Source organism: Cyphomyrmex costatus, unplaced genomic scaffold (genome assembly GCF_001594065.2).
Source record: "Cyphomyrmex costatus isolate MS0001 unplaced genomic scaffold, Ccosl1.0 scaffold85, whole genome shotgun sequence".
In the NCBI taxonomy this organism is placed as follows: Eukaryota; Metazoa; Arthropoda; class Insecta; order Hymenoptera; family Formicidae; genus Cyphomyrmex; species Cyphomyrmex costatus.
The window spans coordinates 154,184-226,272 of record NW_017280430.1 but is presented as its reverse complement, the minus strand read 5'-3'; the positions used below and the strand labels follow the sequence as shown (position 1 = coordinate 226,272).

The 72,089-nt window shown below is 31.9% G+C and overlaps 2 protein-coding genes across 3 annotated transcripts in view; one reads left to right on the top strand and one right to left on the bottom strand.

Moving 5' to 3' along the window:
* The window catches only part of LOC108781619 (uncharacterized), a 75,781-nt gene extending 49,326 nt beyond the window's left edge, over positions 1–26,455 (top strand). The window contains exons 3-6 of the mRNA XM_018549641.1: positions 2,414–2,662; positions 19,278–19,491; positions 25,248–25,382; positions 26,136–26,455. Coding sequence (XP_018405143.1) covers positions 2,414–2,662; positions 19,278–19,491; positions 25,248–25,382; positions 26,136–26,352 — 815 coding nt within the window. The 3' untranslated portion in view covers positions 26,353–26,455. The remainder of the gene's footprint in view (positions 1–2,413; positions 2,663–19,277; positions 19,492–25,247; positions 25,383–26,135) is intronic.
* Positions 26,456–39,812: 13,357 nt separating this feature from the next.
* LOC108781622 (uridine phosphorylase 1) lies at positions 39,813–69,903 on the bottom strand. Of its 2 annotated transcripts, none has more exons than XM_018549645.1 (6): positions 69,785–69,903; positions 47,251–47,374; positions 44,449–44,610; positions 43,088–43,273; positions 42,050–42,382; positions 39,813–41,703 (listed from the first exon to the last, which is right to left on the bottom strand). In XM_018549645.1, exons 1-6 carry the CDS (start codon positions 69,817–69,819, stop codon positions 41,518–41,520), a joined length of 1,026 nt encoding a protein of 341 aa, XP_018405147.1. In that variant the 5' UTR covers positions 69,820–69,903; the 3' UTR covers positions 39,813–41,517. The 2 variants fall into 2 exon arrangements, with proteins under 2 accessions (XP_018405147.1, XP_018405146.1); XM_018549644.1 differs by lacking the exon at positions 69,785–69,903 and adding an exon at positions 54,714–54,998.
* Between the last annotated feature and the right edge of the window lie 2,186 nt (positions 69,904–72,089).

Below are 72,089 nucleotides of genomic sequence, written 5' to 3'. Positions count from 1 at the left end.
TCAATAGATTTAAATTTTATATTACATTAATCTTATTAAATAAAACATTCGAGAAGAATATTATTCAGAGGTGAGTGAGTTTTTACCGATTGATTTTAGATATAACGAAATTTGAAAAGTAAATTTCAATATTAATTATTATTAATATTAATACGTGGAAAACTTTCGAGATTTATCCGAAGATAAGAGACTAGTTTTTTTTTTATTCTTTCTCATTAAATTAATATGCGAAACGCTGTAGTTCGTTCGTCGGGGCGCTGACCCCGGAGATAGATACAGCTTTCTTATCGCGAGGAAGAAGAGGAAGAAAAAGAATAAGAAAAGTAGAAGAGGGCCCTGACTGTTCACTAAGCAACAGCTGGCCGTCACATCGCCCGCCGTCACTTCTCGGCCACGTTTCTTCACATACGAGGTGCCGAGAGTTGTTAGTTGTTACCAACCGATTTATCAGAACCGGTCTGTCCTCCTCTTTAATCTTCCTTTTTTCCTGCCGCGCCAAGACCGGTCCAATAGCCCATTTCCCTTTCGTTGTTTCTATTCTTTTCTCTTCCTCTTGAACAGTCTAGATCGTTCTGTCCGGTTACTCGTAATGTCTTTGTTACGTTTATCACGCCAAGTCAAGCCCTCTTTGATACAGTCAAGTGGAACGAGGATTTCAGTTTTTATTACCGGCTGAACGGAACTAGTATAGATACACTATATTGAATATACGATTCTGAATTTTATAAATGTAGCCGATTCCTATTTACATTTTCATCACATTTTTTTTAATTATAATTTATTTAGGATTAGTAAGTTTTATATTTTTATATTCTTACAATTTTCGATTTTCTATTTTACATATCACTTTTATTTATACGTTTTGAAATGTTACGATCTTGTGTTGTTACTAAAACGTTTCAGAATAAAGATTTGTAAAGTTAGTATTTCAAAATGCGAATTTTGACAAAATCAACATTGCATTCTCTCTCTCGACTGTCCACATTTATCCATAAAAAAATTATAAACAAAAAAATGGTAGCATTTCATGTAAATATTCTTCCGAATTATATACAAAAATCGTTTATCCACCCGTCATTTTTGTCTATCTGCCTAAAAGAAGTTATAAACAAATTAAGGTTAAACAATTCGTCACCTTACACGTAAATGCGTATACTTCCCAATTATGTACAGGAATCGTTTGTCCACAATGCGTACGTGTTTGTTCATTCAAAGAGTAATAACTTTTGTTATACCAATAGCAATATACTAAATATTGAAAAAAAAAAGATAAATGTTATACGTGTCAGAGCATAGTATTCATATTTTTAAAATATTTTTTGAAATTTATCAATATTGCTATATTATTTAAAATATTTAATATTTCCAACATTTTTCATTATAAAAAAGTGGAATTGAATATCTCATTAATATTGAAAATTAAATTTTAATTTAAGTATTATAAATAAAAATTTAAAGCTAGAATAATTTGATATAGGTATAGCAGTACGTTACGAAGAAATAGAGATCTGTTTAACGCTGCATCGTTTTATTTGTCTGTTTATTTTAATCATGTTACTAAATTTTAGTTGTTTATCTTATTTTGCGAAATAAGACAAATGCAAAGAGAAATTTGTCGGACCTGCGCATGCTAATCGCCTATGAAGCGTTTCACTAGCGCGACGTTATCGATTAAAAAATATGCTCGAAGGCAAGTTCTCCGCGGTGAACATATTTATGTTCATGATTTCCGCTACTTTGCAGACGCACATTTTCTCTCCAAACATTCCGCAACATTCTCGCTTCGCAATTGACGAGAATAAGACAGTCGTTATTATAATCTACACACAGAAAGAGAGAGAGAGAAAGAGACAGACAGAGAGAAAGAGAGTGTTCCTCTTTTAAGTATTATAAAACTTCTCGTTAGAAAAGTTTTCTCATTCGCGTCGTAGTTAATGTCGGTAGCTCGGACCAGTTCCAATCAACGCGATCATAGTTCTTCAAAAAAGCGCAAAGCAGTTTTATGATATTGTACCAGAAACACGCGAAGAGAACATAAAGTTTTGGTTTAAATCCAAATTCAACTTTTCCGCTAAAATCGAGCACAATGAGATCATATTTGAACAAGTCGTTTAATTACTCTCACAATTCAGAGTTGTCTCCTCTTAATAGCATATATTCAATATTTCTAGAACAACAAAATTAGATTATACTTTATTGTATTATTTATATATGTATATATATACATCATATTAAATTAATAGATTATTAACGTAGATGTGAGAGTTTATTTTATTTTTTTTAATAAAATATGTCTTTTGTCTGAGATTGAAGAGTGAAAAATATGAGAAACTATTAAGATGACAATCTAATAAACATTACTTATAATTAACTTCCACGAGTAATTTTCAATTCGTCCATTTCTCCGTTACAGCTGCTTCTTATCGTGGCCCCGGCGAAGACGAAGACAAGAACTCGTACGCCGCACGAATTGCCTTTACCGGCAATTCTCGTATCTTGGGGCCGATCTGCATAGTTGTGGGCGCCCTTATGCTCGCGCTTGGCGTACTACTCTGCATGCTCACGAGACGGGCGAGGCGGAGGGAGCGCAGGGTGGGCTTCCATTGTCCACTTCACGGGGATTTCTACCCTCTGAGTCCAGTCCAAGGTATCAAAATGCTTGGTAAGCTGATCCCAATATTATTCATTCGATATAAGAAATCTTATGTATAAGTATTTTTCGTATCGACATAAAAGAAAAATCTGTGATTATATAATATGTTGCAATTTTAGTTTAATTTATCATTATTTTTAGAGCAAAATTGACTCTAAATTAGTTCGAGCGATTATTCTTTGGAATTAATTGATCTTTTGAATCATTTTTTTCATATATAAAATTAAATCCTAAATTAATTTTAACTTAAATTATTTTTTGTTGAATTAATCGACTCGAATTACTTTTCTAAAAATAATTTATATCTAAAATTAATTTTAAAATTACTTTCATTTAAAATTACTTTTAATATAAATTTTAATTTATCTTTATAGTTATACTGTATTATGATTATTCTATTGTGCCTACAATATCCATTAAAATTCTCTTATTGTAATGTAATTTTTACAATAGATTTATATTTGCATTTAGAATTAAATATTTGAATAATTTTACAATAAAAGAAAGCTTTTCCATTGTTTGTCATTATTATCGCAAATACATCGACATGCTTCTGAAAACAAAATAACTATTTCGTGTAAATGCTGTTGCGTGAGCGCCGAAACTCGTGTTTTCTCTTGCAATGTCTCGTGATCATTTGTCGCGTGCAATCATCCCTTTGTCCGCACGGCAATAAACGCGTCGGCAATTTCGATGATATCTTTTCAAAGGGCAGAATTGCCGCTAAAATGCTTCTCGAGAAAAGATCTCGATGCAGCTTTCCAACATTGCCAGTCATTATTGTCGTGTCACGCGATGCCATTATGCTTTTTATAGATGTCAAAATGATCCATTTTTTACGAAAAAATTACGCATCGCCAGGTTAAATTACACATATCTACAACAATCAATGTTAGAACGTGTGTTGTTAGAAAATAATTGACTGCCGTTCGTCTTACTCAACTTTACTTTTTTTAAAATGATTATTTTAACTTTATCTTTAAAATTTACTAAAATCTCCGTAAATTTTCTAATAACATAAAAGTGGCATGTCAATTATATTAACTATTTAATAACTCATTTAGCTGATGTTATCTTAATAACGAATTTATAGGCACTTTATTATTTTACGACTTCGCCTTAGGAAATTTATCGGCATATGTTATTTTATCGTCGCGAACGTGCCAGTTCGTGCCAATTGCTTCAAATTCAGGACGAGGCTGGATCAGGCAGGGCGAGGAGTAGGGGTAGCTAACTGGATTGTCGGAATTCAGGCTAATACGGCTCTATCAGATTATTGCGTGGGTCGATCGCGCGCATCGCGAATGCTACAAGTTTCCGCATTCGACCGCCGAGAGATCGAAAAATCGCATCGAATCGCCCGATGAGAAATCTTTAGCAAGGGAAATAATCCTGTTACTTTCGAGCCTTAGACTTGGGAAGAACCGTGAGAGGCGATAAGAATCGAAAGTAACAGGAGTTATCGATTGGTTGACTTTGAGAGATAGACGAGATAAAATTTGGAAATATCAAGATATTATATCACTGTCGAATAACTTTTAACGGTTGTAAATATTGAGTGCGTATATAGGCTATATTTTACGATCAATGAACGTTGTGAATTTAGAAGCTTAAATTTTTCACGTCTTGGAAGCAGCGTGGCGTCCAAAATTCAGGAAGCTCCGGAAATTTAGAGCTCCCGCTAGTCGCATCTTGACGGAAAACACGAACTTCTGAGAGAATTGTTACTGCAACACTTGTATGTGACAGTTACTGTTGCAGATAGAAACTTGACGATGCAACGATAATAAAAATTGCAAGACTACAGTCTCTTCGACTAGAGACGGCACGAAGCAACCTAATGTTTTGTACAGTAAACGGAAGTTAAATGTTGAAATATTTAAAAATTTAGCTAGATACAGATCTGAAAATAATTTTGTTGGATCATTAAAATCATCATGTAGTACGCTCAAACTGGTTGCTCGAATGTTCAAACTTTTTGTAGCATTGCTCATCATAATCATCATGCTTGAGTTTCTTACGTAATTATTTTAATGGTCCAAAATTATTTCATGTAGGTCTGCAGTATCTAGCTAAATTTTAAATACTTTGGTAAAATTGTTCTTTCTATATGCAAACTATAAATAGAATATCGCTTCGTATTTCTTTTTAAAAGAATTTTATTGGACATATCGCGCATTACTAGTTATACTGCATTTATATATTACTCAATTTCTTGTTTATTTTGTACTTATCTGTTTATATCGGCTTTTTATATATACCTGTTTTATTTGTGTTTTTATTTGTTTCTCAATTTCTGGTTCATCTTATGTTTTCTCTTTTTTATATTTATGTTATATCTATTTTATATATCAAGATTGAGCTCACGAACAGCAATATTGCCTGCTGCCACACCTTTAGAATTTCATTTAACGCTACATTTCTCGTGTACATCTTCCATTTCAGACATTGGTAATCTATATTTTTTTACACTTCAATAAAGTTATTATTACTTTTTTGAAAAGTAATAAGTGCAAGATGTATATACTTATTTAAATTATTAAAATTAATGCATAAGATAATTTTAAAATATTTTTCAGTGCTTTTTGTGAAATATTTTGAAGATGTTTCTTAAAGAACTCTTAAAGATATCTTAAAGTTTGTCTTATGTTTCGCTGTCAGACATTTCGGTTCATTAGGCTTTGGGTAACTAAAAAAAAATATTGTGAAAATTGCAAAATGATACAGGACTTTTCCATTCAGTTTTTTAATCAGAAATTACACTATATGATTAGTGGACATTATTTAAGAAACACTGTATAAATATACATATATATTGGTGACAGATTTCATTTTTATAAAATGAATGTAAATTTTAATAATATAAGGAGATTTCAGTAACGAATGAACATATCATCATATATCAGCGAGGTGAAAAAATGTAGTTTTGATTTGATTAGTTCTTGTTTCCATCAATCTTCTCACATACGTATGTACGTTTATTCGTACCGAGTTCTTACTTTAGTTTCAAGATGGTTTTTCCATTCGTTTTTACACGACGACTTATTCGGGTCGCAAAGCTTGGAACTCGACTGATTGCCCAGTTGCAATTTCTTTCGTGGCGTAGCACGCAATAAAATCTTATTAGAGCCGAAGGTCGTTTTTGCGTACCCCCTTGTGCGAAACATTCCGTTATAATGTTACTCATAGCTTGCTACAATTTTTAAGCTTCGTCGATTTGCGAAACCCAAGAAGTGTCTAAAGCTTATACAATGTAAGTCAACAGCTTGTTTTGCTGAGATTCTTTATTCCATATGTCATTTAACATGCTAAAATATGAACGACGTATAAAGCAAAATGACAATTATCTGGTTTTTTTATTGTCTTCTTTTCGTATTTTGCAAGTCGTTAAATAAGTGAAATATTGTTAACTGCACATACATCCTTTTAAGTAGTAGTTATTTTCAACGAAGAATATTTTCTTGATAATAATCTTTAAATATATTACGTATTATAAATTTTAGAGAAAAAAATAATATACTACGTATTATAAATTTTAGAGAAAAAAATGATTATTATACACTCAAGACAAAAATTTATTTTATTTTGAAGATTAAAAAATTAATTGAGGAAGCGACTTTATATACTTAATAAGCAAATTGAATTTGTTTTAATTTGATAGTCTTGATTGAAATGTTAAACTCATTAGAGAGGAGTCTAAATATATTTTGACTGTGCTTGTGATGAACTTATACTAGATTTATGAACTTTTACAATATTTAAAATAAATAATTATTATTTACGTGCAGTATGTATTTATCTGTGTATGTCACATCTCGATAATACATCACCGACGTAAAATAGAATTAGAACGTTAGAACTCTGCTAATTGAATATGCACACTTGACTGCAGCGGGGAACGCAATTCTGCTGTTGATGATATTCCAGATTTCGCAAAATGCGTTGGCGTTCGCGGGTGAGAAGACTGATTACGTTAAGGAAATAAAGTTGTCGTTATGAGATTACTGACATCGACCTTCACGCATTTTACGCAGCATGCGTTCATACAGTCTTTTCAATGATAATGTTTTTTTATTACGAGATTTGTTAATTTTTTTCCCGAAAGACGTCATTCACTTGATTTCAAAAACAGTTTTGCTACACTTCAGAAATTTTAGATTTTCTACCAAGAACTTTCCGAGTCTTCTTTTCTTTCTCTTCAACAGATCTCTTTTTTTTTAATCTAAAAACGCGCGCGTAATAATTACATGAAAGAGATAATTGCACGGGATAAAAATGCATTCGCAGAAAAATCCTAGTGGTAACTGCGTCACATATAGAAGGGAAAGTTTAAAGAATGATTGATTTAACACTGCTAAAGGTCGGTCTCGACCGTTTCTCGTCACGCAGAAACCTCGAGAGAAGGAAAGCTTTTTGCATCCAGGATCGCAGCGTATACCGTGCGACGCGCGTGCATCACTTTCAGTTCCGCCCATTTAATTTCAACCTGAGTGGATCGCTACTCTTTTTCTCCCTCTTTGTGCGTACTTCGATTCAAACGCGTTCCTTTTCATGCGTCTCACATTCTCAGCACATCCGGAGCGTTGCGCTGTATACCTCATCTTATTGCGTACGCTAAAGGAGCTTAGTCTATTCTATCAAGGACGGGTTCTCGTCTCCCATTTTCTTTTTGGCTCGGATACACCCTTTGTGCAGCCTTCACGAGACTGAAAGTTTTCGTGAAATCTCATACCGTTGATGATATTTACGCTTGAATATTTCAGGCAAGTAGATGTAGACATGTCGAAATAATCTTCGAATATGTAGTTTTGCAAAAATATTACAACTTTTAGCTCTCTTTCTCTCTCTCTATAAATATATATATAAAAGAGAATTGTTTATGACAAATATTGATAAAATGTTTTAAAATTATTTGATATTCTTATTTGAATATTTAAATGGATATATATTGTGAAGTATTTTATATCCTTTATTTATCTTTAACTTACAATTGGTGATTCAATCTAAAGTGTTATTCACTATCAATATGAACTCAGTCAGACGCTGCTAGAAAATCCTTGTTAAGGGAATGTCGAAGAAACATATGGCTCCATGGTCTGAATAATGTCAGAGAACATATGTTCCATTCCATTTACGATTCTTAATGGACAATAGCATTAGTCACAAAGAAACATATGAATAATTAACAAGAATTAAGTGGTCACTATATAACACGTTCGATTTAAGTAAGTATTGCCATTAACGGAAACAAGATAATATTTTTATTGAACGTTTATTAAAATGTTTATGCTTAAAAATTGTATCTGCGAGAAAAGATGACGATTATTCAACAATTATTTAAAGAAATTATTTAGTTTACATATAATAATTTCGAAAAAATAACTATCCAATTTCTGATAATTTTTTCAATAGTTATGATTTATGATGGACTATTCTCTCTATCAATCTTATGCTGACTGACATTTTCAGATGTGAATTACAATGGTAGTACTTGTCAAACACACGTGCTCTTTGTGTGAAAAATAACAGATACCATTTTTAGAAACATCATTGTAATCTCAAGCAAGACGAGTATTCGTCGTGCGAAAACAATTCTTGTTCTTCACGGTGGCGTACAGTAATGACAACTGTCACCAAAGCTTTATGACGAGACGACGGAATTACGTCTGGCTTCGCGAAGCGTGGCTAAACACAACTTGTCTTGCGGAAGAGGCCGTGCAAAAAACGCGAGCAAGAGTCTTACTTGGTGATGAGCAATCAGAGCAATGGCATGGAAAGCGTGACCGGCGCGACGTGCTTTTAAAATTTCCGTCTGTGAGTAATACTAATCTGAATAACGCAACCAGAAATCGGAAAAGAAAATAACAGCATAAGTGTACACTCGACGATTATGTCACACAAATCTGAGCTGCGAAGAGCAAATCTTAAAAGGGACAATACTTTTTTGTCGATACTCGGAACATAGAAGAATCGTAAAAATGTATTGAATTTTTATTTTATTTTATTGGAATTTTAATTGAATTATATTTTAAGAAAATACGAATATCGGAGAATAATATATAAAAATTATTAGTGTCATCTTTTATGAATGTTCGAGTTTCACCTTCATATTTTAATTAAGGAAAATCGGCTCCATGTTGCTTCAAAATATTTTCGAAGTTAAGATCGGAGGAGGTCTGGTATACTTTGTATATTTTCATAGATTGTTTGCAAGTTTGCTATTTTGTGCGCTAACTCGAAGCGTTTACGCTTCGACAAATTCATCTCATTGGAAACTCTCCGTAAATTTGATCTTCGCGCAGCGCAAGCGGAGTATGACTCGGCGATAAGTTCGTACGCAATTTTCTTGCGAACGCGTCACCGGCGATGCGTGAAGCCCTGCCTCAAGAGGCAGAAGGAAAGGAAGAGTCTACATATATTATATTGCGTATATAGCGATCTTTCCTTGCCATCATCGGAAACGAAGCGGAAAACTGGCGTTCGTCCGTCGTCGCCGAATCGACTTCGCTGAGCGAACAGACCGATTGCGTTTCGATCTAAATGTAAATTCGCCGTAGCAGCAGAGGATCGTCTTCGAGAAGCATATAGCCTTGGTGCATCGCCGTGGTACGAATGCAAATCGCATAATCGCGCCGCGTAGACGTCGACGCGGGACGGGATGATAAAGTGATCACAAGGTGAAATTCAATCGACATCCACAGGTCATCTTTGTGACGTAATCGAGTGCATTTTTTATGTGCCACGATTTAATTGTACGATTATCTTCTGCAAAGAATTGAAGCAAGAAATCCTACAGTTTCTTACACACATATATATATATATAATATAATAGGAATCAAATTTTTCTAAAATTTCTGAAAACATTAATAGAAGTGATGTTGGCATGACAGAATTACCGACATTGCAGGTTTGATTTGAATTAAAAACTTTTATATGCTTAAACTTATATATGCGTTAAACACAAATAAACCCCAGAATACTAAAAAAAAATGAAAAGATTATTATTAATTCTGTTTATAAGTTTAAGTTCATTATTCCAGAGTTAGTTCGCGATGTGTATTTTTAAACATATAAAAAGATTTTCTATTCCGTACAACCAATTCGAAGAACTTTCTAATCCATAATGTCGGTAATTTCGTCATATTATCTCCTCAATCCTTAATATAAATGATGTTTTCCCGGTTCTCTACTACATACTATGGATTGTTCTGCTCGTGTCCTAATTTTTATTATCTTTATAAATATACTAAAATTATTAAGTGATTCTTATATTTTAACATCTTTAGAAAATATTATATTTGTAAAAAAAAAGTTATATTCAAAATAAATAAAAGAATAGAGACCATTATTTCTATTCAAAAATAATGGTCTCTCTATCTTTTTTTTATTTTAAATATAACTTTTTTTAAGTATAAAAATACAAAGACTATTATTTTTATCAAAAATTTCAAAGAAAAGAAATGCGCAGGATACGTATGACAATTGTGAATACTAACGCTTGAACTTTCCAAACACAAAGAAAAATATTTAGTTGCGTTAACTGGAATTCTAGTAGAAAATGAACGATTCAGAATTCCGGTTAAGTGTCTACTATAGATTTCTGATTAAATCTACTAGAAAATTTTAATGTTGGTTACTTCAATTAAAATTTTATGTAACCAAAATTCTGGATCATTATTTTCCACCAGAATTTCATTTAATTCACACAATCAAACATTTTTCTCCGTATTTAATTATTAAAACTTATGTCACATTTGTAATCGATCTGCAAAATTTTTCATGAAAATAACTTTCGTTGTAGATGACGCTTTCAGAATATAGGAAGAATATATACTATTCTCTTTTTGATTCAACATTCTGTTTTCCAAATAAAATTAGCGTAACCAAAATATATTTCGATTAAGTTCTTTCCTAGATATTGATTCGTGTCGCGTTCTCCATATTAATGTGCATATTTTGTGAAACGCAAATGGCTAAGTGAAGGTGTTAATAAACGATGCAATGGGATCTTCGGAATAATCAATGAGGCTGCATTAGACGATGCGGTAATAATAAGGCCATCGACACTGATTGCTGACTGCCAACCGGGGTCAGCGACGTTGGGCGTCGCTGAATGTCGTCGATGGTGGTTTAGCAACAGCATTAGCGAGCTAGTTTGTACAGGACAGGGTAAAATGGGTCGCGTAGGGTCCATGACATCTGCTGCCCTCGATCCTACTCCTCTTCCTCCTTCTCGCACGATCGTATCTCGTCCTTCCTCTCTCGTTTCTGAATGTAGGTCTTCTCCATTTTACCCCTTTCTGCTCCGCTCCTCTTAACAAATACACTACGGCAACGTCGGATAATGTCGTTACCGCACTTCGCCCTCCGCCTAATCGCATTTCGTATTTTACCGACGTTCATGAACGTCACTGAAGATAAACGCGACGGTTATTATTATCGAGGAAGGTCTGACGGAAAGCGTGCTCTCTTAGATCTTTGCAAGGGTATTCCGCTCATAAACTGATTTGTGATTTCATTAACTCTTAGTTACTCATATTCTATTTCTGACTTAACTTATTGTTAGTACATATGCATCAGTTGTTCGAACAAATATAAATCTAGAAATTTAATTTGTGATATCTTGATAATACAGATATTCATGATAATTTGATTACTGTTCTCGTAAATAGGAGTCAAATTAAATTTTTGTTTCAACAAGATTTAATAAGTATACGTCATTCAAACAAATAATCTTGGTTTATATATAGGACTATCGTGAGATGAATCGCTGATATTATAAGTCAAGTAGAAATGAAAGGTCTAATTAGAGACCAAAAGCTTTTGGAATATAATCGACTTCTCTTAAGCTGTAATTAACCCTTATATTCCTATATTGCGATCATAAATCTCAACCTAATTGCAATTGTAACCTTTTCAATTTGCTTTAGTTCAGTAGTAATTATAGGAACGTTAGTGTTGTGGATTGCTTATTTGAATTTACGAAACGAACAATGAATGTAATAAACTCACGCTAGGGGCACTAATTTTTGCTAGATAGAATTGGTGGATGGAGAAATATTCGAACTTTAAATGTGCCTAATGTACATACTTGAAAAGAAACGTTGAAAGAAGCTGTTTGTCCTCAAGATGATACAATGTGCACGAACTGTTTCGTAATCGTTTGGCACGTGGAAAAATGTCGTTGTGCTATTTCAATATTTAAAATACAATGCAGGTGGAGCACGGACGACGGACGGACGGTGTTCCACAATTTACAATTAGACGACAGATGTTGCAGCCGTGTTCTCAGGGCCGCGTGTGTATAAACGTTGCTTGCGTCGATACAGTTTGTTTCTTCTATACCTATAATCTGTGCACCCGCCTACATGACTTACTGCGACTTTCTCCAGTTCTTCAAGTATTGAAAGGTTTTCCGTGGGCGAGTAGACGATGGCCGTGCAAGAGAAAGAGAGAAAACAGTAATATGACGACAAAATGTTTAAGTGCGAAGTAAACTGTCCCGGATGAATATAGTCGTCAGACGTTCCATCGACGTAGGTTTCCTGGTCAGTTATATAATTTATATTGGACGTCACTCTTTTCACTTACAGATTTTTCGAATAGGATGTGGAGGCGGTATCTTATTGGCAATATCGGCAATTACGTGATTTGCTTTTGGATTATAGAGAATGGGAAACCTTTCCGGAAAAACTGACCTTTAGGAACTAAAGATAACAAAAAATTATTTCCTTTTAGCTTAGATTTTTATTTGATTTTTTCAATATATGAGATAAAAATAAGATGAATCTATTCGATATAACGGACAGACAATGAGTCTAAAAATTTTATAGAACTTTACAGTTCTGTAAAAGCGAAGCTTTGTTAAATTGAACACACTAGGATAATTAGACACACACGTGAAAATGCAACTTTACGTTCATTATTCATATTTTATTTTATATTTTAAACGACTTTTTACAATTACATTTCATTAATTAAACCGCTCTGACATTCTGTTAATTAGAATATTAATTGTAGCGTTGTATATAATAATTAAATTGCCGCATATAATGTACATATATTCTGCATTATTATATTACTTTAAAAAGGTAATATCTATGTCAGATTATACGATGCTATCTGCATGATAAGGCTATTGTACTGGATGATAAACCATAATACATCATGAATTTTAACCTTAAATGAAGGTCAGATAATCCATGGATGAAGAAACTTGAAAGAAGCTTACAGCTCTTTTTTAATATAATTATGAAAACATCGTAATGAGAAAATAACCGTTTTCAAGTAATTGTATTTAGCAGTGGTGGGAAGTTACTATACCGTTACTTTTTCCGTTACTTTTAAAAACAGCAATTTGATGGTGACGTTGCAATTTTTGTGACGCTAACGATAACGATAACTAACTGAAAGCTAAGGCTGGAAACGTCACTTGTGAAAAGTGACGTGTCACCATTATTTGTTGAAAAAGGTAATTTATTTCTTGTGATGCGTCGGTTCATTATTTTTAAAAGTAACATTCTCAATCTTTTAACTTTCAGTTAATTATCGTTGTCGTTATAAAAAATTGCAACGTTTTTAAAAAGTAACGGCAAAAGTAAAGATAAAAGTAACTTCTCATCTCTGACATTTAAAGTAAGCTTTTAAGAGAATAATATTCTGTTCATCTGTAGAAAAAGAAAAACTAGATATAACTGTCAATATTACATTTCGTAAATAAGTTGAATCTATTGAATAATCTTTTTGAAATTATTATTTAACTTTTTTTCTAGATTCTATGGAAAAAATTTCCCAATTATTTTTAGCTTCTAAAGCTCAGCTCCTCTGGAAAGAATTTTTAATTCTCTGTAATTCAAAAACAATTCTCCACATTTTTGCCGAGAAGAATACCGCCTCCATATTTTGTTCGAAAAATCTGTAAAAGGAGTGACGTTCAATGTAAATTATATAAACTGACCAGAAAATCTACGTCGATGAAACCTATTATTCCATCAGGATCCCGAACTTTTGTCTACATTTTCCACAAATGCATGCGTTAGCGTAGCTGCTCCATAGGGGGTAGAATTGGCGGGCAGCGTTATCGCCCGTCCATTCTGCTCTTCCGAGGGGTTGCATTAATTTCGCTGGTGTTCATATTTTGCAAATGGCTCGTGATTTATCAGATTGTCGTTTAAACGCCGATTGATCTTTCATGAGGACGTGCTTCGCCTCATCGCTCAAAACCGTGCAATCGTCAGATCTGATGGGATATTTTATTTCGTTGAAAGGTCAGGTTTATCGTGCACTGCAGAGCACGCTAACCCTGGCGCGGTCAGAGATAACGAGGGAAGAGGAGGGATTGATTAATATGGCATAGCGCAGCGACGGTTTAACCGGCAGATAGTCTTGGCCTTTGCCAAAAGTGGGTCGTCCTCACGTTTCGACGATGCCCGGTCAGCCAATTAAAACGCTGACCGCCATCAGCTGAATCGTGGAATACTATACCTTTGGCTTCCTTCGACCTATTCCAATGAACTATGTCACTCAGTTAATCAGAATCAAAATGATGTTATTTCGGTACTGTATGCGTTGTGTGTGCAATTCGTTCTCTACAATTTCCTCTAAATTTCCTGTAAAAAACATGTATAAAATTAACAGTTCAAAAAATCTGTCAAAAGAAGATAGATATTAAATTAAATTTCTGTTAGAGGAAAAAGAAATTAGCTCTGAGTTTATTAACAAAAACATTGCCCTATATAAAAATTGTACAAAGTGAAATAAATATAACGCGTAATATAAAGAGTACCTGCACATAAAGAATCTATTTCTTTTTCATTTTTCTGCTCATTTTCTGTAATAGCTCTTGATATTTTTTAAAAGCAATTCAAGACTTCATTTATCGAAATCAATTTTAATTTTTGAATCTAATAATATGGGATGAAAATAATCGTCATTTTTTTTACTTCGATTGCTCAATTAAAAAAAAAGACAGTAAGTTTGAAACATCCACGAATACGTGGATGCTGGTAATCGATTGTCGGTTTGCCGCGAGTTTATTGAGAGTCTGGACGTTGGTTAGGAGCAAATCCCGGCGGACTGTCGCTTGCAGGCCTTGTCGTCTCATCTTCTTCTCTTCTCGTCCTGCCATGACGAAACTTTCTATACTTGAAGACCTCACCCGAGACCAATATCGAACGGTTTTCCGATACTTTCGGTCTCTGGATTGTGATTCCTTCTTTCCCTCTTATTGTCCGCGCGATTTGTACCTACGACACGATGGTGCAATAACCACTAGTCCACCGCTGCGTCATTCTTTTCTGCTATTGTCTAGCTTTACGAAGCCCGAGAAATTCTGACGGAAGTAGAGTGACGGCTATTGACTTCGAGATTAAGTGATCCTTACGCACGACTATACGATGACGACGTGACGACTAAGCATGGCACAAACATTCATGCTCCTACACCCTTACCCGCCGATAAATAATTTAGTTCGAAAGCTTTTGTTCAGATGCTATAAAGAAGATATAAAAGTAATAAACGACCGAGGAAAAATAATTGAAATCGTTAAGTGCATGGAATTTGATCATAACTTAATTATACTAGATATACTACTAGAATTTACAGTTGTTTTATATATATATATATTAAATAAAATATTGGATTTTTATTTAACAATTTCTTTGAAATAATTGTTATTTCGTGTGTTCAAAATTCCCTTTAAATCTTTTTAATTCTACGTCAGTCTTCGTTATCTAAAAGATTTTGTATTTAATTTCCTGGAAGAAAAAATTAATCTCCTTAGCACTAATCTTTATAACCTTTCACCTTAAAATATTAGATATTCGTGTTTAGAGAGTTTGAGAAAACTCGTTTATTTCGAGAATTTCGTTTACTTCACAGTAATTTATCATATTTTGATATTAAAGTTGATGTTTTGCTAGCTCGGGTCATTACGAGAAAAAAAGCTTCTATAGATAGTATATATTATATTCTCAACCGTTAATAAAAATGTGCACGCAAAGGGAAAAAAACAGTTTTCTTCTGATATTTCAATATTTATTAAAAATAACTTACTGTATATTATTTAATCTCTGATAAATTTAACATTTAAAAATATATTAATGTAAATGTTTATCACCGATATTTGCTGTATGAAATAATTCGATCGTAATAAAATGACTCCGCATTTTATATTATAGAGGAAGAGTACAGTCGTTACGCAGCATCATCTATTCATCGACTTTTTCTCGTCTTGTCGGGATGTTACGACATCACCGTGCAGTCATGCGTTTGGCAACAGTTATAATTTTTTCGCGCTCGTACGTGTACGCGTGAAGTGTACATACATAGCTGGGAACGAAACATTGGCCACAGGCTTTGTTGGTGCGGGCTGATCTCCATTGTTGGAAGACCGAATTGCAGAACAGAGTATTCCACGCTCTATGCAGACTCTCGAGTCGACAATCCGACCGCGTTACAAATTTCATGCTTGTACTTGTCCACCGCATTGCACTACTATTTGAGCGGCTTCCTTCCTGTCTGAATTATCCAACGTTGACGTTGGAAGGCAGCTAGAATTTAATTGGCGAGAGCGACCGTGATCTCGGGAATGCCCAACGAGCATTCCTGAATTTCGTACGTAATAAATTTTGCAAAATTACACAAAATCGCGCGTTAAAACAAAGAATTCAAAATTTCAAGAATGTATTCACATTCCTTGCGTTCTAATAATTTCACACTCTTTTTTTCAGTGATGTGCAGTTGATTGTCCTTTAACAGTGCTATCGTCAGAATGTTTATCAAATCTATATTTCAAAAATCTTTGTCAAGTTGCTACCACTGAAAATAGAATAAAATATATACCAAAATGAAGTGCTAATTACGTGTTAATTTAGTATTTTAATTTCTGAGTTTTAGTTTGAGTAAGAATCTTTCTGTATTTGAAGATGAAAATGCTAATTCGTGTCAAGTTAGCATCCTCAATACGAAAAATAAAAAAGAAATAAAATAACATAAGATTAAATGCTCTTTAAGTGCTTCTATAAGTATCTCGATTTAAAAGATATTTTACTGTTGTTTGTTTAACAAGATTCGATGATATAAAAAATGATAAAATGTGAAATTCTGGTCAATTTTCTATGTCAATTTTAATATCCTAAACTTAGAAAATACAAATGAAAAAAAGCGGTAATAATAATATACATTCTTTTAAAATCGACATACAGAGTGATTCCAATGTTAAATTATTTCCTAATTTTAGGCCTTTAAGATATACAACATCTAATTTTGGTACTCGGTTATCGTTGAAAAAGCACCTTTAAATTTGTCGAGCGTTAAAACAAACAAATGTTAAGTATCTTTTAACACCGCATCTAAATTAATCCAATCGCGATTCAAGGTATTATAAATTTGGCTTTTTACGAAGAAGCGTTATTATCGTAAAAGTAAAATTACTTGTAATATTAATTATGATTTTTTAATGAAGAATTAAAAATTCTAAAGTTCCACGTGCAAATCCAAATTAACTGGAAAAGAAAAACTATCAGATAGGTAAAAAATGGTTCAACTGCGATTCTGATATTAAAATCGAGACACTTAAAAGTACTTAAAGAGTTTAGTATTTTGTGGCATTTAATTTTTTTTAATTTTGTTTGGATTGGGTGTTAATTTGACATGAATCTAGCATTTTTACGTTCAAACGCAAATTTCTGTTAAATAGCTTGTGCACTCAAGAATAGAGTACTCAATTAGCACTAAATTAGCACTTACTTTACTACATATTTTATTCCTATTTTTAGTAGTAGGGACGCTAACTTAACAAAAGTTTCAGAAATGTATTATATTTGCGAACGTTTCAAGTCTTTTTTTTATTATATTGTTTGACGTGATATTTAATCGATATTTAAAGATCTTCCTATCCAACAGTCACTGAAAAAAGAGTCGGATGTTTGCTTAGAACGACATTAAATAATCTCAGCAGTACGGAATATGATCGCAATTTTTATTTCACTTATCGAACGATGACACGCGTTATTTAGAGTCCGCCATAATAACTAATATCAAACGAAGAGCGCATTTAGTTGCCGTCTACGTAATGAGGACTCGACCGTTCCATTTACTGATGTATGTTTGGTTTCTATCTCATGTCGGAAATCTAAATAACCAAAAGAGTCGCGTATCACTTCGGCAAATCACTAACTATGCCATGTATATTCAAATCGTACTAGATTCGAAAGTGGTCTCGAAAGCTCCCCTTTGCATACTGAACACCCCATTATCTTGCCGCTGCAATAATGTTATCAATACAGGAGGAGTTCAACATCTCCTGTATTCGTGATAGGCGTACAGCACGCATACCAACATGATTATCTTATAATGATTCTTGAGATAAATATCAAAGAAAAATCACGCAAGAATAGTCTTTTTTACGTTTTTTTTTCCTAAAATTTTCGTTGCTATGGAACTTTTTTTTATTTATCAGTTAAATTCTTTCTATATATATGTATATATATATATATATATATATAGGTATGTGCGTGAAAGAATTTATTAAAACTAGAATTTCTAAATTAGTGATATTCTCTCGTAAATAAAAATTTATAATATTTAAAAAAATATATATATACGTATATTGAATCATATTGATTAAAGAATAATAAAGCATTTATTTTCTATATTTTTAGGTCAATTTAAACTTTGAAGAATTTTTGATAAATAATTGAATATAAATTTATCATTAACGTGATATGTTCGTACATACTTTATCTTATTCTCAAAGTTTTTATGCACATGCAATTTAAAGTTAAGTGAACAAATTTACATTTTTGAAATTGCTAAATAAAACTTATTAAAAAAAAGAGATAAAAGTTTCCGCTTATAATGACGTTGAGATAGTTAAAAATATCAACTTTTTTATCATGATACGCTTTTAGATGAAGAAGATATTTTGTCGCAAAGCATAATCTATTATAATCTGTTTAGTACAGTTATATATACAATGCGTTCCAAAACACCAAATAATAATTTATAAATAGATTGTTTGCAATCAATATTTTTGTGTAACGTTAATTACGTTATTTATAGCTGTCTAATATTGAAATTTATATATCTTCCTAATAGTAAATAAACTCGAATAAACTATTCATTGAAGTAAACTTTACTTCCAACTCTAAATGAAAAATATTTTATATAATTTTTTTTGAAACTGTATTGATGAAAAATTCTCAGTCTCTTGGATTATTAAAAACTCGATAACTATATTTTTACACTGCAAAAGATGATATTGTATCAATAGTATTATTTTAATTGAAAATATTTTGTTAATTCAATAACACCATTATAAAAAAAAAATTTATATTTATGTTCTTGTTTTAATAAAATTTTATTTGTTTCACATTAATTCTGTTATTAAATTGACAAGATCATTTTGAATTAAAATAATGCTATTGAAATATCATCATTTTTTTCAGTGTATTAATAAAAAGTTTACTTTGAATTTTTCAAAAAATCTGAAGTACATAAATTGAGACTAAATAAATTGGGATCAATTAATCAAGTTAAACGATTCGCTACTGATATTTTATCAGTGCACCTGTTTTCGTCGCTCGTGTTCCTAAAATAATCAGTGAGATGTGTGTTGTTTCAGGAGTATCTGGCAAGGATGTAAGCGGATGGCCGAAGATCCCGTGTCTGAAAGGCCGTACGTCTAGCAAAGGCGGAAGCGGTGCGAAAGGACCGCACGTAGGCCCGCCGCAATGTCCGCACTCAGTTTTGAGCAGCACTCGCAGCTCTGTGAGCAGCTCACCTTTGAGCCCGTGCCCGACGCCCATGCCTTTCCTAGTGACTTCGGGCTCCGTCAGGTGAGTATAACTCATCCTTTAATATACGTCATAATATACGTCTTATATGTATGTCACCTTTGGTGACATACGTAATGCTGAGATTCGATTTATTAACGCCAAAGCTTGACAAAACCGAGGGATTTCAAACTGTTATAACGGACAATATAAATTACTTTAAATGTCACTAATATTGACAATGAGTGTAAAAATAGGACATGTTCTTGAAGTTTGGTATTAGATTTTAGAAACATTGTGTATTTGTCGATTTTCTGTCATATTATTTTCTCCTTGTTTTTCTTTGTAAATCAATTTTAAGTTCGCTTCCTTTCATCGAACTCGGAACCAGTTATTTTCTGCGTGACTTTCACGAATGAAACTACATATGAATTAAATTTCTTTATCAGAGAAACGTTAGAGGAAGTTATTAGCGATACCGAAGATTCTCTGCAATTATATACTATAAATTCGCGGCACATTGCAAAGTCCCATTTTCAACATATCAGCGATATCGGTGTCTGTTCGTGTAAAGGCCACGTTCACTCAAAATAGGTTTTAATACATATTTTATTGAGTATTATATCCATCTATGAGACAAACATAGCTCAGTAGTAAGTCACATAAAAGTTCATAGGCAATAGTCAACGTATGTTTTAATTCATTGCTGATCTGTTGTAATTTCCTGCTACGTAATTTCCTCATACGTCACAATCGTCATATTGATTCCTTCACGTTTGTCACTAGAAATACGTAACTGATAAAATTAATGACTTTTTCATGATAATCATGACTGTTGACAAAAAAATCATTTTGGTAAAACGTTTTTTAACATATTACATTTTAATCAGTATATTAATGAATATTTAATAAATTCACGGTTATATTATATAAGTATCTAATGAATGTACATTTGTTTTTGAATGTAAACTTGTTCTTAAATTATTAAAGAATTATTCATTAATTATACGAAAAATTAGGTTTTGGTGAAATATACTATATAAGTCAACATTCACATATACTGTAACATGTAAAATAGCGAACAAAAGATGTCATAGACACAAAGTTAATAATGATTAATTTTTGAGTTATTTGTATCTTTGATCATAATTCAAATACTACATATTATTGAACTTTGTATTAATATCTTCTGTTTAATTATAAGCTATATTTGTGAAACGAATACTAACTCATTGCATGAAGATTAATTTTTCATATTATTAATTAGTGTGGAATCCTTTGTGAATAAGAGTGCTTTTTTATAATATTAAATTTATTCATTTAATTATTTTTTTTAAATTAAAATGCAATATCGATATACCTGCATTTGATATTAGAATAATGTCGCACTGTAATTGATGAATATGACTAAGGTTTTCTTTTTTTATTTATGCAGTCATTTTTTATCACGTGTCACAATGTAATAATAAATAGTGTTATGAAAAATGAAAAAGCTGGAGATACACTTGCGGATATTACGTCTCATATGCCATATTATATATTTATATGTGCGTGTGTATGTATTTGTATGCGTAATACCGTGTTTATTTCTTTCAATAATCAATGTTAGTTCTTACGATAAACTAAAAAATACTTATCGATTCAATAAAAATCTATTTATTTGTTTTTAATAACTTTTAATAACTCTGTTAATAACTCTTAAACATTAATAAGTTGTCAAGTTTTAATTGTAACTCGGCACTCATTATAACAATTACAGTCATTTCTGGCTATAATGTAATTCCAGTTAATATATGTACATATATAATAATGTAATTCCAGTAAGTTTATATAATGTAATTCGATTTAATATATGTATGTATATATCATGAGTGATTTAGCAGAAACTTTTTAATATCACTTTGTTATGAAAAAAAACTTCATAAGACTAATATTTTTATATTAAATTTTATAGGACCATACATGTGAGAAACACAACCAATAAGAAATTGCCTTTAACGGTCGAGCTGGATCTAAGATGCTAATAATTTCGTGTATTTTTATATTTTTATACACTTGCAAATTTTTTATTATATGTATGTATATAACTATACAAAGTAAAGTTTGAAATACTTTTAAGTATTTTAATTATATATAAATATAGAAAGTATATATTTATCATAATAATATGTACCAAGTTTTTCTCTCTTATCTTTTTTTGAAATATATATTTTAGAGCCTAGGCGAATAAAATATCTTGTGCTGCTGAAGATTAAGGCATAAAAATAATGTAATGCAACAATATAAACGCGCTATAATTTTTTGTACAATGTGTTGGTGCCGACTCATACAGTTGAATGAACGTTTTACTGTATATATAAATGAAATAAGAACAAAAGAATCCCAAGAGAGAGCTCTTTCTTTTTACGATATAGGAGACGTCATTAACCGCATAGTCATTAAGTACAAATGAAGCCATTTTACTCAGAATTATCAACTTGCATAAAACTTGCTCTTCAATTTAGACGCTACGTTTTAAATTTCACTTAAAAATTTGTATGCCTTCAGTCTCAAAACATATATATCCACGCATTTAGATAAACGAATTTTAATAAATTAAAATGTCGAGAAGAGAGCTCAGAGCTAGTTAGGTAACAAAGAAACTTTAATAGCAAAACATAAAAATAATGATTACATACATAAACGTTTCGACGCCGATCGGGTCATTCTCAATGTTACAATAAATATTCTAGTTAAATTCGCAACAGGAAATTATAGAAATCTATATAAGCCTCAGCATTCTTCAAAGTAATGTGTCAATAATTAAAAATCAAATAAATTTTATAATTTTTGTAAAAATGTAAATCTGCGCATTTGCTAGTAGCTAAACTTTTTATATTTACAAAACTTTCTTGTTATCGACGGAGGTCTTTCTAACTAGGAGACTTTCGTTTCATCAATACTCTTGCATGAGAAAACCGATCTTACCGAAAAGTTTGCAAATTCAGCAATTGCGAGCGGAATAGCGAGTTTGTCGGATATAACTTCGACATGCCCGGTCGGGTCTAAATGAATAATTCATCTCTTGAAGTATCCAGGGCCCCTGCTGCAATATCGATAATCATCCGCTTTGATCAACTATTTCCTGTCCTGTTGTTCGATAATCGTTTCGCGAATTATCGCGGCACGAAAGCGAAACACGTTATACTTACGTATCAATCATATAATAAGACAAGCAAGCTTGTTTTCGTCAGTCTGCACTATGCTGGTAAATATTTTTATGCGAATATTATATGGTGTATACTTTATTTTTATATATTTATTATTAAAACATTTGATAATTTTTGTGCTAAATAATGAAATGTAATAAGCCGAAGTTTTTCGCAACTAAATTACACGTACAATAAAAAGTAATATTTTATATTTAGTTCTATACAGGGTGTATACAAAATAAAGCGTTATCAATTTTTATCTCTAAAACACGACATTACTGACAAAAATTGTTCAGACAAAAATTATCTGATTTTAAGAGAGAAATATGACATTTATGGTTTTTTGATGGAAAGTTTCAAAGTCATTTCAAGGTTAATTTTGTTTTTTTTTTTAAATAGGAACCTACATCTTTTATACGTATGGCATCATATTTTACGTAAAGAAACAAATAACTTTTGTCTGAACAATTTTTCTCAATAATACTGTATTTCCGAGATAAAAATTTTGTAACGCTTTATTTTGAACACCCGTTATATTTATTTAGTACTATATAAATAGATTTTTATTTAATAGAGTTGTAATTTTAGAATTTAGTTATTGAAATATTTAACGTTGAAAATTGAAAAAAAAAACCTATTTTTTTTAAACGAAAAAATTATAAAAAACAGATTAAGCAAACTTTCACTTTAATCAACAATGTGATACGCGATATTTCTTCCTGAAAATATGAGATAATTTTTAGGATATTCCGCTCCTTTATCATGATATTTTTAACGGATAATAAAAACAGTTCTGCATACACTGTTAAATTCATAACGTCATATTAAAATAGATAACTTAGAATAGATTGATTTACATTTTGATATACGTGGAAGTTAAAAATAATAAAATGTTATTTAACTGAAGGGATTGAGTCGTACTGAGAAACCCATTTAGTTGAATCAATTAATTTCTTGTTTGAACAGAGCCGAAATCCTTGGTTGATGCAATAAGAAATTTAGTTGAAGCAAAATGTTTGGTTATTGTAACATTTTATTTATTTCTAATAAATAAATTTATCAGATGTCAATGTTTATCAGAAACAAGTAAAATATTGCAATAACTAAAGTTTTGCTTTAATTTAATTTTTTATTGCATCAACAAAGGATTTTGTTTGGTTATATCCAAATAAGAAATTAATTGATTCAACTAAATGGGTTTCTCATTGTACTAATGCTCCTTTGATGTCTATAGCAGTGTATCTCGCATTTTAGTCACGTTCAGAGAAATTCCATGAAAAGTCACTTATACCATTTAACTCGTGGTCGCGTTTTAATCCTTAAAATAGTCGCGATTCTTTAGTAGAACGTGGGACAGGAACGAGGCGTTCTTTTCACGTCAACGAAGGGCACAGATGCTTCGTGTGTAGAGGCAAATTGAATGCGTAGGTACGCCTATAGTTCGTACCTATCAAAGTTATCGATTAGCTTTTTGCTCCGCTCTTAAATTCAGAAGGCTTTTCGTCACTTGATAAATGTTAACAGCGCGACGAGAGAGAAGCAGAAAGAGAGCGAAGGATGAAAGCGATATATCTGCTGTAAGCCTTCATATATAGGCAAATTTTTATATGTCAGCCTCTATAGATTTTTCCGCACATTCTGTCTAGAATCTCTCTATACGAAGAGCACAGAATTCATGTATTCCACATTTCCTCATGTCGATAGAGGATCTCCCTGGATCCTTTTTATATCGATGACAGGAAGTTAATCTGTTTGATATAAAGGAGAGTCAGTTCTCCTCGTAAGTTACAGTATTTATAACTTTTCCCCAGCTGTTGAAGGTGCGATCGAAGTTAGATTTAATAACGCGTTTTGGTGGATATGTACGAATGCGAGAATAATTATCGTCTTGCGTGTATTAATCACATCTTCATAACGATCCGGTAGAACCTTGCTCGGAGCAACGAAGTGTAAAGTTCCTAAGAACTATTAGAAAAAGAATCGATGCGTCATCTCGCGATTATTAGGCATATTTAATTGAGAATTGACGTACTCGAGCAAATTACAGCGTTCTGAAACCGCGTATTATAAACACGAGTTTTTTTTCTTACTCATTCCACTTATCTTTATTACATTTGACAACGTTAATTTTTCTGAGATTTTTCAATTGTTTTCATATACGAGTGTTCTTTTTCAAGTTAAAACGCTCAGAATAAGACTGAAATCACGAATTAATTTTTTTCGATGAGAACTGTTTGAAATCCTTCGGTTTTACCCTTGTTAAAAAAGTTGTAACATTTCTGATTTAACTTCAAATAATTTAGACGATTTCCAAGATATTGGAGAAACTTAAGAGAATTGATTTATCTCTTTGAAGGATCGGTCGCTTCGTTTCCTAAAATCTATATCAGTGCGAAGTTTCAAATCTATTTGAGTTCACGGGTCGCTGAACTTTCCTTGTTAGTCTACTGTTGGTCAGAACCCCTTGAATAAGTGATTCACTTGTATTCCGCGAAACGCAAGACAAAGTCGAGTTGAGTCACAGTTGGAGACACTCGGAGAGAACTTAAGGGTTAAGACAGAAGAGCACTGCTGCGTGCATTCTCCGTGAACAGCCTAATTGGCAATTAACTGATGTCCATGTTCCAGTAGCGGCATGGTACAAAGCGTCGGGGCCAATTTATCGCCGGACCAAACATTCGGCTCGATCCGGTCGCTTTCGGTGACGAGGGAAGTTGCCAGTTTCCCTCTATCGCGAACACCCACGCCACCCCCGCAGCATAGGTAGGTAAACATTTCGTTTATCTTACTTAATTTTGATGCGTCAACAAATACTGCACTTTGCGAAATAAATTAAGTGTCTCCGCAGAAAACGAGGTAGTTTCTATATACTGAAAAAAAGGATTGACTGCTGCAGTAAATTAAATGATAAAATATAGCATAGCATTTTTAATTGGCTGCTGCAGCAATCAATTTTTGGTTACATCAGCCAATTAAAAATGTTATGCCATATTCAGTCAATCTTTTCTTTCAGTGTAATGTCGGTGTAAATTGAAACTGGTGACATTAAAATTATACATTTAAGTTAATGTAATAATTCAATAAATATAAATACGAAATTAACAAATTCTGACAAAATTTTAGTAGTCTCATTTATTTGTTCATTAATATCAAAGTAATAACAACTTTAGTTATTAAAAAATGTATGAATTGTCTACATTGAAAGGAAAGATCAAGGAAAATTATGAAATTTTGTCTTTCAAATCAAGAAAAAGTTTTTATGACAACCTTGAAAATGCATAAAATACATTCATTTTACTCTAAAAAATATTTGGAATGGAATCTAATTCTAAAGAGTAAAATTTCACTTTTAAAAATTGAATGAGTCATTCTTTTTTAACTTAATTGTCATTCCCTGCCACTCTAAATTTAGATTCTATTCCAAACATTTTATAGAGTACGGATTAACGAGTTAATGTGACCGAGGCAAACATACGCGCACTCATGAGACGAACGGTCTTTTCGTGGTCGTTGCAGACCATCGGCAGTGCTGGCGACGAATCCCGAGGAACTGGTAGGCGTTGGTAGCCCTTTGAGAGAAGCTTCACCTAGGCCGGAGGTGCGCGTGGTCGCACCGTCTCATCGGCCACAACCGACATCCGCCCTGGCCGCAACGAACGACGGCCATCACGTTGTCTCCACGACGAACCGCAAATCCGTCAGCATACTGTTACCCGAACAGAACAGCGGATGACAGCAGCAACTGCAGCGTCAGCAGCAGCAACAACTACAGCAGCAGCAGCACGGCTTCGTGCACCGTTGCGACGAGCAGCAGGTCTCGATTTAGATAGAGGAGGTGGGCGAATTAACCATTTGTAAGATCGAATTGAATTGAATCTTTAATAATAACATTTGGAAACGAATCGAATCGTATTTGAAATTCTTCGAATCGAATGTAAGATCGAATTGAATCGAATTTTATTGATTCGAAAAGGAGTCGAATTTGAATTAAACTTTTTTTGAATTTGCATTAAAAACTAATAAAAGACCTTCTAATAAAAATTTTATTAGAAGGTCTTTTTAATACACAAAAAGAAGATCTTTTTAATATACATTTGTTATATTGTCTATTTTTTATAATATCTGTAAAATGATTTATTTTCTCGTTTATTTAAAAAAATCTAAAACGTTATTAAAAATACTTTGTTATTTTTAAATTAGTTTTTCTTTTCAACGCAATCAATAGAATCTAATGATAACCGACGAATAAGCGCAGGCGCATGCACAAGAATTGATACGTCCTTATACAAGATTGGTCGCAGGAAATATGAAAAGGAGAACCACCATAATTCGATTCGAATTTGAATTAATTTGCCCACCTCTAGGATCTAGGAGCGTCTCGCTTATCTGCGAGATGACGCGACAACGACGATGAAGATGCGTCTTGCGTTACGCGCCACGATTCGGGTAACTGAGAGTTAATAATTGATCTCACCGCGGCGCTTTGATCGGGCACGATCTCCGCATGCACGGTATGAGTAAAACTAGTGGAGGCAAGTGATTGATGGCTGGTTAACGTTGGTTAATATCAACCGGTTCTCGACCCATCAAAATCTCCGTTTTAAGCCTGATCGTTTTAGATCCCAATTGACGCAAGACCCGAGAGGGTTGATCTATCATTGACGTTAGGAAACGAGGGATCTCGTGATGGATCCCATCACTTTTTATCGCTTGACTAACGGTACTTTATATAAACTGATAGTTTTATTATCGTGAACTACGGAGACATTGCTCGATGATATCTCGACTAAAAACCATGCTCAGTGTCTCCATTTTCTAATGCTCGATCGCGCAGATGTACGTAATTTGGTAAATTACGACCGGAAATTTTCAACACTGTATAACAGAATTCGAGAAATAAAAGCGACATTGAAAAATTTTTCATTTCCAAGTTATTGTGGAAATCGATCGCGCTTCGACGTCTGTTGCATTATTAGAATGCTATTGTTGCATTATTAATAATCCAGAGAAGTATACAACGCGCGCTACTGATCAGAGGTGCTATTTGACATGAATGTGGTAATCTTCAGAAATTACACGTTAGCGTGTATCATGGTGAAAATATAATGATGCGCTGTGTGTACGGAAATCTATTAGGTAGATAGGAATATATAGAACTGGTTTTATCATCTTTTTAAAAATTCTCTATTTTATCTGAAAAGCGAAATAAATGAGTTTGACCTGGAAAACCGTATAAAAAACGTAATACGTTTGTTCGTTTGTTATTTAATTAACGTATCGGTGTTTATTTTATATATAACGAAATTTGTATGTTTTACAACAGAAAAAACTGTTTCACAAATTTAAATTGATTTGCAAAGCTTTTTCAGTTCAATGATAGAACAATTTTAATAATACCTATAAATTTTGATTGTTATTATCAATATACTCTTTTTTTTTAGTCATAATACAAATACGCAGCAACGAATATTCAAAATACTTGATGCTATAAAAAAAAAGTATTAATATTTACTTTAAACATTAAAATTAATTTTAAAAAAATAAACAATTATTTATGTTAGAGAAATCATTTGATGTTACAAATATGGAATCATAAATTATTTATTTCTAGTTTATTTTCTATTACGAGATAATTTTGTGTAAATATTCATAAATTAATACCGTAGGTAAACATTGTTTACCTCTTTGGACATTAAGACTATTCTCAGTGGTACGCCAAAATTGTCGCGGCGTCCCTTTCTCTCGCATCGAAAGGGCATCGTCTGGCAAGGAGACACCGAGCACGGTTTTGCACTATCAGCGCGTTAATTAAGTCTCAGTTATTCTCGACTCGAGCGACACACCTTCCTATTTACATTACCGCCAAGCTCCATCGTCTCGAACATTTACATACATCCCTGTAGATATTCGTCGCAACGAGGCGCGTTTCTGGCCAAAAGTAGTCCTTAAGGATCCTCGCGCGCGATTTAGCACATCCCCTCGAGACATTAAATCACGATTCAACGAAGTGAGAGAGGTCGAGATCAATCCGTGTCCCCTCCTTCCTCTTGCTCTTATGATTTCACTCCTCCTTAGCTTTTCAACGTCGAAACGGTCTCGCGAGTTATTAGATTTGTCACAGCAGTAATTTAGGGGTCAAAAAGGATAGCGAGCAAATATATTTGCACATCGCTTATTATTATATTATTTTATGCCGCAAAGTTCAATTTATCAAAATTCTTATTAGCGATGTAAAATAGGACTATAAAAAATAGTGATATTAACTAGGGCAAGTATCCTATATAAACCGCATTTATCAGTATATATACTATGAATTTACAATATTTTAAATGTTTCACTGATTCAACTTCTAATACTAGTTTTTGGTATGGGGAAAAAGGATTTTGATAAAGGAAAAGAGGGCTTTATTCTCTCTCGCGAATCAATCACGAAAATCGATATCACGTGAGCAATGAAAATTCTCATTTTGATCCAGGTAGGTAAATACGTTAACTAAATAGATAAACCGATGCGGATCAAACAGCTGGTATTGGCAAGTGTTCAAAGCCTAGATGGACCGATGGGATGTTCGCCATGTTCGGTCCAATTCGCACAGGATTGAGGTAACGCTCTTATTTTTAATCCGAACGAATTATCTCCAACCCGGTTCATCTATATAATTCAATCAAAAACCTAATCGGCGCTCATGTTAGATAGCACGATAAATTCTTGTGCGAGTCAGCGTGATAATTCAATCCTTTTTTGTTTTTAATAAATTGGCTTTGTAACAAATTTTTTAAATTTCGTTTAATTTGAAATATGACAAAGATTTTAATTGAGAGAAATAATGTCATATTTTACATTAACGGTTTTGAGAAACGACGCGAATTATTTGTCACGGTTGAATATCACTATTGAATTTATGTAGGATCTTTTATCGCGTAAAATGTCACTCATGAATTTATGTTGGCATAAATTACTTACGTAATTTTTGAAATTAGGAGCAGATGTCTCTGTTATGTGAAGAGTTAATAATTTTGCATAAGTATCGGCATCTCCGGGAAAGATTACTCGAAGTATCGACTAGTAGATGGAGTCAGGATGAAACGACTGGCAGAATGACTGTAACCATTGACAATCTATCGTAGAAAATTTTTGTGTTGCTAAACCGTGGCAAGAGGCAGCAAAAGAAAGGTTTCGGGGATACTTGAGTAAATTACAAGATCAAAGTTTGATAGAAAGAACGGCGAGAAATTGGGACGACTACGACTGAAAGAATCAAAGTGATAGAGGTGTAAGAGAATGAAAGTCTCAAACATCTAACATTCCATAGCAATGATTGCACGTATTGAGAAGTAAACGTTAATGATCTTCAATTAGTATGTCGTTCAAATTGAAAATAGATATTTTATTTCTGCATAAGTTAGAAAGATAAAATAAGGACTAATTATTTTAACTAATTATTTTTTATGAAATATATACATATATATGTAACGGGGTCTTGTACAGCCTGCGGTCGTTTTCCCGTTTCTATATACATTTATTAGGCTTCTTGGTATTATAAGTTTTTTATATGTGCCAGAGAATCAACCTGGCGCCTTAACCCCCAACCTGGAGGACTAGGAATCATTAGATATAATCCATTATATATTTTTATGAAATATAAATTTCAAAAAATAATTAGTTACACTAGAAAAATTAATTATAAGTTAAAGTTAAATTATAAGGAAGTTTTTTTTAGTTTTTATTAACATATTTACTTTGGTTTTTTAGTTTAACTTATTGTTTTTATGCAAATTTTATTTAAAAAAATAATTGATTTCATTATCATTACTTTGTTTTTTTAGTTTAACTTGTTTTATGCAAATTTTATTTTAAAAAATAATTGAATTAGAATGTAATTATTATTAGTTCTTCTTTTGTTTTTCTGTGATTTACGCAGGAATAGAAATAAGAGATATGGAATAAATTCATGTGATCTTTAACATCATGTAACAGGTCGCGAGTTTCAAATCCCGCATTCCCCGTATAGGAAAAAAATGTCATAATCTCCTTACTGACTTAGCGAAAACTCTTTAGATCTAAGTGACTCTTCGACTAAGTTCAAACATATAATAAGGATTTATTGATAAGGTTCCATCCACCCTCCCTCTACTACTACTATACTAGTACTACTACTACTATTACTACTACTATTACGTAGGAAAAATATTTATTTACAGTTTGAATATTGCATACTAGTTGAATTTGTAACGTTAAATTAAGAAAATTGGAGATTATTTTTAGGAATAAATATTTTACCTTTGGCTCGTTACGGGCTGTGTCAAATAGATCTGAAATTGAGATTATTTTTAGCTGAAATTAAAACTAGTACGTTTTATTGAAAGAAAGATAAGAATTTAATAATGTGTTTTTAACGTGCTTGTTAAATTCTACTCTTTATTACTGTTCACTACAATATGTACGGACCTCGCTGCTTTATCATGAATTCGAACAATCAATGAATCGCGAAACATCGTTCCATCGAAATATTCTTATTTCAATATAAGATCGCGAGCTCGTTAAAGTCGTCGGAATTTTAAATTTTGCATATTGGCAAATATCACCTATTCTTTGTATTCTCAAACGTTAACCTTTTCTCCCGAAACTCGTAAAAAATTGGATCGAGCATGAAAGACACGCATTACACGTTGTAAAAGATCGTTCATGTAAAGAGACGCTTTATTATCTTGGTAATAAGGCGAAAAATAAATTCTTCTGAAACGCTGTTGGTGTTTCGCGATGAGAAGCAAGTCAAGAGCAGGTTTTAACGAGTAACACGATCCTCAACACGGCGCTCTGGCAATCGGATTAAATGCTTTTGATGGAATTGACCGAAACTGGATACGGGGTTTTTGTGACGCTAATTAACACTTATCGCTCTGAACATTTATGGAAAACAGATAGATGCGCGATAATTGGAAATACGAGCTTTATAACGAAAGGAAAAAAAAAATACTATTTTTTAGTAAAATATCGCGATTTATGCAGTTTTTATATCATTAATTCTAAAGTTGACAAATCTAAAGAAATAAAGGTACCATTAAGATTATGTTATAAAAAGTAGAGAAGTCAAAATAATGTAGAGGAAGTGTAATAAAAATGAGAAAAAATATATATGTACATATATATTAATACTTTTTCAATAACTTCATTAAAAATCATTAAGATGAAAATATTGTACAATTACTGCGTAAATGTTTCATTACGTATACCGATAGATTTAATTATTTAAGAAAAATGAAGACGTATCTTAATGAATGCTAAGTTTAGAGGCGTAAAATTATATATCAGTCAAGCGATATCTGTTAAGAAGCGTCCCAATGGTATTCCGTAGAATGGTGCTAGCTCTGGAATACCAAGTGAATTTACGTTGATGAGTAATTTTTATCGTATGAAAAATGGTGGGTACTAATCGCGTAGTATATTTAAAATAAGTATAGTTCTTAAGGCAACACACGCGTTTATGCTCATAATTTTCTGCTTGCTCGACGACGCTACTATCGATTCTCGATCATATCCTGGATTCGAGACCTTTCTCGAGCAAGCAGCCGAGATTTTAAGTAAGACTCTAGTCCTGTAAATACGTAGCTAGACGAAGGTATCGCTCGAGAAGCGTGTGATGAGTTTAAGGATTTTTTTAACTCATGTCACACGTACGCTTATGATTGTATCGGTGATTGTATCGGTGAGGAAAAGATATTGCAGATGTACGCGCTTTATAAGCTTACAATTGTACTGAAAAAAAGGGATATTGTTAACTCTTTGGGAAATATTAATATATTTCCTTTTACAGGAAATTTGCCATTGTTATTTTATATTTTAAAAATTAAAAGAATTAATTGATCTTTTTATTTTAAATGCACTACGCAGTTACTTATTTGTCAATAAATGTAAAATCATCTCGAAGAGTTAACAAATGTATGTATGCACTTTTATTCACCTAAACGGATCGAAGCCGTGAGTTGCGAAATAGCACGAGGCGGTATATCGATATTGCTCTTCTGGATACTCAGACCAACACCAAGGATTTAATTATAAACGCCCTTGTCCCTTATGTGAATAACGAAGATTAATACTGATGGGCGAACGGTATATCGATCATCGAAACGCCGGCGGATGAACTTGTGAACTTTCGCCAGTCACGGTTTCGATTCTGTTCGGGACTTTAAAAAAGTATACGGTGCATATAATCCGGAAAGCCTCCTACGTGCTCCTGTGTCAACGACGTGTTAATTATTCCATCGGGTTTGATCGAGGACCCCCCGGGATTGAGTGACCCTCGGTCGAAACGCGGCGCACGTTTCACCGAGAACTCGAAGCGGACAGTTGAACTCGATGAACTTGAAGCTTGAGTTTCTGGATATATTCGACAATATATTTACATTAATCGTAACGGTCTAGTACGCATACACATGTATGTAGCTCACTCAATAGCATTTGTTCGTGTTGTAAAATAATGATTGGAGATGAAAACAATATGTCGCGTGGGTTAACAATCGCGCAAACGATTCGTCAAATCATTTGATTCACAAGTGAGAACGAGTAGAATTTGCGATTTCAATTGATGATTTTTATTTTGATAGTGGTGTAAGAATCGAATTCTTAAAAAGAATTATTCGTATTTGTGTGGTTGACACATTTTAATGATTTTTTTTATTTTCCTAACTCCAGATCGAACATTTAGAAATGATAAATCACCTTTGTTGGTATAATCTAATCTGATGTAACGGTATTCACTCTAAATCGCTGTAACAAGATTTTCAGAATTTGATTTATGCCACTGTCATTATAAGCGGCCCTAAGTCACGACATGAAAGACAAGGGAAACGTGTGCCAAAAAGTAGGACAAATTTCTCTTGCGAGACGAGATGATGTTCACGTATCTTTTTCTGTTTTGCTCCATTTCGTTCCACTGTTCCATTTTGAGAATAAGATATGACATCTGGAACTTAATGTAATACCGCTGGAATTGGAATCACGATTGGATGGATTCCAGAATGTTTCTCCAAGAATCTCATCAATGTCGGCTCAATATCTTCAAAATGGAACCGTGGGATCAAATGATTTAACCTCATAAGAAGTTTTTGAGAGACACTTATGTGAGAAATTTGTTGAGAACGATGCTTTTACTATATTGAAAGATTCAATGCAGCAGTGAACGAACTCTTTTTAAAATTATAGGAAATTAATATTTATTATCAGATATGTTTGAGTTTTAATCCTGGAATTAAATTTGATAGAATTGAGATTAATTTTCTTAGATATCCAAATGAATGTTTGGCCATTGTTTCGCTGAAGCCTTTGATTACTTCAGCGATACAGGCCAAGTCGAGTCGTTTGCTATGCTCAAGTTTCAATAGAGAGACTCGATCTCGCTCTCTCGCTCTGTTCTCCTCCAATCGATTAACTTGTTTTATTCTGACGAACGATGTTAATTTCCGAGCAATGTGATTCGAACGAATTTCTTCAACATCGGTAAGGCTCAAGATCGGAAATTAACGCGATTCTCGTCGCTCTTTGTTTCTTTCCTAAATAGCAAAGAGCGCATTCTCATGCTGCAGTCGGTGATGGGTGATGGCAGAACTTCGGTTACGTAGATAAGGGTGATACGTTTTCTCTTCTTTAGGCAAATTGTGATAGTACGCGTAGGCGTGTAAGCCATAAGATTAATTCAAGTGAATATTATACTAATTGCGAGTTTGATTCTCACTTGTACGAAGCTTATAAACGAGCAGGTTTGCAGAGTGCAGTTTGCCTCAAGCAATTTACGGTAAGCTTACCAAGCTAGAACCATGATAATTTCTCTGTGATCTGAGAGATGAATTCAGAATGACATCCTTCCTCTCACTTTTGTAATTTTAAAGCTTGTTGTAATGCAAAAATAAGTGAAATCTACTTTAAAAAGTGATTTGCAGTATTAAAGGTTTTATAAAGAATTCATTCTATTCCGTAAAAGAAGATAAACATTTTATAATTAAGTTATTAATCTACATCGAGACGAAATTGGTTTTAATTATTAACAGTCTAGTTATCTCAAAAGATAAATAATCTTCGTTTACAGAAAACTAAACAACCATTGTCACTTAAATCATGTCCATGAAAATCTAACAAAGGTAAATTGCATTTGTCCGACTCTTGCTTGTTTAAAGGTTTCACGTGACGTAGATGTAAGAGTACGATTTATAAATGTATCGTCATGTCGAATTGAGTCTATCTGGTGGGACTCGAGCGACTCGCATTCACGGTACTTCTACGATATAATTACGTATAATATATAGCTAAGGTAAAATTTATGACACATCAGGATGAGTTTTATAGCTGTTGATTATAAAGAGGCTGATTAAGTTTAGATATTGTTCCAGTGTACTCGATACATTTGATATAACAACAGTTAAAGATATTCGTATAGTAGATACGCGTTATTATTATTATTATTATCATTACACCGTAGTTTTAAGATGAATATATCCAACAATTTTGTCCTGTTTCTTAGGCGCGTTCGACGCGATGCTGACGCCGATGAATAGAGAAAAAACGGAATATTTCTAGAATAGAATAACCCATTATCTATTATGATATAAAATTGGATAATATACGTATCATTGTCATTATGTCAACTATCAATTCTCTATTCCCATCGCTTGTTATGTAGTAATGTTTCAAAGATGACTGTGTAATATTATTGTAATATTATTACAAGGGATTATCGGAGAAACAATGAACTAAAAAGAAAATTTTAATGTTCTACATAAATCGATATGTAGGTCATTGCGGATACAGCAAGAATTTAATTTTGCAAAACCGAACGCGGGCTTGCACAGCCGGTGCTGTTTTATACTTACGTTCTTGGTGAACGGTGACGGCAATAAAAGGAAGCAGTTATGGCCTATACGCGCGTGTAGAGACATAAGGAACCGAATATAACACCTAACTGTACGTTGCACGAGGTGCCGCGAGCCCGCGCGATATAACTTCCGCGTACAGCGCGTTACGAGACGTGGAACCGAACGACATTTATCATTCGAGAGGAAAACTCAAAAAAAAAAAAAACTGTAAAAATATGAAATTTTTTTATACGAATTGTCGACCGGTTCGATAACACTTAACGTGCTTTGTTTCCGAATGCTTTTGTTGATACCCTCTCTAAAACTTTTAGAGTGAATTTCATTCTGAAGAGTAAAATTCTTTTTCAAGATTATTCATAGTCGATTCTTATATTTAAGAATGTTAAGTGCAGTCACGAACCAATCAGATAACCGTATTAGCATTAAGTCTTAACCGTGTTAAGACATTAAGATAGTCTTAGAAATAAGAACGAACTATGAATATCGTAGAGTGAGATTCTATTCCAAAGACTTTAGAGAGCCTGTTTGGTTGAATATCGTTTTCTGTGGCAAACGGAAGTGCTCTGAAAGAGTAACATAACGGCAAGACGGCGAGACGAACGCGAACGAGGCGGATGCTTGAATCTCCTCACAGGCATTTTAAGACAAAGCGAGACCCAATTAGCATAGTGAGATCGTTACGTCTGAACATTGATGTCATCATTATCGCTATATAATTATCATCACGCTATCCGTCGTTACTATTACCGTCACTGCGGCGACGCGGTGACGAAGTAGTGCGCTCTATACTCGATATTCAGTGTCGATACCTACCACACCTTACTGTATATTAACAATGATCTGTGTAAGGAGTTGAAATTCCAGTATAATAAAATCGCTCTTCATATTCTCGTCCTTCCATTCGATACTTCCAATCATTATGCGAGGATGAATCAAGAAATAACAATACGTCTTCGTCTTTTCATTCTTAGCAATAACAAGAAAATAAATCGATATTATTATTTTTTAATTTCCAAATGTATATTCTGATGAATGCTTATTTTATTACTAAACTAAATATGGTATTTTATTTCTTGATTTTTTATTCTCTGAATAAAACGTTCTTTTTTTAGGAACTAAGAATAAAAAATAAGAAACAAAAGTAAAAAGTGAATCAAGTTCTAAGAGTTAACTTAATTTTTCTTAAAAAATTATAATTTAATATATGTGCTAAATTAATATATATAATATTACATATTTTCCTTTCTTTTTAAAATAAGATATATTTAGTTAACGACTATCTATTATACTGAATTCTGAGTTCTTATTGTTTCCTTAGTGATATTAAGAGATAATATGTGATTTCTCTTGGAATATCACATCTATTTCTGTGGATTCGATATGCGCATTTTTTACGAGGGAAAAAGGCCGAATTGGATCATCGATCGACACTTACTTATATAGTAAAAGCTGATCTTCGAACATCCGCCATAATAAGTTTGTCAGAGACGAGCGATCGGATTATTAGAGAACTTGCAAAGATGATATGATATTTATCCTCAGACGCAAATCTATTTATGCATTATTTCATAAATATGTATTGTTTTTGTACCCTCAGGCCGCGTCACGTCTTTACCGTACTTTCAGTTAGATAATAAGCAATTTTCTTGAACCTAATTATCTTCTTCAGGAAAAGTTTGCAGTAGGGAATATTAATTAAGATTATCAAGTACATAATATTTTTTTTATTGTCCTTTTATAACGTACAATCAACAATAGTATTTTTTTCTTTCTTTTTTTTAACCTTCTTTTATGTAACCCATGTGCCAGGAATTAGTTGTTAAAAGGACACGTTAGACGTCTTGTAGGTTAGTATATAAATAACGGTTTACAGTGACAATACAATTAGATAGCTGAGTATTAACAAATTTACAATGTAGAACGTCCGGCCGACATCTCGACAAGACATAATAGATCAATAGTGTATAGTTATATGCGAGGGAGGGAGGGGTAACAACGAAGGTTTTACAGAGTAATTTATAACATTGTTAAGTAGAGAAATAGCCATTACGCACTCGCGAGGAAAATAGATAAGATCGCCACGCGAGTATACATACATTTTACGTATCAATGTTAGGTACATTTTGTTAATACTCCTCGTACACGTTATAAGTACACATCACAGATATGTCGTTGTTCGTAGAACAAAAAAAAAACACAAAAGGAGACAGCAAAATTCGGCGAGAATATACGGGTGTCCCAAGAATTAATGTGCACTCCTAATAAGACTTTATTTTCAAAAGATTCGATATTTATATAATTAATTAAAGGAATTCACGGTGTGATTAATTTGTTTTTTTAAGAGAAAAATAACATTTATTCTCAAAAGATTCCATTCTTTCTTTAAAAAATGTGCTCCAAAATGGTTTTTTACTATAATTTGTAATTATCCACCTTTATAATTAAAGTACTATAAAAGATAGTCGAACTATAATGTTATGTTTTTGTGCAAATTTAAAAAATCTTACCTTTTAAATAACAAAGAACAATTGTGCATACAGATTTTATCTTATTTTTATTTTTATATTTGTAATGAGAATATTGTGAAACTTAATAGTGACAAGATGAAAAATTATGCATTGATAGAAGAATCAAAGGAAAGAATTGAATGATGATTACATCGCTTTCTAAAGAACATAAGAAATTTAATATAGTTTAATTTTTCAATTAAAAGATTAATTTTTTCGAAAAAATGAACCATTATTCCGAATTTAATTCTAAAAGTTAGTGAAGATAATAAAAGTGAGTACCCTATCATTTGTGCGACAACTTTCTTGAAATATCTTGTATACCTTATTGTAGGCATGTAAAAATAATCGAAAGTAAATCGCAGCGCATGTTGCAGATAAGTCAAAAGAATAAACATGGTAAGTAAAACTATAAAAAGTATAGAATAATAGTATAACTGAATTTGTTCGTTTGGCATCGACATGCTGAAATTTAGGAAAATATAAAATAGAGAAACTCCACATTATTTCACACAATTATTCATTATTGGTACGATTGGTACTACTACGTATTCGCAACTCCTCGCGCCGCAATGAATGTGAACGACGAAGGCAAATTGTACGCACCAGCTAACAACCATCTTAATACCATTATAATAAAGATGTATCGCACATCTATACAACTTTGCTGTCTACTAGATAATGGAATATTAATCATGATAACGAACAGGACGTAACGTGGGCGCTCAGGACTGGGCAGTATTTTTTCGTTAATACGTAATCTCGCGTTGATTAACGCGAAATCATGAGGAAATACAAAATATTACTTTATATTTTACATTCTGTAACTTGAATCTTTATATTCTTAATAAAGTCTTATGCTTTATTGTGAAATATAAAATGTTACGAAATAATTAGAAATTTGTATTTTGAATTTTTTGTACCTCTAAAATATATTTTAATAATATTTTACCCAACCCTGGGACAAAGATCGCTGTCGTTAAAATTATCGTCGGGCATTGCCTTTTGCTACAGAGATCATATTTCATAGTTTATAATTAATTATTTCTTTGCAATAATTACATCCTCTTGCAATATTTAGTTTGCAATTAATATACCTTCTGTTTTGGTTTAATTATGCATAAAAGCACACAAATTTTAAATATTTACACTGAAAAAAAATTACTAAATCTTAATAAATATTTCTTTAAACCTGCTATTGTAAGTAAACATTTACTTATAGAAAATATATATTTATTTACTGAAAAATAATGATTACATCAAATGAATATAGTTTTTATATCAAATAAATATATGTTTACATTTCTTTATTAAATATTTATTTAAAATTATTTAAACAAATTTTTATTAAAATTTAGTATTTTTTTCAGTGTATACGAAAACATTCATTATAATTTTATGTCGCAAAAATTTATCTACTGTTCTGGAAATAATTAATGATGAAGCGAAGCTTCTTTTTCTCGATAGAAAAATTAAAAAGTTTTTCTTGTTTTATTAAAACTTTTTAAGCAAAATTGTAATATTTATAACACTTAAAATTACGAATGTTGCATTTACTGATCAATCTTGACCAATACTTACAGAAAAGTGTCAAATATATATGCGTAAGTTATTGCAGTCAACAATTACATTGTCGTTTTTGTGACAAATTGGTCATCCTCATTTTAGCTATTATAACATATATTGGTCACAGCAAGAAGCCGAGAAAGGATTAAGATTGCAGATATTATTTATTAACCAGTTTTTTCTTCTTTTTTTAGGCACCTGAATTTCAATATTCCGGAACGCATATGAGGAGAATATAATTTGTTAGACGACAATCTGTTGAAACGTTACTTTTATTGTAATTCCTAATCCAATCTCCATGCAGCTTAGGGTATGATCGCGAATGTATTCCGACATCTATATGTATATCGCGTGTATGTGTACATATGTATACATAGTCTCCACCCACGTTACGGGTAACAGTCGAACGAAAACGCGCTAGTTGTTTGACTATATTTATATATATGTATATAATTGTTTTATATATGGAATGTGCTTCTCTACCAAACTGCTAAGAGTGCTAATACATAGATTCCACGTCACCGAGTGCATACGTCACACGCCGGCGGACGCGCAGCTAAATTTACAAGTTCTCTCGAAACTGCTCTCGACACAACACGCAAACGTTGTAATAAACGAGTAATAGGTCCGTTAGCGGATTTCGTCTCTAATTTCTCAATACAAATCCCTGAAGATTTACGAGAGAATCATCGCTCGTTTAACGAGAAAAAGAAAAAAAGTCATCCAAATGTCGTGCATTTAATCGGAGGATGCGTAAACGCGTATTGCAGTGTTCTTGCCAGCGAATCCTAAAATTAAATCTCTACAGAACTATGCGAGACCGATTGCACCATTTTGACTAACGCCTTTCAAATATAATAATTTACTTATTTCATGGCAGCGATCGTAATTCTGTACATTTTGGGTTTATCGAGTACTCCTTATTGATCTTCTGAACAGTGAGAATTTAAGTTAACGATTCAATTGCATTTGATATTGCAGATCGACAAATTTTTAATTACGATCAAAGATCACGTTGACCAAGAATAATGCAATTCGGTCTCGAAAGATATGTGGTCATGAAAAATGTGCATTGTTTTCGAGCGCAGTTCGTAGTAAATTTCTGCACATTTTGTACTTGGATCACGAAACGAACAATGGAACTTTGGCGGTCGCTTCGGTATTGATTAATTTTCTGAGGTCTCAGGAATTAACACGTTCTCGTGGTGTGCGCAACGGCGGCGTGCTTTCTCGCAATGCGAGGAACTGTATGGCTCTTAATTACGATTATTATTAATAATCTACTGAACGCAGGGTACGGGAACTTGTCGATAAAATAAATCTAATTTGAAATCCGATTGAATATTTAATAAAATTGACATACGCACGGATATTTAAAGCTGCGTTTCATTATTTACTGTGACTACTGAAAATCTGTAGTATATTTGTGTAACATAAATTATAGATTTTCAATACTCGCAGTGAATAACGGAACGCAGTCTAGAATGCAAGGCAAGTCTGCGCAATTTAACTATTACAAGTCAACTGTTCTCGGAAGTATTCTCACACATTCATAAAATTTGCTTTTTTTTTAATATTTCAAGTGGGAATCTATCTAAGGGAAGATTTAATTAACGAAGAAACAGATTTGAACAATTTAAATATTATGCACGGAAATAAAACGTTTACAATAATTGCGTTTGTCAAGAGACGTCAAAAATATTCTATTGTAGTGCATGATATGGGAATTGTTCAAATCTAAATTCCTGTGCTCAAATCCTTTGTCTCTTCTGTACTTCAATACTCTGTTATCACGCAACTTTCTTCGCGAATTAATCAACTTTTCGCGAACAAATAAACGAATACAGCAGCTTGAGCGGCGTAAGTATATTCGATCTCGTAGTCGAGCCAATGACGACGTGTCCGATTGCATCTCGGGAGATCTTCGTGGCCGCACATTCGGGTTCGTTTGAGAATCATTTAATCGTAATTCTCAGATTCCTGCTGCACCAGTTTGAATCGGCGCGGACTCTTCACGTACATGGAACCATGTGAACCCTCGAGAGAGAGGCGGCCCTTACGCTGAAGGTACGTGGTGATGTAGCGTGCGATCAGCTTCTGCGGTCGCATCTGCCATTCTTCTAACACCTCTTTGGGTGCTAAAACCTTCGCAAATTATAAAGAATAATTAGAAATGATTCTCAATTAATTCAGAAAAATCAAGCATTCAATAACGTGGACTGTTCTAGTTGCATATTGAATTATAGATGACAGTCTTAATGTAACTACTATTTTGTTCATTAATAATTTCGTGCTCGACGAATAATATATAGTATACGTTTACTTCATCGTGAAATTGTTACAGTTTAGCAAAGTGCATATAAATAAGAATGCAAATCAACTCACGAAAGTTCGCTGTTTGTGACGCAAAACTCGTGGGCGACATACATGAGATTCTTCGCGAGCGTACGAGAGCTTACTGTCGAAAATACATAAATTACATATATAATACCTGGTCGCCTTTGAGGCGGTCCAACAGCGTCACGCACACGACAGCGGACTGAATACCGGCGTGATGTGTTAGAGCGGCAAAGCAGAGGCTCTCCATCTCGATGTTCACTACGCCAGCCTTCTGTAGCTTCGTGAGGTATTCCATTTTGTCAGCCTCGGTAAATTCACAGAATGCGCCGTCCAGGCGGCCTTGGCCCTCATAGAAGTCGTTTGAGCACATGGTCTTGCCGATCACGGTGTCGTAGGGATCATCGCGATGGGCCAAACCCTTTAGATCACGAGCCAGTTGTCTGTCGAGTTTGGCTGGTCGGCGTACCAGTTTTCCAAGTACCATCTGCAACACGCTATCGTTTAATACCAAATCGAGGATTAATTTCTATTTAACTGTAATTGGTATTCGCGCGCAAGTCCAGTGTACATATTATTGATTCAACTAAATTAATTGATACATATGTTTTTAATTGATACATATATTTTGTAATGTCAATAAAAATTTTATTAACTTTATTTCAATGTACTAATTTTGTTTTGTGTGTAGCTGTCATTACATCCAAGGAGCTGAAAGTTATCATAATAATGATAATTGTGATTTATTATAATAATTTTTTTTTTTATCATTATTATAACTTTTGGTTACCATGAAGAAAAATACATAAGGAAATGTAGAAATAAAAAGATCCCCGAATGATTGTAAAAAATGTTATACTTTCCTTAAGTAATTTTTAAAAAATTACAAACCAGTCAACCTTATTGACTGGCCTGTATATGTAAATACATCAATAGGAAATTCGACCTATGGGCTTTATTTTCTATTGGTTGTGTACAAACTAATCATTTGGAATTCAATATTTCTGGTATTAATTCTCCCAATTTTTTTATATTGTAAATTATATAATCGTAGAAAACAGCTTGTAAACAACATTTAATTAATTAGAAAAAATAAAGTAATATAATAATATACGAGTAACAATTTAAGCTTTAACTTATCAAATTCTTTTCGCTCTTTTCCTATTTCCTATGGATCTTATAAAACACTAACCAATTCCATATAAGGTTTCATCATTTCATCAAGAGCTTCTTCCGAGATGATTACCGTACCACCTTCATAACCGATACCACCGCAAGTGCCAATCCTGATGAAAATCGGATCCTTTACTTTTGCATGGTACATCAGCTTGATAACTTCATGGAGCAGAATGCTTACAGAAGGTATACCCATTCCATGCTAAACAGATGTAAACATTTTATTTTTAAATAATCATGTTTCCTTTTTTTTTCATTAAATTTAGTAATATCTTTATTATAAATACAACTAAAGAAACCGAAACCGATTATTATTCCGACATATATGTATTGTGCTAAAAAACTTGCACTGTGTGATATCAGATTGGTTCGCTTGTAAGGACCTTGAGATATTTCTGCCGAGATTTTACTAAATAATAATTACTTCCACCAATTAAGTAACATAATTACGCCCCAAACTTTGCTGAGCTCGCTCGACATACCGTGTGTAATTCGTATGAAGCGATGAAAAACGGTTTAATCGTCCAGGCGTATAAACAACGTAGTAAGTAGAGTATAGCGGAGCAAAGCAGGTGTTGAGCGTGATTAGTGTGGAATGTTAGCGGATTTATTTGCCTGCTAGGAATGAATTGTCTCTATCTCACTACGCCGAGAACATATCCAACCTGGAGATTACTAAGGATATTGCAGCATTTTCTTTTTAAAGAAACATTATGCTCTGTTGATAGTTCACTTATTATCACGGTACTTACTATTGCGATCAATTATTGGAATTTGTTTTCTTCTTCGAATTATTCACATTGTTTGTTTTAGTTTTTATTTAATATGTACTTTTAATTTTTTAATATTTTCTATTAAGAAATGAAACATAATGTAATATATTTCATTATTTTATTATTTCATCGAATCTTCAAAAGCTATGAAAATTAAATAATTTTAAAATTAATTTTTTTTTTTAAACATCGATGTTTATGTGCAATTATAAAAATTATTTAATACTATAATTTCCATCTATAGTAATACAAAAAATTATCAATGTATTTAAATTATGCAAAATTAATTACGACTTGAAAGGATAACAACTTTCAAGTGTATCGTAAACGCGCTCGTCTCATTAACGCTGTGTTAAACAGGTACGCACGACTTAATTATGCAAAAGTAAATTTACTCGAAATATGGCTGTATGGAGTTTCCAGTATACAGTCTATTCCACATTCCAATCGTAGTAGCACAGTATAAGGTACTTTAAAGAACCCCTTGGCCGTCTACTTGACCTCCTCGTTTTCTCGATAATTAACGACGAATATAATACTAGTTGAAGGGAAAAATGTTCCACGTTAAGGAAACACGTTTGAAGCATACTTATGAAAGACTTACGCTGATAGAGAGGACCGGGCCGACTTTATACATTGAATAGCGATAGGAATTTTTGGTGATATCGAGGAGGGTCGTGCCTGCTGGTAGCTTGTGACCTATCTCCTGCATGATGTAGTTAGCGAAGTGTTCCATCCTTTTCGGTGTTCCGCCCATGCAGACGAACTGTAACGAGAGAAGTGCGCAATTATATCAATTGATTTGGCACGAAAAGAAGAGAAAATAGGTCAATGGTTAAAATAATAATCTTTAAAATAATAGTTAGAATAATAAGTGGTTCTTAAATAGAGGAACAATACAATCGACAAAGAGAGACAGCAAGGCAAGTTCATCGTTAAAGTGATGTGACCCGAATCTTCAAACGTCCTGATTCATCTTAAATGTCAAAGATCATCGGTTACGATAGTAAAAATAAACGAGCGGTAGCCGATGGTGTAATCGCACGTCATTGAAGTATATTTTGCGATTTATTGATGTTGGCTGACATCACGAGCGTATCGCGTGACATCGATAGCTTCGCGCGGTCATGAGTATGGTGCGTCTTCCCGTTTCTGATCCAGATCGAACGTCAAGTGCAGGAAGCAAGGATGTGTTGACTAATCGATTATTGACAAATGTAATAAATATCCGTCGGGAACGTTATGTGCAATTGCCTCCAATATTAATAAGTGATGTAACATCTTACGTCATACTGTTCTGTTGCTTATGCATGATAAGTTTAAGTGTACACTGTACATATTGAAAAGAAGACAAATTAGAATTATTTTAATAATCAAAATTACGAATACTCAGTAAAAAACGTTTTGTGTTTATATTGAAAACGGTCCATTCAAGTTCTCCTTCAAACTTTGTGTTGAATTTTTAATATATTTAAGTGCTAATTTAATATAATGTGATTATGTTTATTAAACAGATGGGGTTATATTGATGTTTAACATTTTTAGTGCTTGAATGACACAATTTATGAATAAGTGAATAAATAGCACAAAAATAATGTGTTTCAAAACGTAAATTTTATGATAAATATGTGTGAATAAAATATGTATTAATTTAACATATCATAAATGTTAACTTTACAAAAAAAAAAACATGCTTCTATAAACTGTGTCAATATTAACTGTTTATTTTTTAAAAATAATATTTGTGTTACCTTTTTTATCATATTCATTAAGTTAACACATAAATTTGAATGGACTATTTAGGACACGCAAAATGTATTAAATTTAACATAAATTTTTCAACGATATTACTGAAAGTGATCTTCAAAAAGTACAAATCAGAGATAGAAAAATTTATATATTTTTTATTTATGAATTATCTTTCTAATAATTACAAAAGATAAACGTAAGAAAAAATATATGATCCGCTATACAGATATCGCAATATCTCTTACGTTGATGATAATTATTATTTGTATAATTATTGCGTGACTTATGTTTGATCAAAAGAAGCTGCATTTAATATTTACATTTATTATGTCATCGATGTGAGATAACGCAAAGAAGGAAGAAATAATGTTGCCGATTAAAACATAATATGTTAACGAGAAAAAAATTGGTGAAACTATGATAACGACGTAATATGCTTCTGATAATTATTTTGAGTCATTCGAGTTTCATAATATCTAACATAAAAGTACATAGCTCTATTAAATTAAATGTTTTTATATATACATACAATATACATATACGTATATAATATATATAATGTTTACATAAACATTTAATTTCATAGAGCTATGAGTTTATAACATTAATTAACTTATTTTTAATAATAACATATTTGCTTACATATCTTTATCAAAATGTATTTTGCAATATACGAGGATGAACTAACAAAATTAATGTATCTGATACACACGCGCATGTTGCTTTTTGTTGTTACAAGATTACGTTGCGCACGTGTCATTATAGATACTTTATCAGCCAACTATTATTACAATTTACAGATATCTTGGTAAATAACAATGCAACATCAAATCTCCAAAGTGTCATAATACACATCCTGAAGATTTTTTCTCTCTGAACGATGCCATTGATGTCATGAATTTCAAGTAAATTTACTGAAAAAAATTTCGGTCCAACGAATGATCAATCAGTGTTCAATTTAATGTTCAATTAATTTATTAATATAACAACTGGATTCATTAATATAATTATATATTTATTCTTGCAATGAATTCTAGAATAAATATCTTATTGTATTTACGTATAGTTTTGGTTCAGTGTTGAAATAAAATAAACTAAAAATCTGACATTTCGAAGAGAAAAAAATGATTTTTTGTTAAAATATGTGTAATAGTTATATCCATTATATCCATAAAATATCGATGCAACAAAGTTATATATAACGTACCTGTTAGTTGTAATTTTTATCTCAACCATAATATAGCACACGTGTTACATTAAAATTATATTGTGAGAAATTACAACAGTTACGTTATACTTAACTTTGTATTTACTGGGAATATATTAATAATTAAACTTTAAATTAAAAATAAAAGTCTTTTTTATATTAAATTTTAAACGTTTAATAGAAATAAATCTTGTGCATTTAAAAAATTTTTAAAGGCTCTTACTTTAATAAACTTTTAATATCGGGTTTAGTTAGGACATTAATATCACCGAATATCGAAAATTTAAAAAAAAAATTACAAAATGGAGTCCAACTAAAGTAGAAGTGACGTAAAATTGCTCAAAAAATACAATACACAAACAAAGTTTGTTCAACTATTTCAGCGAAGATTCTTTATCTAAATATACTTCAGATCTTGTACAAATATAATAGAAATTTTTTTCGATTTACCTTGACGTCACCAAACATCTCAACCAGATCGTGGGAACCGCTGCCGAGTGCGAGATGGTACAATATGTCTTGATCCATGAGTTCGATATTGGGGTTTCGCAATCGTACAGAGCCATCGCTGTACCTATAAAAGATGAAAAACGAAATATAAGTCATATTTCATGGTAGAGTATCCTAAATATTAAAAACCATTTACGTGGTCATAAACGCAATAAAGTGTTTAATACAATAAATGAATAACTTCACCGCAAAATAGATAACATATATCGCAATACTGCAACCACATCAAAATATTTGATTAACATTTCCGCAATACATGCTATGAATATGATAAATTCCCCTCATTTATGAAACATGTAATTATCCGAGTTTAGAGATAATTAGTATTTAAAATTATTAACTATGATATTTGAATAATAATTAAATTATATATTATTTTATTTTTTTATATTTAGTGTGTATTTAAGCAAAAATATTAATATTTAACTGTATAACATTTTAAAATAATTAAGAAGTCGGAAATTTTTTTGTACAATACATTCCGTATTATACATAACATCTTTACTATTTCTTCGTAATACTATTAAAGATAATGATTAAATCATTAAAGACGATAAATGTCTTCGTATCGAAAATCTCAGCGTTTGCATGGAGATTATCTCTAGATCGCGAGATACAAGCAAACTTCGATTAAATTGCGGTGATGGCCTTTGACATCACGACGTCATGAATTTAATTCTATAGTGAACGATGGGACGAGCAATCGCATCAACGTCGAAAATTGACTTCGTTAATGCACTCGTACGCCTAATCAGTTCCGGCTGCTGACGGATTCGCGCATCGTAATTAAATCATCTCCGTTCAATGGCCGAATATTTATATTTCATTTCTGACGCCCCAGAATGTACAATTTATTTATGTTTTATGTAGAAAAGAAATGCTACCTGTGATGTTTAATAGTTCAATATTTGTGGAAATGATTCGATAAAATGATTCAATGTTTATACTTGGATATATAGATTTAGGAGTAAAAATATGAAAATTGTGGAATATGGATTGTCAGAAACAATATCTATAAAGATATCATATTTCAAATACAGAAATAGGTCAAGATGGAGCTGAACAGAACAGTGAAGTGCTGTTTGCTCGTCTTAAGGCTCGCTAGATTGTTTGCTTTTCCATACTTATACCTGGAAGAGTTTTCTATGGAAGAAAATACCCATCGATAGTTCAGGTTCGCCTATTGTTCCTGGGTGTGTGATATCGCTTGGTAAATGTATACAGTGCACCTCTTTAATCTTTGTTGTTATCGATAGCTTCGATTTATGAACGTGAAATCACTAGCCTTTATTAATCTGTTTAGCTATAACGATCGCTAAATGAATGGACACGTATTGACGAGTTACATTTGTTATACTTCGACATCTGTTACGTATATCTGTGTTCAGAGAAACTAATAAATGCTTACAATTAGCCACAATAGAGTTTTACTCATTATCCTTTAACAATAATAAACGGTAAGGCTGTAAGAATAAATCAAAATACTAAATAAGAAAGAAAAACCAATAAAAGTCAACTAGTAAATTACTAAATACTTGCATGTATTTATATATATATACATATAATTTACTGCGTTTAATATTTTGTAATAATTACTGCACATCAACATCGTTGCTTTTATCAGCTTTTTTCTCTTATTCAATTTTTAATTATTCTTTTGATTTTTATCATATGCTGACTTTTATTGCATGACGTATTTAAATGAGAACGTTCAAATCTTTTTTCGTTTCTTGTGGATAAACAAAGAAAAACCTCCAGAAAGAAATTTATGAAAGATACGTGTTCAATATTCGATGACTTCGATGAGACCTGTATATCGTAGAAAAAGCTATGTTACAGAGTGTTTGATCTTCTCATCAGTATATTCCTCACATCGTGTATACAACTTGTAACACTATCCACGTTGTCCTCCTGAGATATTCTGCATGCATAAGTGAAGATGTTCACCAATTTCCATCTAAATGTCTCACTATGTATGTAAGCTATTCAGAGGTCATTTATGTTTCTTCAAATATGAATTGATGAATATGAAATAATTAGATATTAATTCATATCTTTGTGGAGAAAAATTCTTGACCTTTTTTGATTCTCAACGATATAACAGTCAACGATATAATCCTAATAATCAAGTCTCGGATTACGTTTTTGATCAAGTAAAAGATCAGCTGAAATTATCTCGGAAGTAAGTTCTGATATTGGGATTAAGTTACTTAATAAAGTAAATAAAAGACTTTCAAAACTGATTAAACTTTTAATGGATATTGTGGATGTAGCACGACTTTCTTTTTCAATCAATTTAAATTATGGAATTCAATTTAATTGGAACATAAAGTATTCAGGGTGTATTTTAGATCTAATGTCGTTGATTAGAAAGTTATGATGACAAATAAATATTATCTTTTCTATCTTCGAACGTTGGTGGTCCGAACAAGAAATCGTTTTCCCTATTCGTATTAGATAAAAATCAGAGAAAAGAAACAGGTATATAATCCAATATTTAAGACCATTCACGTCGTTTTATCTATTAATCGCAATAAATTCTTAATTCTTTTTATTTCCTTCGTAATGGAATAAAAATCAAAGAAGAAAGATTCAGACAAGCCCCTAAATCTGTGATCTTTTTTTACTAATCTTAGCTTCAATCATTGCTTTAAAAAACAACTAAATACATTTTAATCTTTGAAGTAACATTAATCTATGAAAAAAATTTTACCATCGGGGAGTACGTGATCCAATCACAAAATTTCTTCAAAGCATCTTCCCTTTTATCCGTTATTACATAAAAATCGGAAAAGAAAATCTGTTATATAAATTGTTATCTACCTAGTTGCATCTTTTTATGTAAGCTGAAACTGCGCCATCCCATTATATTAGTAGATCAAGAGATTCTTTGAATTCTTTATTTCTTTTATTCTTTATCGATAAAAATCAAAGAAAAGAAACCCCTAAGCGGCAAACCTCTAATCAATTACGATTTCATTGATCATAGCCTCAACTATTTGCTGCTTATCAGTATCTCGATTTGATATAATATTTTAATCTTTAAAAAAAAATCTTGTCGTTTTCTACCACCCGTGAGATATCTTTACTCGAGGAAAACTATCCAAGGTTTCTCATTTTGCGTTATCTGTCTTTTGTATGACTTTGCGACGGGCTTTTCATTATTCTCTTCACACGAGCTCGACAGAAACTATGCTCACACGCGAATAATATAGGGAATGTGAAGATATACAGTCTGTTGTCTACACCACGAAGTTGCATTCGCCATATTTCCGTTATTACCATCGCAAGACACAACCATGCATCTTCGTTTCATTGTCAGAATAGTATTATCGTTCAATATATCTCTTCATCGCGTAACTCGTAATAACTTCTTATTTCGCTCATATTGGAGAAAAGAATAATCGAATTTTTTTACTTTTTATATAGTGTATTATACGATGTGAAAAAGAATGTATGTTTTATAGTCTATTAAGAGTTAAAGTCACTCTAGAATTTTCAAAAAAATCATTCTTTTTTGTTTAAATGATGTTCTAAGGTCTTAGAAATAAAGTACAAAAGATCTTCTAGAGAAAAAAAATTTCTAAGTGGTATTTTTGGAAGTTTAAAGCGTCGTACTTTTCGGTAAGATTTGTAACTTTTGCGAAGGGGTTCTTTTGAAAATAATAAAGGCAGTAGTTACGTACGCGTGATCATCTCTAAAATCGGCCAAGAAGGATCAGGAAGAAAAGAACATCAACGAAGGTATTGTATAATGCAGACATCGCAGATTAAAGGTAAACATTTCTATCGCTGATTGTTACATAAAACTTTAAACGCATTTTTTTCGAAATCACATTTTTTGAGCTGGCCGGAAACATAACTCCTACAAATCTTGACCGATATACTTAAAATTGTAGCTTCAAAATTGCACTCTCTAGAGAAAGACGTAGATTTTTTGTAAACTTTTTTTTATATAAACAATTTTTCACCTATTTTTTACTTTTTAAATTTAACATTTACTTCAAATTCGTATCATTTTTTCGAAGAACGATATACTGCAATTTTCGTACGTCTTTCTCTAGTTTATGGAAAGTAGATTAAAAAAATTTTTGATTTTTTGTTCTAGGTTAAAAATTGCTGGAGTTTCGGCCGCAGAACATTGTCCATAAGAAGACGTTACCATTGCAGAGTTGTAGCATCGCTATTTTGTAACAAAATCACTATAAAAAATATTTTTTTACACTTCAATGTATATATAAAGACCTAAAAAATATATTTTTATTTTTTTCATTACATTCCCGAAAAAAATTCATAAAATTAGATTTATTTTTCGTGCTCTAAAGTGGCTTTATCCCTTAAGGATGCTGACCATTATTGACATTATAGTCGTATAAAAATTTTCGAATCTTCTGAACGGAATCAAAAATCTTTTTACAGGATTAAAGTAGATACAAAATTAGGAGATACTACAATGGATTTTTTATAACTAAAATTTAAAAAAGTTAAGTAAATGTCTAACTTTTTTTATTTTAGTATAAAGTCCACTGCGGCACTTCCTAATTTTGAGTCTCTTTAATCCTATAGAAGGATTTTTTATTCCGTTCAGTTAATTCGGAGATTTTTATACGACTCTAATGTCAATAATTTGGTCACTCCAGCATCTCCTTAAGAGATAGTAATGAATATAATTATACATCAGAGTGTTCTGTAGTTCGCCAATTAGTATAACAAAATATAGCAAAAAAAGGCATTAAAAATATTACTTATATAAAAGTATTTGCCATTTGTCGGTCCAAGCATAATTTTTTAAATAAAGATTAAAAATTATGTAATAGATCACACACGGTTAAACGGCCATCTATTCTTAAATTGCCGCACGTTAACAGTGTTAGGTTGACATGTACTGTTCACGTGCGATTCACAGCTGAACAGTCATTTAACCATAATTAATTTAAAACTACCGTAATTAGTCCAAAATTAGCTGTTTAATCATAACTAATTTAAAATTAATTTAAAATTAGTTTTCGACCTTTATGTTTAGAAACTACTTAGATAATAAATGGCAAATACTTTTATAATTTATTTTATCAGAAACTTTCTTGCTATGGTATTTTAATTCATAAATTTTTCGCGGCACTCTGTATATTTCTGTCTCTTTTTCTAGAGTATTGAATAAGTAAATTAATTAAAGGAACATTTAAAGGGAATATACCAGTCGAGAGAAAAATAAAAAATGACTATATTTTAATTCTTAGTGTCAGTAAATAGTCAAATTTTGTAATAAAAAATCATTATTTTGACTTTCATGACGTCAAAATAAAATCAAAATAAAGTTTTTTTCGACTTTCTTTTGACTTGTGGTGTATTCCTTGGATAGTATAATTTAAATAAACTTATGCTATTAGAGTAATAATTTTATTAACGTCATATTATTTACATGCATAATATTATTAAATTAATTGTGCAATAATTTATTTATAATTACGTAAAATGTCAATGTTGACGTGAACTATTACGTATTAATATGAGAATACTTTATAATAAAATTAATATGGCATATAAACGTACAAGAGGAATTATTCCATTTCCAACAATTAATGTATGTAAAAGAAACATATAGAAACGTACCAACGTTTTTGCGCACATAGTCCTTTATTACCAACGTGGCAAATTAATACACGTCAATTTGTTGAAATTAAAAAAATATATTGCAATTATTTCATTTTCTCATGTAAAAAATTTTATATTTGCGATAATATTGTAATAATCTACAGCAGAGAAATTTGTTTTTTTAAATAGAACAGTTTGCAATTTATTTTATATTACTTTCGAAATATAAACGGAATTTATCGTTTGTTTGATATTTACAGTCTATTTTTTTCTAAAACAAAATGTACAGTTATGGCTGAAATTAAACTTGGCGAAAACGAAGTACATTTTTCCGACAAGTCACGAGTCGCTTGTGACAGTATTCACGACCAACTCTGTGAGAAAAATCGATTCTTGCGGTCAGTCGAGTTTGTTTGTTGAGATCCAGCTGCCAGTTCCCCATAAAAAGAAAATGCCTCATCTAACTGCGGTACTACCTGATCTCCGCGTATTCCCGTCTGCCAACTTTACGCAGAACAAACACAATGATCTAACTCCGTATATATCGTAAAATGGAATTCGATTTATTGGAATGAAATGGAAAAACAGTCTTTCAAGCATCAATCTGTTTAGTATTTGTTGTTACACGTTAGTTTTGTAGGTTCTATATTTCGACAAGTTGAAGTTGACAGCGACATATTGGTAAATATTTTTGCTTACGTAAATTTAATTTACTCGATGAAATAAAATGACAATCACAAACACATAAAAGCAACTCATATTTTCAATTGTACTGCTGTTTCTTTTAAATTCAATTTTTAACGATAACATTTTGCGTAAAACAATATTATAGCTTTTAATATTTAGTTTTTTAAATTAATTCTTGTATACGAAAAATCGCTCTTTTGTTAATCGTCGATAACAAATTCATTCACATCATATATATAATTAATTGTAGACAATTTCTAATTAAATTGTGCAAAAAATAGTTAATCCATCAAGTTGAAAAAATACGTATACAATGACTCACAAAACTCAAAACATTGTTATAAAGTGTTTTCGAAAGACTGTTTTCGTCTCGATTGTTTTCCTCAAATCTGTCGTAAGTAATCGTTATGTATATTTGATCGGTTTTGTAAATCACTGTACGTATAATTGAGTTTGTATAAACACAAATAAGTGAAGAAGAAAAAATATGCGGTTTAATAATATTTTGGCATAAATTTTACAATTTCCAGTAGCGGAATTCTCTAAATAACTTATCGATGATTGTCGCTATCATTAATTATAGCGACTGCCGATAGTAGGATAATCCTAAAAGAAAGCTCGGCTCTCATTGGCTGTCGTTAGTTAACGATAACAACAATTATCGAAAAAAACGTTTAAAGAATTCCGTAATAAAATACAAACTGCACGCTCATTATTTTTCGGTCTTGAAATACAGTCCTAAAGTAAATCTAGAATACGTAATATAAATATGTAACATACAATTCTTAATTATAAATTGAATTTATTTAAAATTTCTACTCGGCGAAATAATTAATTTTTGCTCATTTCAGTTTACTATAAAAATTTAAACGAAATCTAAACTTTTTCACTAAGAAAAACGTCTAATTGGATTAATTAGAATTCTGCAGGCTGCAAATGAATGAAACCGAATTTTCTGGTTAAATCCATTACTTCTACTTGAGACGAGCAAAATTCTAATTGATATAATCAGACAATTTAAGCTCGTTTTTAGAGTTCGTCTGATTTGAAACCGATTCTAGAAATGAGCCGAATTGCAGGATGAGACTTTCCAGTTTTCATTGTCTGTAAAAACGCGCCCCTACCTAACCGGATTGACGTATTCTTTGGGTTCCATGACCTTGTCCTTCTCCATAGGTAGCTTTAGCGAGCAAACGTGCTCCTCCGACTCGTCCAGAGTCTTGTTCTGGCAGGCACACGTCGGCATCCTAATTTGTTTTTCAAATCACAAATTGCACCACCTTGAAAATCAGTAGATCGTCGCGGCGGAAGATCTTGCGAAACTGGTCGATTCTGATGTTTGCCTTCGATACTTCCGTAGGTCGCAGTCCGTTAACGTAAACGATATTAGATTGCACGATATATAAGTTGCACGTTTCGTGTCGAGCCGATCGACAATATCAGAAAATAGTTGGCGGCGATTGCGACGGGATCTTTATATGTCACTCGAGACAAGTACCATGCCATGTTCCCACTCCACTACATCGCTGCCATTCGTGGCTGCCAATCGCCGGACACGTTCTCTTCAAACACGGATACAAGCGTAACCGGTCACTGGCTGGTGCAAGTGCAAGTCGCCGACCGCCAATGCAGGCGTCGTGCCAGTTCACACGACTATCGGTAGTAGAATGCATATATAGAGTAGGGATGAGAGCTCTCGATTTTCTGAACGACTCGATTCATTCGCACTCGGTGTGTTTGGTGCTCGCAAGCATCCTTAATCTGTTTTCTATGGCTAAACTTATTGTGCACAATTTTAGGACTTAAAGTGAGATAGGTACACTGTAAAAAATAAATTAATGTCAATTTTAATTTAAAGATGTGGAATAAAAGAACAGATTTCTTGTTGTTTATCAAATGTTAAATAAGGACAAAATCTCATGCTTGCAAGCATGAGATGAGCCATGAGAAGTGGAATGCACCCCGGGTGAAAAAAAAATTAATTTGTCTGGTGCTTGACGGCTCAGATGAGCAGAGTCCGTTTTACCGTTTTTAAAAACAATTTTAAAGATCAGATTTACGCGCACAATTTTCCACTTTCGAATCATGTCCGGACGAGTAAATCTGTAGGAATAAAGTGAAATTTTTAATTAACACACGATTTCAATTTGTTACGAAAATGTGTACAAAACTTTGTTCTATGTTTCATTTACTGCAAAAGCGAGAGGTCAAAAATTTGGACGGTATAAAGCATCTTTGTGCAATTTGAACACATACAGCTATATACCTTATTTTCATTTTAAACTGAATGTCTCGATTAAGCACACTCTATATAGTTAGCTATTTCATTTCATCGATCGACAACAGCCGTTTGCAAGGCTCTTAATGGTCCGCTCCATTAGCCCTTTATACGAATTCATTAGCTATCTCCAATCAATAATAAAACATTACTTCAATATTAGCAAATACTATAAGGTCGAAATTGACATGTGCGTTTGATTTGTAATTTAGAGTAAAGCTTAAACAACGTTTACAATAATATTTTAAGGCGTAAAACTAATTAAGTTTTGAGCTGTAAGCTGTACGAAATTTGTTAATTATATGATGATTTTTCTCTTATTTGATTGTAATTAGTCAATTTTTTAGGTTTTGAAGCTTAAAGGATTTAATTAAGCTTCAGGACTTGAAATCTCATTATAGACGCGCCGCTGTAGACAAACTATACTGAAATTTTATAGACCTCTTTTTTAAAAGTATTTTAAAGTCCAATCGATATTTTGATGTAGAATTTATTTCGATTTAAATAGTATTACGTATCTCTCTTTATACATTTAAGTACAAATCGAAATCTTGAAAAGTACATCCGTGAACTCTAAACTTTGTAGCTGTAAAAGCGTTTATCATTTTAAGGTTGATCTCGGATAGAATTACACTTATCGACTTTTTCGCGTTTCGCAGAAATTTTACAGTGCGAAATAATATAACAGTGCAAAATAAAATTCACTGTTTCGCCAGACCGCGAAATTGGAGTTATTTTTGCACGACTACAAGGGTCACCGGAGACGTTACGTAACCAACCCCTCGATTCACAATTTCACACACCTGCCTGCTCTGAGGAAACATAGTTCGGGTTTCTTTCATTTCCGTTCGTACGACCATTTCTTTCTTACACATGGGCGTATTTCTCCGTGGAAAATCATGGGGAAAAGTTTCATTCACGGAACTTCCCCGAGCAATTCGCTTATAAATTGTTCCAAAGCTTCCCGCGGGATACCGATAAATAAGTGTCATCTCGACGGACCGGCTGCGCGCACGCTTTCTTAATAACGCCCTGGTGAACCACTTTAATTTCCGCCGTGCGTTTCGAACCATTAAACGCGCGAAATTTTATATTGCCGAGATAAAATACATTTCTGTTATCCTTTTATAATGATATTATATAATTAATAAAATTTTTTACTTCTCTTCATGAAAACTATCATAATTTCTCTACTAGAAACGAAGTGTGATGTCACATTAATTTTTCATGATAAATTCTTCGACAAATTTCTTTTCTTTTTTTAATGTAAAATCAGTGGAAAGTTCCAACATTGCAGTGTCCAATAAGTACGAGTATACAGTATATATCTGTTTTCTGGTTGTTTAATTGCGTTCATCATAATATACATGAATCACTTTTATTTCCGGCTTTTATTGTATTTGTATCGCATTACGAAGAGTCACAAACTTCATGTTCTTGGCACTGATAGTATCAGAATCGATGTGATTTCACGTCACGATGTCGAAAAATGCCTGTCTTCCGTACTTTTCAAGGTCAGTCGTCGTTTATTTTGTCGCAATCACGATCACTTTGCACACTAAATCAAAATATTAATATTATACATTGATTTTCACAGTTCACGAGTCATTACTGGTACAAATCATTACAAGCGTAATGAATCGAAGTAACAGACAAGAGTGTTAGTCGCTCGACAATCTTCATACTGCGAAATGATGCTAAATCGTCGCTACTTTTAGACTGGCGATGCCAACCAATGGTGCACTCGCTACGTCAAGTGCATTACTGCATTTAAATCGTTTTTGGCAAGCAGAAACCGTCTTAAAATAGCATAAGCTTAAAATATTCACACATTTAATATTTATACATTTTCGGTACAGTTCAATAAGAAATTAATAGATATAGCTTAACAAACTATTAATAACTTATGGTATAAACGATTAATAGAGATATAGAATTATAATTAACATCTAAAGAAAGTAAAGAAATATCTTACGAGTTAAACTTTTGCAAAAGAGATGTAAGTAGCGAAATCAAAACTTTTAATTAAATCTAACATTTCATTATAATCAAATTATAATATTATATTTTTACTATATTATTTCATTATATTGTATTAGTATATTTTATATACAGGGAGAGACATTTAAAACAGATCACCTGAACTCGCTTCTTTTTAATAATAGAAGAAAAAGTGTCAAACAAAAGTTGCTTGGTTTCGAGGGGCACATAATGTGATGTCAATAATTGTTTTGTAGGTAGAGGCGTAAAAGATAGGCACAGGTCAAATCTGTTTTTTTTAAATGGAATGATATGTTTTTTTACTTACATTCTGATAGAACATTTTAAGACGAATACAATGACCTATAATTGAAGATCATTCAAGATTACGCAAAGTCAATAATGGAAAATAATTGAATGGAAAATAAATTGTTTCAAGGTACTCTTCGAATAATTTCGTGTCTTCTCTGCTCGTTGGTATATACCACTAATCGTTCAAGTGTATCACGGTATGTAAATAAATATTGAATCGCACATAGCATTATCCATATTTACTGATCAGTTTGAATTTATCTATCGATCGAAGTGCAAGTCTTGCGAAATTGCGTTATATGTAAGTGGAAAAGTCGATATGATTTTCTATGGTGACCTATATATTTCGCAAGAAACAATTTATTTTCCATTCAATTATTTTCCATTATTGATCATGCATAACTTTGAATGACCTTCAATTATAGGTCACTATATTCGTCTTAAAATGTTCTATCAAAATGTATATAAAAAACATCATTCCATTTAAAAAAACAGATTTGACCTGTGCCTATTCTTTACGCCTCTACCTACAAAACAATTATTGACATCACAATATGTGCCCCTCGAAACAAAGCAACTTTTGTTTGACACTTTTTTTTTCTATTGTTAAAAACAAGCGAGTTATTCAGGTGACCAGTTTTAAATGCCCCTCCCTGCATATATATATATATATATGTATATGTAAAGAACCCTTCTTCTTCAATTCACTATTTGTTACGAAATTTTCACAGCAATTCATTCTATAGAACAAAGTTTCAGCTTCAAAAATCTGTTTTTTTTTAAATTGCGGTTTGGTGATTTCTAACGGAGTTATAAGCAATCAAAATTACAATGCTCTTTTTCTCTCCTTTACTTAACTCGCAAATAACTCATGAATAAAAAATCATGGGAACATTTAAAAAAAATGATTTTGTAAGGGAAGTTTCAAACTTTCACGATAGGTATAGTAGTTGACAATTTTTGCAAATTCTTTTTGGGTACGTGAAAGACTTACAAAGTGAAAAGAAAATTTTTTAACTTTTTCAGCTTGTAGTTTTTTATATGTAAAAATTGCCAAATTCACAGAAACTCAAAAATATAGTAACCCACCAAAAGTAGAAATTTCAAACTTCAAAACCCTTTTCATAAATTTAAATTTCATTCATTTTTGACGAAGATATTGTAAAATAAAGATCTCTTTACATCTATAGTATGTAAAAAAAGACTCTTTTCCCAACATAAAACAAATTCAATTCAATAAAACACTCGAAAAGAATCTTTAATTGAAAATCTGATTGAAAATAGATAAATCAAAATTTTCTGATTGAATTTATTACAATTCTAATTGACATAACCAGAATTCTGATTGATATGATCAAAGTGTTTTCTGGTTTATTTTTAATAAAAAATTTTTTTGATATTGTTTTCTTTTCTCTTTTTTTAAAATTAAAAATAGATAATGAGCAATAATAACTGCATAAAAATACACTCGTGAAATTTTCTCATTTATATTTACATTTAAATTTATTAGTTGTATTTATATTTACCATCGAGTTATAAATAATAAAGCTTATGTGAATAAAAAGATTCAAAAGGATTTTCTTAACTTTGATCAAAACTAATTCTTTTGAAAGATCGATCAGGCGATATTATGAAATGCACATTTATCGCATATTTGATAAAGACGCGTCGAACCGACATCTATTACGATTATCTAACAGAATAGATTTTTATAATTAATAATAAATCAGTTTTACACGTCTTAATCAATACGTGCTTTTATTTAGTGATACATGTCAACACAAACATCGTTCCGTCTTTCTTGACATTCAACGAGTAAGAAAGATAGAGCGACACTTGCGTCGACTTGTCACTAAATGAAAAGCACCCAATTACATAGATTATAACGTGGCAATCATAAAGATTTCAGTCTGAAAATATAATTATGTTTCATTTTCTTTATTAAGAAAAAATGTTGAGATAATTATCGCAATGTATTCTAACTGGATAATAAAATTAATAGAAATAGGATTCTCTCTTTCTCTCTTTCTTTCTCTCTCTCTCTCTCTCTCTCTCTCTCTCTCTCTCTCTCTCGCTTCTCTCTCTGACAAAAAATTATTTATATCGTTTACTTTTAATAGTTTTATTCATTTAAAATCTATCTATAATAGAAAGAGAAAGCATGTTAAGTCAATACTCATATTATATCATCTATGGTATATTATATTATCGAAGTATTGTTTCCGCGATGCCAATTAATTTTCTTATTGTGTTTACTTCACAAGCAGTTATAATCGAGTATTTCAACAGTTTTATGTAACGATTAATTATTAGTATAATAGTGACAGTATAAAAATAAAAAGATACACGGAATGTTATGACAATCACTCATAAATTAGCGCATCAATGACTCGGAAATTTAGTTAGCCTAATTTGGTAGAAATATCTTTGGCTGTGATTGAACAAGAAATACTCGCAAATTCCTTTTGATCATGTTACCCAATAAAAAGTAAAAAATAAAAAGGTAAATAGCGCATAAAGCTTCTGTGATATTGTATATTATATATAATTCTTAATATAATACTTATTTATTTATAACATTTATTACCCAAATTTATTTTTCAAGCTTCTTTAGAAAATTCGTTAAAACAAATATATTCATTAGGTATTCCATCAAATCAATTCAATCAATGCGGCCGAATGATTTTCAATTTAATTACGAACACGTGTAAACTTCCCTCTGTGTTGACTTTTCACCTGCTGTTCTACTTATTTCAAACTTGTTTTTCTTCTCTATAGAAGCGGAGTTCCGTTATACAAGCGATCACGTTGTCGTCTTTTTGCCGAAGCTTTTAATTTCGCTTCCTATCGCACGCGTGACGTATGTAACATACAACAACCAACGCTTTTACGGCGTCCATCCATTTTGAATTTAATCGATGAATATGAATTGAATAAGCCGTATCACACCAAGTCGTGACACCCCGATGCTATAGTAATATCCGTCGCCTCGCAACTGATATCTGATAGGAGCCGTCGATATCTCGTCGTTTCAAACTTTGGAATTCAACAATGTGTGTGCGAATATACGTTATCAGTCATGGGCGCGTGTAAATGCAGTCTCGCATTTACAAATTCGGACTTAATGCAAACGGGAATTGCGATCGCATGATGATGTTTATCATGAAACGTATAATGCAATATGCGAGAACGTGAGTGATCCGCATTATGAATGTCAATAGGATACAATGGGACATGTCTCATTAGCTTTAAAACTGCTAATGGAACACAATCATTACCTCACACGATTTTAAGATGTATGGAACTACCACTACAAGAAAAAGGAAGATTTAAAGAGCATTCGATTTCTGTGTGTATTTAAAAAGATGTAACTAAAAGAATAATACTTGTTTTTGTAAATTTTGACTTCCTGTGGATAAAATTATTAAAACGTTTGTAGTGTTTGGGGAACACTTTATAAATTGAGCACGAATATGGTAGACATTTAATTTCAGTATTCTTCTTAATACTGATGTTTTTTAAACGTCACGAACGTTTTAATAACTTTATTGTATGAAGGAGATTAAAATCTACAAAAGATACTATTTCTTTCACTTATATTTTTTTTAGTAAAAACGAGTCTTTTTCTAACATCCTTCAAAAGTATATTTTTGCCTAAAAAAGAAGTAAATAAAAGAAATAATACTTTTTGTAGAATTTAACTTTTTGAATACATTATATAGGTATTAAAAAGTTCGTGGCATTTGAGAAACAACTCAAAAATTAATCCTACCCTGTGCACATTATATACGTAATGTACATTTTTCAAGACTGTATCTGTTAAAATTATTTAATTTTATCAACATTATCTGAGATAAGATGTATAATACGTAATAACGTAGATTATGTTGGAAAAATAGTCAATATTTTTAACAAATTAATTGTTTGGTATATGAATTAAAGTACCCTTGAATTTTGAATTAAAAGAATTTTCTTAATATGGTCCCAATAAAATGAGGTTTGAAAGAAGAATATTGAAATTTGCATAAATATACATCATGTTTGTGCTCAATTTTCAGAGTGTTCCACAAATGCTATAAAATGTTTTATTGCTTTATTGTATCGAGGAGGACAAAATCTATTTAAAAAAAGACTGTCAATAATTCTTTTATTTACATCTTTTTAGGCAAAAATTGACTTTTTAACGTCCTCTTTTCTGGTTGAAAATGAACGAATCAGGAAATTCTCTGATTATGTCAATCAGAATGTTGATCTCAATTAAATAGATTTAATTCGCAATATAGTAAATACATATTGAACTTTTTAAATAATAATTGCAGTAAAAGCGTATAATTTTTAAACTCTTGAGATTTCACAATATTAAGATAAAATTACATACATTATATTGCGCTTACAATTATTGTCATAATTATCGAAAATTAATTTAAACATTCATAATTAATATGTATATATAAAAATAATTTTAAATAAATCTTCTCAAAAGCGTACGTTGTTTCTATTAGATACTTAATGTAATAAAATTATTTGTGTTTATAAAAATATACATTTTATTTTTAAGATAAAATGCGTTTATTTTCGTATAAATTTTACGCGTATTATATGATCTGTAGAAACATGGAATTATGGAGTGCATGCGAACAATTTTCAATATATGAAAATAAAGGTCAGAATCTAATTAACATTAAAGTTTTATTAAAAATATTTCTGTTCATAAAAATATAACCAAATAAAAATATAAATTAAGACCATCAGGTATACATTATTTTTGCATTGTAACTTTTTAACGATCAATTCTTTAATTTATGCAATTATAAGAAATAATGTTCTATATATAAAAACAGTTCCTCAAATTTGAATTTTCGTACTTCCTCTGTGAATCGTTTTATATTCCAATAGAAACACATGTGTGACTGTTTCACATCCTTTCTCTACAATGAAATCAGTTACCGGTTGTAATCGGAATACTCTGTATGAAGACAAAAGCAAGAAATCCGTTCTGACATACAAATTGTACGTTTCGATATCTCCAATCTCTTTGATCTTAATCGAATCCTTTTTGTTGTGTTCTAGTAATTCGTATGTTACGTGACAGTGACGTTATCTCCGTATCGAAAAACTTGAAAATTAAAATGGTATAAGAGAGCGAGAAAAGAAATTAATTTACTATTTAATATCGAGGCCATTCTAAATTTATCTTCGTTTTAATTCGTCTCGAAAATTACACGATGCATCAAGTAAATACGTGCACTATCCCTACGTAAATACATATATGCAAGATTACATAATTGACGTCCGCAACGAATAAGCTATAATATTACTAGCGGTATATCGCTGAAAAGCTTCGGAAATTATTGATCCTACCAACGATACAATCTAAATTCACCGATGTGACCAAGTTTATTTTGTATTACGTAATCTAACACGAAAGGCGAGCTTAATCATTAATGATGTACGTATCGATCATCTGAATAATGTGGTGGATTGCGCGAAACGCGATTGCAAATGTTCCCACGATTTTACTACGATTCCCGCATAAATTGATTCTTTTTTCATTATAATGATAACAAGTGATTGTTATTGGTGAAAGAGATTATTGTTAAATTGTATGAGCTATTAAATTACAAATTATATTATATTATATATATATATATCTTTTGTAATATTTTAATTTTATTTATTACTTATTACAAATACACATAATCTTTTATTTATTGTTAAAAAATGAATACGCGAAAGATGAAAAACGCATTAGAGCGAATCTGTACGAGTTTCGCGATGCACCACAAATAACTGTGTCTCAACCTCAGATTGATTCTGCGGTTTACGTGATCAGAAGATAGCGATATATTCTGAGAAATGTTTCGCTCCAGGATCATTATCACATACCACCTGTTACTATGATATTGAAAATTTCTGGAGGATGTGACACGCTTTAATGAAAATTTTCTAAATGTACGAGAAAATTATATTTAGGATATACACAAAAGGTAGAATGTTTAAACTTCCAACGTTTACATACGTAAATCGAATATATAAGATTTGTATAATGTTGGTTTATGTTATGAATCAACACAATGAAATATGAGTATAATGAAATTACACACCGAGGTGCAAGCGTGAAGGTAGCACCCTAACATTAAAATTTCATGATTCTAATTAGAGTTTTTGGTTCATTTTTAAAAGACGAAGAGTTTTCTATAGTTCATAATAAAGTTTTTCTTAATAATAATAATTTTTACAATAAAGATCAATTTTTACGTAGACAGTTTTTATAATTCTGAATGTATGAGATAGAAAATTTATAATCAAAGTTATAAATAAAAACATGAAAAATTATGAAGAAATTACGAATAAAAGTAATGCTGCAAAATCTGGATTCGAATTGCGAAAGTCTTTTGTTATTGAAAATAAAAGCGAAGGTTATTGAGATATCGTTCGATGATCCTTCAAGTTTGAATCAGCAATAAAATTATTAAGTATAATAATTTCTATAGCAAAATCTTTTCTTTTGATTTCAAAAGGAAATTGTTCAAATAAAGATTAACTTATTGCGAGACTTCAATAGATTTCTGATAATAAGACGAAGACAATCTTCTATGCGGGTGGAAAAGCACAAATGTAAGATATCACGTACGTCGAGATTTAAAATCTTATTCTGTAACTTTTAACGACGGCAACGATATTGTTACATTATTATTGTGCAGGTTTTGTATATCGCAAAATAGCTGCGCAACGATAATTTAACGATATCGTTGGAGTCCCTTAGTTATAATTATGTATAATATATTGTAAATCTTAATAATGTCTTATTAGTTTTTTTTTTGTATAAATATTAAATTATAATTGAAGAAATATTAAGCGCGCAGAAAATTACGGAATATTGATAATAAAAAAATATGTAATAAGAAATATGTCATAGGTCAGAACAGAGTAAAAATTTAAATATAAACAAGAAACAAAATGTCCTTTAATTTTTATTAATGCATTAAAGAAGCCCCATATGTGATCTAAATAAAAAATAAAAACGTAGAATGTTATTTACAATATTCCATTCTCATATTGTACTATTTAGGATACTAAATGAATATTCAGTCTCTCTATTTCTCTCTCTCTTTTTCTCTCAAAATAATACATACATAACGTACATATAGAGTAAAAAATAAAAATAATAAATTAATGAATAAAAAATATATTTTACTGTATATTTAAATAGTCAACTAAATTAAAACATGTTGAGCTTTGTGGCTTAAAAAGTAAGTATTATAGTATAATAATATTGTGAATATGCTGTGAAATGAGTATCGTGTCACACAATATATGGTATATAATCCGTGTAGATAAAATTAAAAAAAAGAGGGAAAACTCGTGACAACGTTATACATTCGTTGGGAATACTGGAGCATATGCAAAAAGCTACGACCTAGTTTTACAGCGTCTTCGTAAAATATTGTCCTTTTTTTTGTCAGAATATTCGAGCTGCATTATTTGCGTTTAAGTACACATACAAGGCTAAAACGTTTCGTTTTATGATACAGCCTACCACATTTCTCACATTCGTGTTCACGAATGATTCGTACTTGACTATCTAATTTATTATTTATTGTGTTTCCTCGCTTCGTCGATCTACTACGCTACATATTATATTATTAGACACGGCAAACACGAAAGCAGCGATAAGAAGCACCTTGGAATGGCGAGTATTGAAAAACACCAATAAATAGACGGTCATCACATTTACGTGATGTGAAATTATTGAGTTGTAGAATAGTGCGCAATAACTGTTTCAATTGTTGAAGCGAAGTTGCGATTTCCGATTCCGTCTTGTATCAATTACCGAGACCGAACACATTTATATACGATGTTTTGAAAAATTAATACAGTCAGATATGTTAGCTCTTTTGAAGATGTTTACTTATTCTAAATAAAATTTGGAAAAGAGTGAAAAAATATTTTTTTAATAACAGAAAAGAGAATTTTTCAAGATTTTGTTAGCATGAAAGATGTATAGATAAGAACTTACAATATGCCCTTTATTAGCTACAATATGTATGAAAATTTTCATGTTTTATTATATATTTATGTATTATATATTTTCACATCATTATGAAGATCTCATATTTATTCATACGTTGAAGTACGTAACTGTATCGTCGATAGAATAATTTTATTTGTTTTACGTGAGAAGAGAATAAATGAGTAGTAAATAAAGTAAAGGAAAGTTTTCTTCGAGTTTCAGCCCTTAGGAAAAATAGCTTGATTCTATTATTTAAAATAACAATGCTTCGTAACCCATTAGTGATAATGTTTACATTACTACACGTTCCAATTTCATAAACTAACGCAGAGCTGGAGAAATGAAGAGACCAATTTGTTATGCAAATAGTGCCTGAATTCATCTCTGAAAAATTGGACAGATATCTGTGTAAAGCTGACGTCCCTTCATCACGTACAGTGATGAGAAGGAAAGAAACGATTCTAGAGTCTTGGATCTTAGTGTAAGAGTTGATTCGCAAGGGAACATAGCTGATACGTAGAATATAGAAAAGGGTACGATCTGCTTCTACGTTCTTATTAATAGAGTTGCATCGATCGTCCACTTGGTTACCAACTGAAAGCGTGCAAGTCAACGTACACGTATTCATGCGTTTCATTCGCGCATCATCATCCGCGGAAGTGTTTCCTAATGTTCTTCTCTTCAGGCAATTCACTTCTCAGGTAATTCAAACTCCGAGAAGTATACGACACGCAACAGAAATTCGTCAATATAATATTTGTCGCTTATTTAGTTCATATATTTAATTAACAGAAAGAACATTTTATAAAAATAAAGAAATAACTTGTTATAAAAATTTATTTTAACTTACATAATGTAAATCTGTTAAAGAAATTTAATGATTCGGTAAGAAATAGATTACAAAATTGTATTTTTTTAGTTAATTTCAAGACACAGCCTGTAGTTAGATTCGTTAATATTTTAATATTAAAAATTGTTATTACAATAAGTATGTTATTCATTTGCATGAATATATATTACTTGTAAATAATACTACGTATTAATATATAATGTAATATAATTTATACAATTTCCGCGTATTCATTTTTAACAAAAGTTTTTGCGTCGTTAGAGCCGAATTCCTCTTACATAAATAGATCAAGTTTGATTTAGCGGAAAACTTTTCAACGGACACTGCGTGTGACACAGTTGCAGTTGCCCTAATTAGACACGTCTGTGAATGACACCTGCTTTGAGAGAGGTAGGGCGAGAGAGAAAAGAAAAGAGAAACCGCGTCCGTAAATCGTTTAGCAACATAAAATGCACTTGACTGATTCTGACGAAGGCCGCCGCGCCGGTCGGATCGTTGAAACACGATTCCGATGGAACGTATGGTATGATGTATGTACAAGGTGTATCCAAAGAAAAGAAATTACGATTGCTTTAATATCTTATTATAACTTCAGTTTTCTTAAATCAGCGATTATTCATTTCTGCAAATATGGCCGACCATTAAAAAAATAATCACACTTTGCAAACACGATTAAGAAAATTGATAATCTTAATGTAATCTTATTATACGAAATACTAGTTTAAAATGTGGTGTTTACTTCCGCATTTAAAATTATTAACAAAAAATTCGTGTTGTTTTAGTATTAAAAAAGAATTCGTTAATCTGAAATAAATTATTTTAGTCAGATTATATTTCTTGTTAATTTTAAATAGATCTTTTTCAATGCGTTTAGAAATTAACTTTAAGAGAAATAAACAATGTTTGAATGACTTCTATATTTATAGAATGTATTTATTTATCTATTGGTTTTATCTTGTATACGCTCATTTGTTCCGAGGAATCTTTTTCATTATAAACATATCTTGTAATTACATCCGTTTCTCAGTTGTAATTAATATCTACAGGAGACACGATGACAAAGAATCTAATATAAAGCGGGAGAAAGAAGAACACAATACATTTAATGAGAACGCTCGCATGGAATAAGGAAGATCAGGGTTTGAATCTCACCTAAAGCAATATTTTTTTGCGATAAATTATTCTTGGATTTAAGATATTTACTAATATCAGATAAGATTCTTATAAAGATATTTATTAATAAAAAAAGGTATTTAATTGCTTACCAATTTATTATAAAATATTACTATTCTGCTTCTCTTAATTTCGTTTCAAGACCGAAAAATACCTCAGTTTGCAGAATCAAATATGTATATAAATTCACATAGAAATATTTGAGCATTAAGATCCGCTTCGACCGAAAAAATAGAATTTTTTTTTATTTAATTAATTTCATTTAATTAATCTCATCTATGTCTATTTCAAATTATAATGGTAAACACATGGCATTTTAATATTCTGGTATTGTACGTATAAACGTATATGAGAGTTGTTATACTTATATATGTTATTTCTTTTACAAACATACAATTTTCTCGTTAATGTGATGATATCTTTAGTCTGTCACTGATACTTAAGTAAATTATGTATTACATTCGGGCAAAAAATTGTTTATTGTCATCTAATATTTCCAGAATTCCTTTTAGCTTGATCAACGCATATATTTCGCATGCTCGCAGAGTACACATCAACCCCCAGAGTATCAGACATCGAGACAACATCACATTTCCCGACCGCGACTCTGTCACACAAAATCAAATTAAATTCCTCAAGAAATATCTGGGAAGACGTGGAAGCATTATTTTCCGCAAAAATAAAGATATTTCCTTTACGTATCAAAATAAAATAATCGGAGACTATTATCGTTGTGAGACTGTTACGTTGAATAATCTGCGACTATTACGTTGATATAAAACAAGTTTTCTTTACGTGGAACTTTACTTGCAAATTAAAGGTTTCTTCACGAGAAAAAATCAATCTCTAGTCTATTCTTTTTTGTTTTCTCTTATTACGCGTTCAATAAGACGATGGGTGTCCATTTCTACCAATGTAGACGAACATTAATCTCGGTTTAACTTACTTTTTATGCCCTTTAAGTTCTAAAAATTAAAAAGAGATAAAGAGAGTAATATCTCTTTTATGTATCGGAATAAAATAATGAGAAACCATTATCGTTACGAGACTATATTACGTTGAATAAACGCGTCGATATAAAGCAAGCTTGTTCAAAACTTTGCTCGCAAACTAAACGTTTCTTTGCGAAAAGAGCCAGCGTATAAAGAGTAAATTAACCCGAGATTAAAGTTAATCTACATTCGTAGAAATCGGCCGGAGAGAAGCGTTTAATTTGCGAGCAAAGTTTCCGACAGGCCTGATATAAGATTCATCGCAAACGTAACGGCAAATTAGAATCGATTATCCTCGACGTTCCCGCCGTTAAAACACGCACATTCGATCAATTAGATACACACAGAGAGATTCAGGATTGATTAGAAAAATCCGTTGAAAGCAACGCGAACGCGGCGGCGGCTTTCGTCGGGGCACTCGCGAAGGGCAGCTGTGCAATCGACTCGGGTGGCCAGCCCAGCCCTTTTTCGCGCGCCCTCGAGGAACGGTGAGCGCGTGTATGCGACAGCTACCCCTCGTAGTCGAGTCATCGAGCTCGGCGGCAGCTTTATTAAAATTCCTCTCGACCCCCCGTCGAACACAAACAAGAACTCACTCGTCGAGCTCCTCCTCGTCCAGCAGAAGACTCATCTTCCCCGCTTCGGAGCAGCGCGCGTCGTGCGATATGCGGAATACGGGCTGATCCACACTGCGGCAAGGGTGTAGTCCTCTCGCTGATCTTCCGCAGGACTATAGCCGCGGAAACGCGCCGCGACACCGCTGGCGCGTTTCCCCCGCTCTCGTTCCTCTCTCTCTCTCTTGCTCGTTTCTGTCCTCGGCCTCTCTCCTTCCGTTTCGCTTTATCTCTTTACCACCACCACGCTCCGTCCTTCTCTTATTATCTCACAATCCCCCCCCTCCCCCCTCCCCAGCGCCATTCTCTGCCCTTCTCTGATTCACATCGACGCTCCTTCCTTCTCCCTGTCTTTCTCCTTCTCCCTTGATCTCTCATACTTTCTCGCCCTCTTCCGTCTCTTTCTCCCCATCGCAAATTGTTCTTCTTCAGCTCTCGCGCTATTTCCTTCTTTTTCTCACCGTTTTGCTCTGTCCTTGTTTTTTTGTATCTGCCGTTTCCCTCAATCGTGCATTCTTTCTCTCACTCAAGCAATCTGTCTTTCTCCTCGATTCACGCTATCCTTCTTTCGCACATGGATCAAAAGCGCTGTCCAGGTGGTGGTATACCCACCCCTCCTAGTGCATGCGCACTCCACGTACAGCTGCCCCCTTCTTTTAATTCTCTACCCTCAGCTGTTCGACGCACGCGGTAAAGATTTCCATGTGGCCTATTTTACGAAAATCGACGGTTCAATATTTATATAACATCAATAAATAATTTACTTAAATTAATTAAGTTTATCAATCAGTTTTTCAAAGGGCAATTTACTTAATTACATAAAGTTGATAGGAATATGAAAATAATTTATATTCTTCTACTTCAACACATATTTGATGAACACGTGATAAAGATAAAAAGATATTCATCTCTCGTCACAGAACAGTTACTGTAATTATAAGATTTTTCAAAATATCTCATTAAAATGTATAATTGTGAAATTTTAACAACACACAGACATTTTTATTACTTTTGCGTTGAGTATTACATTCAATTTAGACATAAAATTGATTTATTGTATGTGTAATTACTTCATAAATATTCAAATTGTATTACCGTTCTTTTATAGTTAAAATAAAATAGTTTGTAGCTGCAAAAATAAACCAAATATGAGTAAAATAATTGTATGAGCCTCTGTTATATAGTACATAAATTATGTATTTATGTTAATTAATAATATAAAAAGGTAAGATATAATTTGCAAACAAAAAAATAAAACGTATTTACAAATAAAGTTAACTTTGTTGGTAAGTATATTCCACGTGTTTGCGAATTATGTTTAATAAATACATAATACTATTTGCGCGCTATAACTGCAGAAGCGCTCATTAAATATATTTTACATAAATTTGGTTCTTTTCAATATTATGTGAGGATTTAAAGATGTTTAAAAACGATCGAAGAATATTATATTTTTGAAAAGGAAGATAATAAAGTGTATGTCAACAGATATGTTATCTGATTACGGAATGTTCTTACACAATATTTACGTACAAAATAGGACTGTAATATGTTTCATGTAAGAAATTTTCTGTTAAATTATTTTTATTATGTTTTCTTTATTCTTCGTAACGCATGTTATATATTATTTTAAAAAATCGGAAATCATTCGTATTTCGTTCTTTGAACTCAAAATAATTATACAGAAAATTTTTTATAATAGAATATAAGTGTTAATGCAATCAATAATAATATAATTTTGTAGTTTTGAGAAATATAATAAAACTTGCATTATATTAATATCAATATCTTGCCTTAGAAATAAACATATTTCTCTATGTATCTATTCTCATATATGTATTAACAAGAATTTTAAGAATCACATTTCTTAGTTTTTAAAATTTGAAAATTTTTAAACTTTAAAATCTTGAAACTTCAAAAATTTGAAAAAAATATTAAACGCACAGACATCGACAAAATATCAGGAGAATACAATGACCAAGATTTACACTATTAAAAATTTCAAACATTTTAGAAAATTAGTGTTTGAAAATTCTTAGTTATTTTTTTTATTACTCTACAAATGTCTTATTTTTGTTATTATATTTTTATTAGAGATCTAAGGAATATAAATAAACGGAATAAAACAACATATAAGATATTGGCGTTGAAAATATGCGGGATGGAGGAGGGATCGTTATTGCAATTGAGGGATGACTTCTTTCATCACACTCGTCAATACTACTGTCACAAACTGTGTTTATTTTTATCATTAATGTATATTATTTATTATAAATAAGTTAGAAAC

Coding starts and splice junctions, on each gene's coding strand:
- LOC108781622 (XM_018549644.1), bottom strand. CDS start 54,835: ATGCCGACGTGTGCCTGCCAGAACAAGACTCTGGACGAGTCGGAGGAG. Junction 44,611..47,250: donor AGATGTTTGGTGACGTCAAG/GTAAATCGAAAA, acceptor CTCTCGTTACAG/TTCGTCTGCATGGGCGGAAC. Junction 42,383..43,087: donor TGAAACCTTATATGGAATTG/GTTAGTGTTTTA, acceptor AGCGTGTTGCAG/ATGGTACTTGGAAAACTGGT.